The sequence below is a fragment of the Camellia sinensis genome, chromosome 11, assembly GCF_055761805.1.
Source record: "Camellia sinensis isolate YWXY chromosome 11, ASM5576180v1, whole genome shotgun sequence".
NCBI classification, from domain to species: Eukaryota; Viridiplantae; Streptophyta; class Magnoliopsida; order Ericales; family Theaceae; genus Camellia; species Camellia sinensis.
In genome coordinates this window covers 60,624,912-60,697,000 of record NC_138971.1, presented here as the reverse complement: position 1 = coordinate 60,697,000, position 72,089 = coordinate 60,624,912, and the positions used below count along the sequence as shown (strand labels likewise).

Below are 72,089 nucleotides of genomic sequence, written 5' to 3'. Positions count from 1 at the left end.
AAGTATTTTCATGCTTTAGCATACCGCATGCGTGTGAATGCTATCATGACAGCATGCTTACCATGTGGCTAGATGCTTACGTGATAAACTGTTTGAATGCCCGTGGGTGAAGGTTGGATTGTCTGAGTTGGAAAAACTCGTTGAAATCCGTATTTTAGCCTACTTGCGAGTAGCAAATTCCAAAGTGTTTTTCCAAAACAAACGGATATGCAATGCTTATTCCCAAATTAGGCAATCTAGTCTATACTTTTGTGTTGTGCGCATAACATAGTAATTCTAGGCTAATAACCGGATTAAGAACACATAACGTTTTCAAAAACGGATATCATGGTTAGTAGAGGCCGATCTTCGGATGGGGCGAGAGGGGATGCTCATAGCTGACCTTCCCCAATCGTACCCAAGTTCCCGAGCGGAGGCAACTTTGGTGATGACGGACACGTGGCCTTTGGCACCGAGTTAGGGTTTCCTAAATTCCCCAAAATAAAATATTTAGGTGGTGACTCTGTATCTAGTAAAGCAGTCCATGTTTGACACTTCTTTTCAAAAATCTGTTTCTCAAAACGATTTGTCGGATTTGGACTCTTTGGTTCAGATTAAGAACCGTGACGCAAATCGAGTTTGAACTGTAGCGCGGGGTCCCTCGCGGGCGCATGTCTACAACTATCATTTCTATATTTTTATTTGAGGGTATAGTTTGTTGGAAACCATTCAGAATCTGGAATCAAGTTAGTGATGGCTTAAACCCTTTTTGTATTGCCTCATTCTTACATATTTTGTCTTGCACGCACTTAAATATGCTTGATCAGTTGGAATGAATCATGATATGTGTATTTTCACCAAGAGCTATTATAACCATAATATGGGGAAAATGAAATGGGTGGTTTTGGACCATACGCATGCGGATGAATACAAGGAAAAGGTATATCGATGTTTTGTTGGTGCAGGGTGCGACCTGGTTCTAAGGAAATGTGATTATTTAGCTTGTGAAGCCTTGACACGACCCAGATCATATTCTGACCTCACGGATTTGGTTTTGGGATAAGGGTGGCAGTAAGGGTCTCACACAGAGGGAGTACCTTTGGAAAGCCGGTTTTATTGAGATGGACCATCGATGATATGCCCTGAGTATTTAACTCAGCACGTTGCATCTTTAGATTCAGTGCCTCGCGATCAAAAGGGGGTGCAGAATAGTCCTTGGCCAGGGTCAATTGTTGGATAGGACGACACTCCGCGGGGAGTCATCGTAGGATCACCAAATTTACAATTAAATGAGACTACGTTATGAACTCTATGATAACCTAACATTTGCATTGTGAATATATTTGTGATGGATCATGTCTATATACATATATATGTTGTTTTCGCTGCACTATTATCTTTTTCGTGATGATTGCATATTTTTAAATGTTGTTAATTAACTCCACTGTGTTATTATTGCATAAGTTTTCAAACTATATGAAGTGGTTAGTTTTTTTTTTTTTTTCTTTTTGGGGGTTTCTTGTATCTTTGCAGCTCACGGCATTTAATGCCAAGTGAAGAAGAAAGAGAAAATCTAGGGGAAGATTTTGTTGAAGATGCCAAAGTTCGGCCATGGTTCACTTAGAACTATCTTGGCCTGGCCATTAAGGCCTGTCTTGCCCACCTTCTTATCTATTTTGATGAAATTTTATGTATTAACGTAACAATGTCTGGAGATTGGTGTAAGTAATCAAACATTTAGGGTTGTATTAAGATTAAGCTTTGGAACGTACTTCTTTAACTATTATATTGGAGCTTAATACTTAACTATGTTGAATTATTTATATTAATATATGATTCCTTGAAGTGGGGGTGTTACAGTTTCGTATCAAAGCTTAGGTCCAGAAACCCTTGAGACCTTAGGTGGACTTAAGCACACGTCTCTTAGTATGCTTCAATTAAAAAATTTTATAATCTAAAACCTTACCAATAGTATAATAGTGTCGTATTTTCTCTGTAGGATATCGAGCCCATTCCACAATGATGTCTGGCTCTTGGATCCAGAATCTAAGCCAAAAGAGCAGCCATTACTAAGCAATCTAGAAATAGGGGCAGACACTTTAGAGTCTGAACCAGAGGAAGAGGATTCGGAAGAAGAAGTGATGGAAGAGGTGAACGAGGAGGTTGATGTGGAAATAAACTTTGTGGAACCCTTAGCTGTCCTTCCCCCTGAAATGTTTGAAGGTGAAGAGAGCAACACGGAGTCAGACCCCATCTCCTTCATAGAATATGCCTTCGAACAAGGCGAGACAGACTCAGGAAATGTGGCGCAAGAGGTGGCATTCCCAATTGGACTATGGGTCTATGTCAAGCTAGAACCACTAATACCTTGCGAGTGGAAGCATCGAAGGGAGGACGATAAATATGTGGGACCTGTAAGAGTCGTCCGGGAATTTGTTGGGACCATGTACGAGGTTAACCCTTTACCACCAACCTTGGCCGACAATTACACCAACTTTTTCCACCAACAGGACATTTTTTTAGCAGCCCCACAAACCGGAAAGATTATCCCTACAGATAGGACGGTGAACTTCCATGACCCACTCACCTACGAAGAGGTCCCTGTAAAGATTCTAGGCCAGCACGTGGGATTGGAAGGACCTAGACTGTTAGTCCATTGGAGGTGCTACAGACTTTACGATGAGAGCTGAGAATATGCCTAGCAAGTGCATCAACACTATTCATGGCTCTTCAATTAAGAGGGATTGAAGGAAGAGTAAACTACGTTGCTTAATTTTGTTGTGATCTCATTGTAAAAGCCTAGTCTTATAGTTATTAGTAATGGCATGAGAGAATTCCCTCAGTTATGTAGTAGTTATAATTCCCAGTTATGTAATCGATCTTTTAATGCAATGAAGAATTTCGGTTCCAATTGAACCTATTGAATACTTGTCCACACAAAATAAATAATTAAATAAATACTTACATAATAACAATAGTATAAATTAATACCCTTGCAGAATGTCAAGAAGGACCAAGGATGCTGGGCGACAACAAAACCCTGAAGATGTAAACCTAGCAGTAAATAATTTACTGAGGGCAATCACTGATGGTGTTCAAGGCCTGCCTAGATGAAAAAGAAACAGACAGACAATAATTTACTGAAGGCAATCACTGATAGCAAAATTTCACAAGTTAAATCCATCAAATTTTTTTGGTGGTTCTGACCCTTTAGTGGCCGAGTCTTGGATAAGGCAGATGAACAAAATCCTGACAACCATGGAGGTCACAGACGACAGAGACAAGGTAACCCTAACCTTTTTCCAATTTGAGGGAGAGGCTAATTATTAGTGGTCTATGGTGACCGACACACGTCCTATAGCTCAGATAACCTGGGATCAGTTTGAAAGGCTCTTCTTGGAAAATTACTTCCCAAAATCTGTCAAGCAAGAAATGATTCAGGAGGTCCTGCACCTCAAGCAGGGAAAGATGACGGTGACCCAATACGCCACTCAATTTGAAACCCTATCAAGGCATGCCACAGCCCTAGTGGCAGAAGAAGAAGATAAGGTAGGGAAGTTTGAGTGAGGCTTGGATCCAGAATCTGAGAAAGGTTGATGGCCATCCAACTGACCATCTACATCTAAGTGGTGGACCGAGCTCTGATGATGGAGCGGGAGAAAGAAGACGCTGCTAAGAACTACAGTCATTCAAAAGGAGCTGGACCGATTTGAAACAACCGTTCGCAGAACACCTCTTCCCTTTACAACAGAGGATCCCAACAATCGCAGTGGTACTGACAAAATCACCAAGGGAAGGAATGGTTCGGCAAATGTTTTGGCTGTGGACAGGTGGGCCACCAAAGAAGTGAGTACCCTCAGACAGGAGGTTATGGTTCAGGGTAAGGAAGGGCCACCCAGCAAAACAAGTATCAGCCCAGTGCTGGGGCCAAACCGGCTTACAACTCTCAACTAGCTGGGATACAAGCTCAAGCAATAGTGAATGCTGGAACATCAGCTTCGCAGCTCCAGGGTACCAAGAATGGTAAGAAGTCGTGGAAAGCTAACCCATGAACTACCGGAAAAGTGTACACACTGAATGAGGAAAGGGAGCCGTCACAATTCAAGGTACTCTAATCCTTATGAATTCTTGTGTGAACGTGCTATTTGATTCTAGAGCTTCCCACTCTTTCATATCTACTGCATGTGTAAAAGCCTTGGGTTTAGAGCCAAAACAGTTAGAAAATTCGACGAGTGTGGCATCACCCGCAGGAGGACATACTCGAGTAGATCTAGTATGCAGGTCTTGTGAGCTAAGAGTCTCGAAGTTACGTTTAACCTGTGACTTACGGGATATGAAGATGATAGACTTCGATGTCATTTTAGGGATGGACTGGTTATCTGCCCACAAGGCAGTTATTGATTGCCATAAGAAGACAGTAACCGCCCGTTCAGTGGATGGCATCTGCTTTTAATTTAAGGGGGATAGGCAAGAGTCCTTGTCACCATTTCTCTGAATATCATGATAGCACAACCAGTTGGCGGGATGGTTAGCTAGCCTAACCTTGGGAGATGAAGATCGGATGGACCTAGGCCTACCTAGAGTGGTGTGTGAATATGAAGACGTCTTCCCAGATGAGTTACCAAGATTACCCCCGAAACAAGAATTGGACTTTACAATCGAATTACAACCCGGGATGTCACCCATATCCATGGCACCCCACTATATGGCCCCAGCTGAGCTTAAGGAGTTAAAAACTCAATTACAAGAATTATTGGACAAAGGGTTCGTCAGACTAAGAACTTCGCGTTGGGGAGCACTAGCATTATTCGCTGAGAATAAAGACGGCACCCTTAGATTCTGTATTGACTACTGCCAACTTAATAGAGTTACAATCAAGAATAGATACCTATTGCCCAGGATCGACGACCTTTTCAACCAACTTCGAAGGTCGAAGTGTTTTTCTAAGATCGATCTTCAGTCCAGATACCACCAACTTAGAATCCGAGATGAGGACGTCTTCAAGATTGCATTTCAAACCTGACATGGTCATTACGAGTTTATGGTCATGTCCTTCAGGTTAACCAATGCGCCTAGTGTGTTCATGTGCCTAATGAATAAAATATTCACACCATACTTGGATCAATTTGTGGTAGTATTTATTAACGACATATTAATTTACTCGTATGTCAAAGAGGAGTATGAGAAACACTTAAGGATTGTACTACAAGTTTTAAGAGAGAATCAATTGTATGCCAAGGCCAGTAAGTGCGAGTTCTGGCTAAATGAGGTGAAATTTCTGGGTCGTGTCGTCTCCATGAATGAAATCTCAGTGAACCTGGCAAAGGTTAAAGCGGTAACAGAATGTAGATGTCCCCGAACGTCCCGGGAGGAAATCCCCCCCCCCTCCCCCGTTTTGTTCATTGGGCTCATTACAGTTTAGGACTCGAAGTCACAGTCCTGTATCTAATCTCGTAGAGTACAATGCAAGACCGATGAATCATCAAAGAGTCCAAATCCGGCAAATCGTTTTTGAAAACAGATTTTTTGAAAGAAATGCCAAACATGGACTGCTTTGCCAGATACAGAGTCGCCACCTAAATATTTTATTTTGAGAAATTTAGGAAACCCTGACTCGTTGCCTAAGGCCACGTGTCCATCATCACCAAAGTTTCCTCGGCTCGGGAACTTGGGTACGATTGGGGAAGGTCACTTCGTGAGCACCCCCGCTCGCCTGATCAAAGATCGGCCTCTACTAACCATGATATCTAATTTTGAAAACATTATATGTTCTTATTCCAGTTATTAGCCTAGATTTACTACGTGATGCGCACAGCATACAAGTATAGACTGGATCGCCTGAATTGGAACAAAACATCTCATGTTTGTTTTGAAGACAGTTTGCTACTCGCAAGTAGGCTAAAATGTGGATTTGCCACCCTCAGGTGGGCTTAGAAAACAAGATGATTTGCCATTATCTAGTGGGCTTAAAACTCGCATTTAATGAATTGTTCCAATTCGGATAACCCAACATTCACCCACAGGCATTCAGGCAGGTATATCATATAAGCACATAGCCTCATGGTAAGCATGCTATCATGGCAGTCACTCACACACATGAAAGGATGCTAAAGCATAGAACTTACCGAGTACTCCAAGCCAAAACAGAAGCTATGTTAGAAATCCATGCATGATCCTAACTATACAAAGATGCCTAATGCAACACATGCAAAATGCAACTAAGATAGGCTCGGCTATTCTAAAGATGGCATATGAAAAGCTACAACTAACAAGTATTCAATTTGGAATTGAAATACAAATGCAGTTAGTATGATGCGCCAAGCCCGGTGCATGTAAGACAGATGAATGATGCAAACATGCTATCACACTGTATGCTAATTGAAACATGCCCTAATCTAACCATCATAAGCTGGTAAATAAAAGGGAGAAAGACGTGGGGTTGGAAAACATACATCACACACACGCACACTTATTACAGCATTGCCATCACTCGGAGGGTCCGAAAGAATAATACAGTCCAAATGAATAATACAGTCCGAAATGAATAATTAAATATTACAAAACCCTAATTAATTAACAAATTAATCTAGGAAAGCGAGTAAATTGACACGCAAATCCAAGGACTGCCTCAGCTTTGTTCCAAATAATGAATAATGCATGCTCGAATTGTCTGGCGCGGAAATCCATTGCGATGCCCCGGTTTGCCTCTGTTTGCAATTGTTTTTGGACTACTGCGCAAAGCTCCAAGAAGCTGTTGATTTCTAATTTACTGCAACAGAGAGCAACAAAGGGGCATGGCAAAGTATTTCACATATGTATGCATGACTACTCTTCGGGGAGTGTAGTCCTCGATCCTCGTGCCACCAATCACGTATATCGATGCATGATGGCCGAGGAGTCAAATTGCACGGCTCAATATGAGATTAATGCACATGAAAACACAACAAGACCTAAACACCATCATGGGTAATCCGGAGTGTCGGCGACAGGGAATTGAGACACGTTCCGTCACTCGGAGTACGAACGTCCCTCGTTTCTTGTGCTCGGGCTAACTCCTATCCCAAACATAATGCAAATGAGATGGCATACACAATGCGACTAACATACAACCTAGCATACACAATGCTATGAAACGGCATACACAATGCTCTAACATGTGACCTAGCATACGCAATGCTATGAATTGAAAAGGCATACACAATGCATAATGGACTTACACCAACATGAGTGGACCTTAGCCACGCTCACATCAGTGGCCATTAGATGAAAATGAGACAACCGAAATGCGTGCACACATACACGCATACCGAGGACCGAACCTAAGGCATTGAATGCCACTCTACCAAAGCATGGCAAGGATGAAGCATGGCATTCAAGCATGTAATTTTTAGCACTAAAACATAATGCTAAATGGTCCTGAAACATGGAAATATGACACCCAATGCATAGAATAAGCCCTGAAACCCAAACCTAGTCCAATGCATTGAACCACAAGTATACAAAGGGAGCATTATTTGATCACAAAGTCTAAAGACAGAGCCAAGGTAGTCCCAAAACATGCACATTTCTAGTTTAGAGCATGGCCAAAAGATGCTAACATGATGGACTAAAATAGCATGCAACATTGGCTAGCAAGTATGGTTTACATGGCACGTATATGAAGAAAATGAGAACTCATCAAACTAGGTAAAAACAGTGAATAAAACATGCAAAAATATGCCCAAATAATCACTGAAATGCAGCCAATGCATGCAAAAATGGGGGGGTTCTTTGGAAGGCCATTCAAGGGGTTGTTAAGCACATATAAGATAGACACTTAGCATGACCAAACCAACTCTGGAAATGAGTTATGAAGGTCCTAAAGCTCACCAAATAGGCCCTGAAATCAGTCAAGGAAGCATACGATAAAAGGCCCCCTCAAAAGGCCTTGAATGGAATTGTTCTACACATGCATTGTAGGTATAAAATATGATCAAAAAGGCCTTGGACAGACCTAAGGCAGACCCTAAAACTCACAGAATGAGGCCTGAAATCAGACTTCGATGCATGAAAAATGGGGTCATTTTGGAAGGCCCAAAAGACCCCCAAACCAGACAAGGAGAGAGGGGGTTATCCCCCTCTAATTTTGGCCCTCAAAAATGCATCAAAGCCACTAAAAATCCACTAGATTTCAGTGGCTAAGAGGCCAAACCATGGCCAATGCAAGTGCTCTAATGCATAGCCTTAATCATGAAAAGATGAAGCATGCATAGGATGAAGCATGCATAGGAGGAAGATGACCCCAAACAGAAATGGACCTTAACAAAACTTGAAGAGGATGTCAAAACAAGACTTTTTCCAGTTTATAGAAAATCTCAAAAATACTCACAAGTAAGGCTAAAATAGGATGCAAAAATAGCCCTAAAAGAGAGATAGAGGATAAGGGGAAGTAAATGACCTCAAACAGCAAAGTGCCCTTAAACAAAGTTGAAGAGGGGATCAAAATAAGACACTTTACAGCTTGGGTTGAAGCCCAAAAATGCATGTAAATAAGGCTAACCAATCATGCAAAAAAATGCAAATTTGAGGGAAATGGACACTTACCCTTGAAGAGCCGACCTCCAGCAGCTTTTGGACCAAGTTGGTGAGCTTTCAACCTCTGCAAATGACTTCCAAGGTGCTGGAATAGATGATAGAGGTGTGGTGCTAAGGGTTGTAGTGCAAATGGACCAAGAAAGTGAGGGTTTTGGAGCTTTGAGTAGTGACAATGGAGGAGGGAGGTTGTGAGCCTTAAGCAAAAATGTCTAACCCCTAGATATGAAGAGGAGGGCCTCTCTTATAGAGAAGAGAGGTCAAAGCTTCTCTTAGAAGCTTCAAAGCTCCTCCATACACGTGTATGGAGGATGCCCCAAATGCCCCCCAGCTGGCACAACTGTAAAGTATTCGGAGAGGGCAAAAAGCAAGAAGCAGGCCGTCCAGTTCAAGTGACCGGCCGGCAGCTCCCCCTGGTCAGCCGACCAAGGGTCAAAAGGTTCAAGCCCCAAAGCTGGTCTTCCATGAAGCCCTTGAAGTTAGCTTTCCAATTCCGCAAACCTTGCATTAAAACTCCTCCTGTGCAAAAAGTTATGCCAGTTTTGGTGAAGCCGCGCAAATTCGGTCCAAACAGACTTCAATCAACCATATCTCCCCCACCAAGACTTGTCCTTAGGAGATTCTTGAGTGACAAATGAAGCCCCAGAAGTAATCTTTCCAACGGTGGTGGCCTCATATCTTAATTCCTCCTGTACAAAGAGTTATGCCCGTTTCGGTGAAGCCGCGCAGATGTTTTCTCTCCTTCCCGGATTCATGCTGAACCACTTTTGACCAAAAAAGCTGGTCGGTCATCTGATTTTCTAGTTTTCCATGTGGCCACATTGAAGCCCTAGAAGTTAGCTTTCCAATGGCGCCAACCTCGCATTAAAATTCCTCCTGTGCAAAGAGTTATGCCCGTTTCGGTGAAGCCGCGCAGATTTGGTCCTATCCGGATTCATGCCGAACTTCTCCCAAACTAGTTTTCCTTTCTCTTCTCCTCTTTTCTTCAACTCCAAACCCCTAGACAAGGTGTTTTCAAAGATTTTTCAAAGATTTCATCTCTCTTTCGTTCATTTCCACTTTGTCCTTGCTCGGTTTACCGAAAAGCACAACATTTGACAAAATGCGAGCCTCGGAACATCGTAAAAACTTTATTTCAAAAACGTTTTAAAAGAGATGGTTTTAAGGTCTAAAATCTTTTGATCAAGATTGTTTGGGTCCAAAATGGGTATGAAGTTGAGATTTGACTCTCCTCTTGCTGAAGAAATCGACCCTTTGCACTGCATAACTTCCAAAACCATCAGTCGCATCCAAGTCTTAAAGGCGGTCAAAAATGGGGTGTCTACAGTTGCCCCTCTTTGACAGAACTCGGAAGTCAAGAAGTGATGGGAGTGAGTGTCAAAGCCCAGAGATGACCCATTTTTGACAAGGCCGAAGACTTGGACAAACAAACAAAATATAGATAAATAAATGGTTGTGCCCGCAGGCTGCCTACGTATCCCTTTGCAAGGAATCAAACCAGCGTAGTTCAGGGGCAGGATGCAAAATGATATGCAGGAAGATTTTGATAATTGGACTTATATGCTACGCGAAGTCGGTTTGAAAATTGGACTTATACGCTACGCGAAGCCGATTTGAAAATTGGACTTATACGCTACACGAAGCCAGTTTGAAAATTCAGGATTTATGCAATGCACTATAATGACTAAAATGCAATGTGACAGCTAGGAAAAGGGAGGTACCTTACAGGGGCAATTGGCGATGACTTACCTCGGCAATGTCCTACCTCATGCTGATGTGGGAATCTTCCTCTTCTTCTCAATTGAACCACATGTACTACTTTTCTTCCTGACTATGGTTGCAGCTTTCCCTATTTTCCAATATGGTGACAGACTAGGTTGATTCGGTATCCAGAATTGAGGCACATACATATGCTATCTCAATCTATGGGGCTGCCATACAGATTTCAAGCCGAGGATATACCCCTGGGTATTTAAACCAGACTTTAGTCTCGGAAATCCTGAACCTTTGTGTTCTAGGCAAGAGCCATTCGAACTCTAGTTTCCACCGTCTCAGTTGGCCTCCTAGGAACTCACTGCAAACACAGGCAAATGGCTATACCAGACCACTAGAAGTCGTTCGGGCACGACAAACACCAAAGGAATTGCACCTTTAGAGGATTTAAGGTCTCCTAGACCAGAGAGTGCACAAGACAGTGTGAATGAAGATGCGGGATTTAAGGTCTCCTAGACCAGACGATAAAACAGATATGATGCAATGGATGTAATAGATGTGATGCAATAGATAATAGATGCGATGCAACAGAGAGTACAATAGATGCAAAGGGTGACATACACTCCAACCACGCTGGACTAATGAGTGGAGGAAGAACAAAGAAAATCAATCAGGAGCGCGTTCCACGCAACCTAAGATAAATTCCAGACACGCTAAAATCGTGTGAAGAAGGGGAGGCTCCAATCACGCTGAAATCGTGAGAGGAGGTCCAAAAACTACCCGCCCAGCGCGTCTACAACGCAACCTGGGATAAATTCCAAACACGCTGAAATCGTGTGAGGAAAAGAACACTCTAACCACGCTGAAATTGTGAGAAGAGGTTTGAAAACAAACGCTCAAGTGCGCGCACAACGTAACTTGAGATAAGATCCAAACACGTTGAAATCGTGTGAGGAACGGGACACTCAAACCATGCTGAAATCGTGAGAGGAGGTCCAACAACCCGCCCAACGTGTCTACAACGCAACCGGGGATAAATTCCAAACACGCTAAAACCGCGTAAGGAATGGGAACACTCTAACCACGCTGAAATCGTGAGAAGAGGTCCGGAAACAACCGCCCAGGTGCATACACAACGCAACTTGAGATAAATTCCAAACACGCTGAAATCGTGTGAGGAAACGGGCACTCAAACCATGCTAAAATCGTGAGAAGAGGTCCGAAAACAACCACCGAGGTGCGCGCACAACGCAACCTGAGATAAGATCCAAACACGCTGAAATCGTGTAAGGAACGGGGCACTCAAACCACGCTGAAATTGTGAGAGGAGGTCCAACAACCCGCCCAGCGCGTCTACAACGCAACCTGGGATAAATTCCAAACACGCTGAAACCGCGTAAGGAATGGGAACACCCTAACCACGCTGAAATCGTGAGAAGAGGTCCGAAAACAACCGCCCAGGTGCGTACACAACGCAACTTGAGATAAATTCCAAACACGTTGAAATCGTGAGAAGAGGTCCGGAAACAACCGCCCAGGTGCGTACACAACGCAACCTAAGATAAATTCCAAACACGCTGAAATCGTGTGAGGAAACGGGCACTCAAGCCACGCTGAAATCGTGAGAAGAGGTCCAAAAACAACCGCCCAGGTGCACGCACAACGCAACCTGAGATAAGATCCAAACACGCTGAAATCGTGTGAGAAACGGAACACTCAAACCACGCTGAAATCATGAGAGGAGGTCCAACAACCCGCCCAGCGCGTCTACAACGCAACTTGGGATAAATTCCAAACACACTGAAACCGCGTAAGGAATGGGAACACTCTAACCACGCTGAAATCGTGAGAAGAGGTCCGAAAACAACCGCCCAGGTGCATACACAACGCAACCTGAGATAAATTCCAAACACGCTGAAATCGTGTGAGGAAACGGGCACTCAAACCACGCTGAAATCGTGAGAAGAGGTCCGAAAACAACTGCCCAGGTGCGTACACAATACAACCTGAGATAAATTCCAAACACGCTGAAACTGCGTGAGGAAATGAACACTCTAACCATGCTGAAATCGTGAGAAGAGGTCAGGTAACTCAGGAGCGCGTTCCACGCATCCTAAGTTAAGTCCTGGGGGACCACGATCCTAAACGCTGCCCAGCGTAAAAGGATAAACAATAAGAGATAATACAAGATGCAAATGAATGCAACAAGTGCGATGATACAGCACATGTTACAAGCGATGTAGAGCATGACATTTAGGGAATGCAATAAACAAACAAAGTGGCACTTTAGAAAGCACCTCATGGAGTGAGTGGCGGTAAACCGCTTTACTCTGACGGGGAATGGTATTCAAGGAGAGTACTTCTGATCGCCATTCTGGCTTGAAACAGTGAAACAGTCAACACAGTATTCTGTTCACTTTGAACACATAGCTTGTATCAGCACACTGCTCATTCTGAACACACAGCTCATAACACAGTATTTCAGTTTACTCGGCACACAGCTCAGTCTGAACAGACAGTCCGATCTGAAAAGATGGGATGCAAAAACGGAACCTGTAGAAGTTGAAACAAACTCGGATGCTCCAAATTTTCCCTTTTTTCTTTTGCTTTGCAGTCCGGAACTTTCATAGCTTCAGATAGGTCCTAGTTTTACTGTTTTCACACGACCTAGGTAGAACCCTGCGGTTTTTGTGAAAGAGCAAATCTTGTTTTGCACATATGTGGAGAATGGCACGGCACTCCTGAGCACAAAACGAATCATTTTGAATTTGAGAAACGAATTCTTAACCGGGTATTGAGCCTACGACTGAACATAGTGAAAAAAACTGAACAACGGAAAACGAAAGGTAAAACAACCTAAACACAACTCAACAAAGGAAAAATAAGGTAAAACAACCTAAACACATTTATTGACACTCAAACGACTCAAAACAAGAATCGAGACAAACAAAACACACAGACACAACACTCAGCTGTGTTACAAAGGCAAGATACCTCTTGGTGCACGAGGAGCCAGTTTCTCCGGGTATTATTTCCCACCCTTTCTTATTTGTGATTCTCACATCACTCGGTCCTCAGGCTCGGCTTTTCTCACAAAACCCTTTTCCTCACTTTTTCTCTCAGTGCACATCTCTCTTTTCTTTAATCTCTCATTTTCTATCCCTCTCCTGGGTGGTTGATGGATAAACAAAAAGTTGCGGGCTCTTGCCCCTAGCATTCTGCTAGATTCTCTTTCTTCTGCGCACAGCTAGTGAATTCCTCCCACAGAGGAATTGCGCTACAACTGGGTGTGTAGCAAATCTGCAGCTGACATCGGTTGATGATGCTCTACTGGGGTGTTTGGATGTGATCAGATCTATCCAGATGAGGGAGTGGAACATCTTGATCCATTCCAGTTTGGTGCTTCACACTTGGCTTGATACCTCGTTGCTTGGAGGATGTGAGAGCTTTCTACCCTTTTGTGGTCAGCTTCAGTGGTCCCCCTTTCTGGCAGGTAGAATGCCCTTTCTGGCAGATAAAGTGCCCTTTCTAGCAAGTGTGTTGACAATGGAAAAAAGACAGAACACCTGACTCAACTGTGCCCCTAGCTCATCATTTTGACCATTTTTTGTTTTTGGCTTTCTGTTAAAACAATTTTGACCAAAATGAGAGTTAGATTAACATGCTTGTTCAATTTTCTGATTTAAAATCATGCAAGTCAGGCTATGAGCACTGAAAATTTTCCTTTTTTGGGTCCAAGAAATGGTCCAGTTTTAAGAGAATGGAATAATTTTCGAGAGAATTAGTCAACCTCATTAAAAAATTCTCAAAAACTATTTTTTGCAAATGGTCACTGCTCAACGAGCACAGAACCTACTCTTGAGATGCACAACTTCAGATCCGAAGGAAAATTGCCCCTTGCTTGAAGAGAGCTGCATGGCAACGGAAAGTTGCCCCTTATTTAAACGGCACCGCGGTGCATTGAATGGCAACGGAAAGTTGCCCCTTGTTTGAATGGCACTGCAGCCCGTTGAATGGAAACAGAAAGTTGCCCCTTGTTTGAATGGCACCGCAGCGCATTGTAGTCAGTCCTCAAAGTGACGAACACAACCAAACTCTCGGATACAGAGAAGGCAAAGATGATCAAAACCATTACATGGGCACAATCAATTTGAAGTGTTTTACGGCTGGACTTCAGAATGAAGTTGCCTACGTATCCCAAAGATGGGAATCAAGCCTTACGTAGTTCGGGTTAAGGTACACTCGTGTATTAACCCTCACCTTTTACGCTCTAACTTTTGCCAAGGCCGCCCTTTGCGGGTTTTCAACCTTGCGAGCTATGTTCTTCAATTCTTTTTCATTTCTTTTCTTCTTCATCTTTTGTTTTCATTTTCTTCATTTTTTTCTTCTTTTCTTTTCTTTTCTTTTTCTTCATTTTTTTTTTTGCATTTTTCTTTTTTTTGTTCTTTTTGTTCTTTTTGTTCTTTTTTTCTTACTTTAACTTTTGCTTGGGTCGCCTTTCCGGGTTTTCGGCCCAGCGAGCCTCTCAAGGGTAAAAGTGTAGCTTTGTCCACGTCAAATGGTTTTGAGATACCGAAATCATCTGAATCCAGGAGAATGGCTGCCGTTCGCTGACAATGCAGGAGTCCATCCAATGGGGGCTGAATTTGCCCCTAATGTTGTGGATAGGAACTCAATTGTCCTTCAATAGTATTTTCTTCTTTCCTCCCTTCTGGGATTTGGCATTCTTGTCGATCTTCATTGATTTGCGGAACGATCCATCTTCAGCTCTTCGAGCACAATCGGACATTTTTCTGCCTCTAGGTCGAGGGTTGCTTTGAATCTGGCCACACAGGCCTCACATTGCGGTTGACCGTTGAACATTCTGAGTTAAGGCTCAAGGTCGGAAAGCAGAAAAGGGGGGGTCGAGTCTCAAGGCTGAGAGTGATCCTAAGCTGCACAATCTCAAGAGCGATTCCACACAGGTCTTCGCAGGACTGCGCAAAACATGTTTTTTTTTTTTAAATCTTTTAAGAACGCGACTAATTGCTTGCGCAGAAGATAATGTAGAACCAATCTGGATCAAGCCAAGATCCTTCTCAGTACTCACATTAACAAACATGATTTCATTCATTAAGGGCTTAGCATGCCTCTCTTTCTCTCAATTGATCAAATTTTTGCAAATCCTGAGGAATTCCTTCCTCTTTGTTTTCAACACATCGTGTTAGAAAAAGTTTTGAAAAACTTAGGTCAATGCAATAATTTCAGGGCACAAGAGAGCAAGTGGAATGTACTGTCGTTTCATTTAAATCCCGACACAACTAGCACATGACAGAAGCAAACACAAGAGTGGGAAAATTACTGTTGTTTCATTCAGATTTGTTGGCACAACTGGCTCCTCGGCAGAAACAGACTCAAAAGAAAACAAAAAGACAAACACAAAACAAGCAAGAGATGTCCGAGGTAACACCTCCAAAATCACCAGACTCCAACAAAATAGGACTGACTCGGTACAACAAGACAGACCCAACTGACTCAGTAAGAAAAGACTGACTCTATACAAAACAACAAGACTGACTCAATACCTAAGTCAGAAAGCACAAAAACTAGTGTTTGCATATTGCTCAGAACAGTGCGTGCCATTCCCACGTCTGGAGTTAATCAAGCGCCACCCGCAGCTGGTTCATCCCCCGATCACATCACATTATCCCCCAAGTTCACCGATCCAGTGCCGATAGACTTTGCTGAGCTTGGCAGGAGGATGACCCCATTGTAAAATAGATCCTGTACTTCATGGCGAAGACGGAAGCAGTTGTCGGTAGTATGGCCAGTTTGCTGATGGTACGTGCAGTACTGGGTAGCATCATGCGTAGCCGGAAGAGGGTTCGGGAGAGGCCAAGGCTCAAGGGGTTTGAGATGGCCTTGTTCAACAAGGATTTGGAGAGCTTTGGACAAAGGCATATAGAGGGCATGGAAGACCCTCTGTCCTCGGGGTAGATACTTCGAGGTTTGTGGATTTTTGTTGGACGCACCAGTAAAGGGATTGGCAAGCGCTGACCGGGTTTGCTGATTTCTTCCGAGCACGGGGTTAGAGCTGAAAGTAACATTCTTGGTACAACGGCCCTTCTCCCGGCTTGCCCCTTGATTCAAACTGCTCCCAACTTGAGTGGCGAAAATGTCGTCCATAGTTTTTGCAACAACTGCGAGCACTTGCCCTTTGTTCAGTCCCTCGGCTTTCAAAGCCTTAACAGCCAACAGAAGATGTTCATGGGAATCCATGTCCGCCCCTATCTTGTTCTTTCCACTCGCCTCTACTTTGCCAAGGGATTGGCATTCCTCAAATATAGCCTGTTCCAAGACTGGGGAGCCTTTTGACATGAACTCCCTGGTATGTGATGTGGTTGATAACGGAGCCAATGTCTCGGAGGCCAGATCTGTCACAGTTCTCTGAAGATCTTCGATCATTCTCTTCAGCTCAGAAGTAGTGGGCTCACGGGTTTGAGATGATTGGGGTCCAGGTGCATCCATCATGCATAAGTCCATGCTTTCTGGAATGAACACCTCAGGCTTGGATAGATGGGCTGGGGTGTTGTATACGCTGGGGTCGAAGGTGGATGGTAGTGTATGGATGAGGTTGAGGTGGGGAGGTGACGAGTCAGTACTAACCTAAGGTCCTTTGGGTGGAGCTAGGGTCTCTTCATCAATAAGATCCTGAATCTTATGATGGAGGTGGATGCAACGGTTCATATGATGACCATGTTGTTGATGATAGGCACAGTATTTAGCTGGGTTATATCTTGGTGGAAAAGGGTTTGGAAGGGGTTGGGGTTCTAGAAGTTCTAGGTGCCCTTCTTCTCGCAGCTTTTCCAAAGCTTGAGAGAGACTCATGTAAAGTGGATTGAATTTTTGGGCTTGGGGCTGATTTGAAGTAGCGGTTTTTTGGCCATTGAGGGAAGTGGTGATGGTGTCTACTTCTGAGCATTTCGCAGCTATGCTACCATCAGTAGTAGCATTGGAACTGCGAGCAACATTTCTCTTCAACAGCTCATTATCTTCTGCAAAGATCCCTTGTCGGATGGCATCCTCGATTTGAACCCCCATTCCATGAAGGTCTGGAAAGGTAAACAGTGGTAGTACGATCATTTTCTGCAATAACATGCCATGTAAATTCCGAACAATCATCCTGATCTGATCTTTGTCGGAAGGCCTTGTAGTCATCATTGAGGCCTTTGCTCTCCATCTCGTCACGAATTCCGAGAAACCCTCCTTTGGTTCTTGGTGGGTGACTTCGAGATCACGAGTTGTGACCTCGATCTGTGTGTTGTAGGAGTATTGAGCAATAAAGGCCTCAGCCAGGTCTTCCCAGTTCCATTTCACGGAATCCTCCAATTTCGCATACCAGATTGCGGCTATCTCAGACATGGTTCGGCCAAAGAGAGATAACTTCTGAGCTGTGGTCAAACCCATTGGCCTCAAGATATCAGAAAATAGGTAGAGGTGCACCCTTGGGTCTCCAGAGCCGTCGAAGTGATCGATATGCGGCATTTTGAATCGGTCCGGCAGAGTCACAACCGAATCGGTATACCCATCCTCAATGTCCAGAATGGACTTCACACCCTGAGATTTCTTGAATAACTTTTCAAGCTTGCTTACTTTTAGTGCCGTGGGGTCCACCTCGAACTCAAAGGGAGAATCCGGTGGGTTGATCTGTGCCTTGGATAGCTGAGGTGGGATCGAGGATGGAACTGGCCCTGTTGGAATGTCCGTATCTTCCTGGACATTTGCTGTCTCCTCGGGTGCTGGAACTTCCGGTGGGGAAGGGGCTTGGTGCGAAGCAGATGCTCCGGTTTGCTGTTGCAGCCTGGCAATTAACTCTGCCTGTTGGGCCACTATTTCTGCTTGACGTGCAGCCACTTCTGCCTGGCGGGCAGCATCCTGTTGCATAGCCTGCATGGTTTCTTGGAGCTGATGCATCATGTCCTCCATATTACCTGAAAACTGCGGATTTTACTGGACAGGTTTGTATTCCCTCTCTAAAGTGGAAGCAGATATCTCAACCCCAACTGCGCACAGGTGAAATGGATAATGATCGTTGAGCTGGACACTGTTGAACTGGTGATCTGTGCCTGACTGGCCTTTTTACCCTGCCTCTGGCGAAGGAACACTAATTTTCCCTTGAACTGAATCTCTGACCTGACAAAGTCTATCAATACAAGTTCGGTGTACCCGGGGGATATTGGAACCTTCTGAAGCTATGATTCCAGGACTACCTAGCAAAAGAGAAAATAGAGAGCATTTCAGCCTGATTTCACTAGAATAGATACGAACACAACTGAATGACTGCACTCTCTGATCAATTCTGCCCCAAAAATTCTGTCTGTGAACTGATACCCTCAGGTAAAACTGATTCCCAAAATACTGAACTGGTGCCCATAGGTTTGATGCCCAAACTTGCAAACTAATACATGCATTCCTGTAGAGACGCACTCTAAAAGCACATAGCAAACAAGTGAGAGCCAAAACACCCCTATGTTGGGGTAAGGTTTCCCTGTCCTATTTTGTTAGGAGCTAGGGTTTCACTACGCACGCAGCGGTTTCAAACAACCTATGATCGGGTAAGCAACCTGTCCTAATTTGGAATGGTCACTATGGATTCCGATATGCACTAGGTCGAATGGTCAAAAAGGGTGCCCCGGTAAAACCGGGGTTTGTGTTCTCGTCGTGGCAGAGCCCGCAACCGATCAGCCTTATGGCACGCTTCGCAAAGCGAGCCTCCGGCAAACCGTTCAGGAATAGCGTACGGCAAACACAGTGTCCTAGGCGCACCAATATAAATGCAATGCAAAGAAACACATAAGTGTAATCAAAACATGATATCATGAGTTCGAGTCAAGTTCTCTAAATCCCCAACAGAGTCGCCAAAAACTGTAGACGTCCTTGAACGTCCGGGAGGAAATCCCCCTCGTTTTGTCCATTGGGCTCACTACAATTCAGGACTCGAAGTCACGGTCCTGTATCTAATCTCGCAGAGTGCAATGCAAGACCGATGAATCATCAAAGAGTCTAAATCTGGCAAATCGTTTTTGAAAACAGATTTTTTGAAAGAAGTGCCAAACATGGACTGCTTTGCCAGATACAGAGTCGCCACCTAAATATTTTATTTTGGGAAATTTAGGAAACCCTGACTCGTTGCCTAAGGCCACGTATCCGTCATCACCAAAGTTGCCGCAGCTCGGGAACTTGGGTACGATTGGGGAAGGTCACTTCGTGAGCACCCCCGCTCGCCCGATCAAAGATCGGCCTCTACTAACCATGATATCTAATTTTGAAAACATTATGTGTTCTTATTCCGGTTATGAGCCTAGATTTACTACGTGATGCGCACAGCATACAAGTATAGACTGGATCGCCTGAATTGGAACAAAACATCTCATGTTTGTTTTGAAGACGGTTTGCTACTCGCAAGTAGGCTAAAATGTGGATTTGCCACCCTCAAGTGGGCTTAGAAAACAAGATGATTTGCCACTATCTAGTGGGCTTAATACTCGCATTTAATGAATTGTTCCAATTCGGATAACCCAACATTCACCCACAGGCATTCAGGCAGGTATATCATATAAGCACATAGCCTCATGGTAAGCATGCTATCACGGCAGTAACTCACACACATGCAAGGATGCTAAAGCATAGAACTTACCGAGTACTCCAAGCCAAAACAGAAGCTATGTTAGAAATCCATGCATGATCCTAACTATACAAAGATGCCTAATGCAACACATGCAAAATGCAACTAAGATAGGCTCGGCTATTCTAAAGATGTCATATGAAATGCTACAACTAACAAGTATTCAATTTGGAATTGAAATACAAATGCAGTTAGTATGATGCGCCGAGCCCGGTGCATGTAAGACAGATGAATGATGCAAACATGTTATCATACTGTATGCTAATTGAAACATGCCCTAATCTAACCATCATAAGCTGGTAAATAAAAGGGAGAAAGACGTGGGGTTGGAAAACATACATCACACACACGCACACTTATTACAGCATTGCCCTTACTCGGAGGGTCCGAAAGAATAATACAGTCCAAATGAATAATACAGTCCGAAATGAATAATTAAATATTACAAAATCTTAATTAATTAACAAATTAATCTAGGAAAGCGAGTAAATTGACACGCAAATCCATGGACTGCCTCAGCTTTGTTCCAAATAATGAATGATGCATGCTCGAGTTGTCTGGCGCGGAAATCCATTGCGATGCCCTGATTTGCCTCTGTTTGCAATTGTTTTCGAACTATTGCGCAAGGCTCCAGAAAGCTGCTGATTTCTGATTTACTGCAACAGAGAGCAACAAAGGGGCATGGCAAAGTATTTCACATATGTATGCATGACTACTCTTCGGGGAGTGTAGTCCTCGATCCTCGTGCCACCAATCACGCATATCGATGCATGATGGCCAAGGAGTCGAATTGCACGGCTCAATATGAGATGAATGCACATGAAAACACAACAAAACCTAAACTCCATCATGGGTAATCCGGAGTGTCGACGACAGGGAATTGAGACACGTTCCGTCACTCGGAGTACGAAACGTCCCTCGTTTCCCGTGCTTGGGCTAACTCCTATCCCAAACATAATGCAAATGAGATGGCATACACAATGCGACTAACATACAACCTAGCATACGTAATGCTATGAAATGGCATACACAATGCTCTAACATGTGACCTAGCATACGCAATGCTATGAATTGAAAAGGCATACACAATGCATAATGGACTTACACCAACATGAGTGGACCTCAGCCACACTCACATCAGTGGCCATTAGATGAAAATGAGACAACTGAAATGCGTGCACACATACACGCATACCGAGGACCGAACCTAAGGTATTGAATGCCACTCTACCAAAGCATGGCAAGGATGAAGCATGGCATTCAAGCATGTAATTTTTAGCACTGAAACATAATGCTAAATGGTCCTGAAACATGGAAATATGACACCCAATGCATAGAATAAGCCCCGAAACCCAAAACTAGTCCAATGCATTGAACCACAAGTATACAAAGGGAGCATTATTTGATCATAAAGTCTAAACACAGAGCCAAGGCAGTCCCAAAACATGCACATTTCTAGTTTAGAGCATGGCCAAAAGATGCTAACATGATGGACTAAAATAGCATGCAACATTGGCTAGCAAGCATGGTTTACATGGCACGTATATGAAGCAAATGAGAACTCATCAAACCAGTCAAAAACAGTGAATAAAATATGCCAAAATATGCCCAAATAATCACTGAAATGCAGCCAATGCATGCAAAAATGGGGGGGTTCTTTGGAAGGCCATTCAAGAGGTTGTTAAGCACATATAAGATAGACACTTAGCATGACCAAACCAACTCTGGAAATGAGTTATGAAAGTCCTAAAACTCACCAAATAGGCCCTGAAATCAGTCAAGGAAACATACAATGAAAGGCCCCCTCAAAAGGTCTCGAATGGAATTGTTCTACACATGCATTGTAGGTATAAAATATGATCAAAAAGGCCTTGGATAGACCTAAGGTAGACCCTAAAACTCACAGAATGAGGCCTGAAAGCAAACTTCGATGCATGAAAAATGGTGTCCCTTTGGAAGGCCCAAAAGACCCCCAAACAAGACAAGGAGAGAGGGGGTTACCCCCCTCTAATTTTGGCCCTCAAAAATGTATCAAAGCCACCGAAAATCCACTAGATTTCAGTGGCTAAGAGGCCAAACCAAGGCCAATGCAAGTGCTCTAATGCATAGCCTTAATCATGAAAAGATGAAACATGCATAGGGGGAAGATGACCCCAAACAGAAATGGGACCTTAACAAAACTTGAAGAAAATGTCAAAACAAGACTTTTTCCAGTTTATAGAAAATCTCGAAAATACTCACAAGTAAGGCTAAAATAGGATGCAAAAATAGCCCTAAAAGAGAGATAGAGGATAAGGGGAAGTAAATGACCTCAAACAGCAAAGTTCCATTAAACAAAGTTGAAGAGGGGATCAGAATAAGACACTTTACAGTTTGGGTCGAAGCCCAAAAATGCTTGTAAATAAGGCTAACCAATCATGCAAAGAAATGCAAATTTGAGGGAAATGGACGCTTACCCTTGAAGAGCCGACCTCCAGCAGCTTTTGGACCAAGTTGGTGAGCTTTCAACCTCTGAAAATGACTTCCAAGGTGCTGGAATAGATGATGGAGGTGTGGTGCTAAGGGTTGTAGTGCAAATGGACCAAGAAAGTGAGGGTTTTGGAGCTTTGAGTAGTGACAATGGAGGAGGGAGGTTATGAGCCTTAAGCAAAAATGTCTAACCCCTAGATATGAAGAGGAGGGCCTCTCTTATAGAGAAGAGAGGTCAAAGCTTCTCTTGGAAGCTTCAAAGATCCTCCATACAGTGTATGGAGGATGCCCCAAATGCCCCCCAGCTAGCACAGTTGTAAAGTATTCAGAGAGGGCAAAAAGCAAGAAGCAGGCTGGCCAGTTTAAGTGGCCGGCCGGCCACTCCCCTTGGTCAGTCGACCAGGGATCAAAAGGTTCAAGCCCCAAAGCTGGTCGTCTATGAAGCCCTTGAAGTTAGCTTTCCAACGCCGCAAACCTTGCATTAAAACTCCTCCTGTGCAAAAAGTTATGCCAATTTTGGTGAAGCCGCGCAGATTCGGTTCAAACGGACTTCAACCAACCATATCTCCCCCACCCGGACTTGTCCTTAGGAGATTCTTGAGTGAAAAATGAAGCCCCAGAAGTAAGCTTTCCAACAGTGGTGGCCTCATATCTTAATTTCTCCTGTGCAAAGAGTTATACCCGTTTCGGTGAAGCCGCGCAGATGTTTTCTCTCCTTCCCGGATTCATGCTGAACCACTTTTGACCAAAAAAGCTAGTTGGCCATCTGATTTTCTGGTTTTCCATGTGGCCACATTGCACCAACCTCGCATTAAAATTCCTTCTGTGCAAAGAGTTATGCCCGTTTCGATGAAGCCGCGCAGATTTGGTCCTATCCGGATTCATGCCGAACTTCTCCCAAACTAGTTTTCCTTTCTCTTCTCCTCTTTTCTTCAACTCCAAACCCCTAGACAAGGTGTTTTCAAAGATTTTTCAAAGATTTCATCTCTCTTTCGTTCATTTCCACTTTGTCCTTGCTCGGTTTACCGAAAAGCGCAACATTTGACAAAATGCGAGCCTTGGAACATCGTAAAAACTTTATTTCAAAAATGTTTTGAAAGAAAGGGTTGTAAGGTCTAAAACTTTTGATCAAGATTGTTTTGGTCCAAAAAGGGGTATGAAGTTGAGATTTGACTCTCCTCTTGCTGAGGAAATCGACCCTTTGCATTGCACAACTTCCAAAACTATCAGTCGCATCCAAGTCTTAAAGGCGGTCAAAAATGGGGTGTCTACACCGAATAGAAGCATCCCAAGACAGTTTTTGAAATTAGAAGCTTCCTAGGAATGGTTTGCTATTATAGAAGATTCATCCAGGATTTTTTGAAACTAGCTAAACCGTTGACTCGACTGACCCAAAAAGGGGTAAAATTTGAGAAAAGTGATGCTTGTGAAAGGTCCTTCCAGGAGTTGAAGAAAAGGTTAACAAGGGCCCCAATTTTGATCATCCCCAAGCTATTGGGTACAGTGTCCACTGTGATGCCTCTAAGGAAGGACTAGGAAGTGTATTAACGCAAGAAGGGAAGGTCATAGCCTATGGGTCCAGACAATTGAAAAACCATGAAAAGAATTAGCCCACTCACAACCTAAAGTTGGCAACCGTAGTGCATGCGCTCAAGTCTTGGAGGCACTATCTGTACGGTGAAAAACTTGAAGTTTTTACGGACCACAAAAGCCTTAAATACCTGTTCTTCCAAAGGGATTTAAACATGAGGCAAAGGCGATGGATAGAGTACCTTGAAGATTATTATTTCACATTGTCTTATCACCTAGGGAAAACTAATCCAGTAGCCGATGCATTAAGTTGCAAGTCAAGGGAAGTCATGGCTAGTATTGTAGTAAAAAAGTGGGAATGGTGGAGACTCTCAACAAGTTTGGAGTCTGATTGGAACTACAAGGTGAAAGGACCTATTTGTATGCCTTAGTCTCTACTCCCAAGTTACTCCATAAGGTCTTAGAAGCCCAAAAGTATGACCAGGAGACAATTTTCCTCAAGGCACGACTTACATCAAGCATGTTGTTACCTGGTTGGGACATCTCTAAGGATGATGGCTTAAGATTTCAAGGTTGGACGTTCGTGCCTGACATCGAACCCTTGAGAGAAAAGGTGCTAAATGAATTTCATCAGTCAGCCTTTGCAGTACACCTAGGGGGAACAAAGATGTACCAAGATCTGAAGCGTCAGTATTGGTAGAATGGCATGAAAAAGGACGTAGCAACATATGTATCAAGATGCCTCACCTTCCAGCAAATAAAAGCCGAGCACCAAAAACTAGCAGGAACACTTCAGCCGCTTCTAATCCCAGAGTGGAAATGGGAGCACATCACGATGGACTCTGTGTCCAGATTTCCAAGAAACCCTCTAGGACACGACTGTGTTTGGGTAATTGTGGACCAACTGACCAAGACCGCCCACTTCTTACCTAAAAGGACAACCGAGAAGTTGGAAGCGTTCAGTCGGTTATTTATCAAGGAAATCATCAGATTGCATGGGGTGCTAGTTTCTATTGTATCAGACTGAGGCCCCCGTTTCACATCCTACTTTTGGGAGAGCCTACAAAAAGCCATAGGCATAAAACTATGCCTCAGTACCGCCTTTCACCAGCAGACCGATGGACAATCCGAGAGGACCATTCAAACACTAGAAGATATGTTGCGAGCTTGTGTGATGGATTTTAAAGGAAGTTAGGAGAAGCATTGGCCCTTGGTAGAATTTGCCTATAATAGTAGTTTCCAAACCAGAATCAGTATGGCACCATATGAAGCTCTTTATGGACAACCTTGCAGATCGCTGTTGTGCGAGACAAAGGTGGGGAAACAGCTTTATTAAGTCCAGAGATAGTTCAGGAAACCACCGAGAAAGTGAAGTTAATACGGCAGAGAATCCTAACAGCTCAAAGTTGGCAAAAGAGTTGCACTGACCAATGAAGAAGGCTATTGGAGTTTGAAGTAGGCAACCATATGTTTTTAAACGTCAAGCCACGTCGAGGAACATTCCGTTTTGAGAAGAAAGGAAAATTAGCACACCTCGTTATATAGGACCCTTTGAGATCTTAGGTAAAGTGGGAACTGTGGCCGATCTGTTAGCGCTGCCTCCCCAGTTTGCCGGAGTGCACAACGTTTTCCATGTCTCGATGCAACGAAAGTATGAGCCTCATGCATCACATGTCATCGATTGAAAAGAGATCAACCTGGATGTTGATACGACATTTGAAGAAAGGCTAGTGGAGATTTTGGATCGAAAAGACAAAATATTGCAAGGAAAGGCAATTCTGCTGGTTCGAGTACTTTGGAGACATCGAGGAATAGAGGAATCAACATGGGAGAGAGAGGATGCTATGCGCCTCAGCTATCCACAACTATATAAGTAAGAAGAATGTAATTTTGAGGACAAAATTATTTTTAGGAGGATAGGTTGTAAGGCTCAGGAATTTTGTAACAAATTTATTAAATAAAAATTATCTTTTTCTTGAAAAGTTATTCTAATTTAATGCATAAGATATAGAAGTTTGTCACACTTTAAATTAATCATTGTTTCGAGGCCTTGATTAAAATAAATCCTAATTAACACTAATCCTCACAATTAGATTGAGGAAGCTTCTAAAGGTAATCTAGAATTTTGTCCTCACTTGGTTGTCTTATTCATGAGTGTGTATATATATATATGAAAAAATGAAAAAAAAAAAAAAAAAGAAATTAGAGAGAGGGGAGGCCGGCCAAGTCAACTCTCATAGGGAAGGGATGATTTTGTCTTATATGAAGATTCATCTCAAAAGTGCGACCCTCTTAGAATGCTTAACTAGCCTTTTTCTTATCTTTGAGTGAAGAGATAGGTTGTCATAAGTGTGCTCGTTGGGTAGACAACCCTCCAATGGCCATACATGCATGGATTTTTTCACCAAATATTCTCTCCAAACTCCCCCTCTCATTTTAGTCTATATATGAAACACAAGCTCCCCCAACTCCCCACTTAGACTGGAGCTAGAGAGTAGAGAGAGAGAGAGAAAAGAGAGAAATGAGAGAAAGAGAGGAAGAAGGAGGAAAAGAGAAGAGGAAAGACTCATCACTTGAAAGGTTTTCAAAGCTTCACTAAGGTAGGATACTTAGAAATACTCCACTTCTTTAAGTTTTGGAAAAATGTATGCAAAGCAATTTGATATGTCATATAATACATGAAGGAAACAAGAGTAAACTCAATAGGAGAGGTCTCTCGTGCACGCCTTAGATGAACTCACTTGTCATATTTCTTGTTTTTATTTTTATATTCTCTTTGCTCTATTGTCATAACTTGTATTACCTCTTGAATGCAAGAAAAATACCTCCCCATAATTAATGTAGCCTAGCATGCCTAAGTAGGGAACTAAGGGAGACAACCCATTGCTTATTTGAACAGAAACTACACTGTGTAGAATTTGTTTTCACTTCAAAACCATGAAATAAATCCCTTATTTATTATTTTAAAAATCTACTCGAATTATTTTAGGGTCTTATTTATATGCGAGAATTATGCAAAAATTATTTGACACTATTTTATAGCCAAAAATATGTTTTATGTTCACCTCATCTGTTAAAACAGTAGCAAAGCCTACTTTACATAGCCACGGTTTCTTCCACTAAATGAAATTTTGAGTGATTCAAATTGACGACGTGAGGTTTTTAAGTTATCTTTCCAATGCCATAAGTTTCAACTCATTCATAAAGTATGGGGTAAGATATGTTTGTTTTTCAAAAACATGACGAATTTGGAGCTACCTACTATTTTAAATTTATTTTGACATCTTCCAGTGGCCAAATGACTTCGAGCCCTCTTCAAAAATGTTCCCAACTTAATAATCTATAACACCACCAAAAATAAAAAAATTTAAATATCATTTACTATCCTTTTTATATTTTTATTTGAGGGGATAGTTTGTTGGAAACCGTTCAAAATCTGGAATCAAGTTAGTGATGGCTTAAAACCTCTTTGTATTGCCTCGTTCTTACATATTTTTGTCTTGCATGCACATAAATATGCTTGATCAGTTGGAATGAATCATGATATGTGTATTTTCATCAAGAGCTATTATAACCATAATATGGGAAAAATGAAATGGGCAGTTTTGGACCATGCGCATGCGAATGAATACATGGAAAAGGTACATCGATGTTTTGTTGGTGCAGGCTGCGACCTGGTTCTAAGGAAAAGTGATTATTTAGCTTACGAAGCCTTGACATGGCCTAGATCGTATTCTGACCTAACGAATTTGGTTTTGGGATAAGGGTGGTAGTGAGGGTCTCACATAGAGAGAGTACCTCTAGAAAGCCGGTTCTCTTGAGACGGACCACTGATGATACGCACTGAGTGTTTAATTCAGCACGTGGCATCTTTAGATCCAGTGCCTCGCAATCAAGAGGAGGTGCAGAATAGTCCTTGGCCAGGGTCGATGGTTGGATAAGACGACACTCCACAGGGAGTCACCGTAGGCTCACCGAATTTACAATTAAATGAGATTACATTATGAACTCTATGATAACTTGACATTTGCATTGTGAATATATTCATAATAGATCATGTCTATATATATATATATATATATGTTGTTTTTGCTACGCTATTATCTTTTTCGTGATGATTGTATATTTTTAAATGTTGTTAATTAACTCCACTATGTTATTATTGCATAAGTTTTCAAACTGTATGAAGTGGTTAGTTTTTTTGGGTTTCTTGTATTCTATTGGGTTTTGCAGCTTCCGACGTTTAATGCTAGGTGAAGAAAAAAGAGAAAATCTCAAGGAAGCTTTTGTCGAAGATGTCGAAGTTCAACCATGGTTAACTTTGAACTGTCTTAGCTTGGCCATTAACGCCTATCTAGCCCATCTTCTTGTCTATTTTGGTGAAATTTTATGTATTAATGTAACAATGTCCAGAGATTGGTGTAAGAAATCAAACATTTGGGGTTGTATTAAGATTAAGCTTTGGAACGTACTTCTTTAACTGTTATATCAAAACTTAATACTTAACCATGTTGAATTATTTATATTAATATATGATGCCCAAAAGTGGGGGTGTCACATGATCTATTTGAATATGATATAAATGAGAAGAGTATTTCCAATGTTTTATATTATAAGTATGATTTATTTATATGCGAATCTCATTCATTAACCTCTTTACTCTGATATTATTCTCTGGGTTTTCACACACTCCGTATTTATATATATGTAGATGAGCAGCGAGATGACCATTTCCAGTGATCTTGTGAAAAGATTACAGAGTTTTGTGAAGTCAGCCCAAGATGCCTAATGCATGAGGCTTTTGCCCTTTTGTCTTTTGTTTCGTTTTATTGGTTATGTTTGACCTTGTCTGTAAATAAGTTTTGAGTTTTGTATGTTAATGATCTTGAGAGTGGTGTTGGCATTATAACATCTTTCGTTTATGAATAGATGTGAATTATTAACTAAATAAGATGTTTGTGATATGCTATATATGCACAGCTCATTGGACAAAATTTGTTAATCTGCTTTTGCTTTTGGCCCATTTATTATTAAATATTTTTGTTAATTCTGTCTTTGAGGCCGGGTAATCTGGGATTACTGGCCGGTTACGGTCTAAACCTCTAGAGTCGGGTTTAGGTTGTGGCAGATTCACTTTGCCCTTTCCTCCTATTTAAATCTTTTTTTTTTTTTGCTTTTCATTTTTGCATTTGTAATCGATGAAGATGCGTCTATGATTCACTCATTGTTTTGTTGTTATTTTATTGTATATGTGTAGGGGAGCAAGTGTATAAAAGTACGAAACATTGATTCGCTGAGCTCCTTACCTTTTAATCTCAATCTGATTCACGTGTCATCCAGCTAACCAACAATCTCATTACACCTCCTCAAACCCACCACGACCAACTCAGATCTACACTCCATATCTGTGGATCTGTTTTTTTTTTTTTCCCTTTATTCTTCTTCTTTTTTATTTATTTATTTATTTGTATTTATTTTTTTAATGTTTTGGTGTTGTTGATTAGTTGTTGTTAGATCTAACTCCAAAAGTCTTTTTTTTAGCAGTTTTTTTTTTTTTGAATTATTGTTGGATGAAACTATTGCTTTCTTCGCTGCTTTCAAGCCATCGACTGGTCTCTCTCTCTCTCTCTCTCTCTCTCTCTCTCTCTCTCTCTCTCTCTCTCTCTCATTTTGTGTTCAACAGATAGGTTCAAAATAATAAAAGTAGGTTTGCACAGATAAAACAATTTATTTATTTCATGTATATAATTTATCTTGTTTTATTTGTTTTGAACAGATAAAAAAATTAAATAGATAAAAAATTTAAACAGATAAATGATAGTTCTATGTTTCATGTATGTATGTATATATATATATATATATAGAGATTTGTGGAGTTGAGGAAGAAACAAATAGAGAGAGAAAAGAGAAGTATAAAAATGATGTGAATTTGAACAAATAGAAAAAATAAGTTATAAAAATTCAACAGATAAGTTAAAAAATGAACAAATAAAAAAATATTTAAACAAATAGACCAAAAATTTGAACAGATAGTTAAAAAATTTGAACATATAGAAAATAATTTAAAAAGATAGTCAAAAAAAGTTAACAGATAAAAAAAGTCAATAGATAAATTAATGGGTAAAATTAGAAATAAAATGTCCTTCAAAACAAACAAAAAAATTTCTTGCCAAACTATTTTACAAGAGTGAAACTCTTACTAATAAAAAAAATATTCATTCGACTTAATACTTTAGACACTTCAAATTAGATTTATTACCAATTTTTTTTTTTTCCTTTTTTTTTCTTTCTTATGGTGGCTCAAATTGATATTCATTAGTTATAACGATCCACTTAAGGTCGTTTTAGGAAGTAGGAAAAAAAAAGTTAGCTTATTGACTTTTTTTTGACTATTTTTATAAAAAAAAAAAATATACACAAAATTAAAATAAAAAATAAAGAGATAATGTAACCTAAATAAACTAATAAATTAATAAGTTGATTTTTATTTTTATTTTTTATATATTTCCAAAAAGGCTCTACTCATTTTTGTTGATTTTTTAATACACAGCTTGACACTCATCAAAATCATAGGATTGTTTGGTTTACTTTTGAGAAAGTGATTTTCAAAAAAAGTTTTGGGAAGAGAGTTTAGAAATTTTTTTAATTTATTTGGTTGTATATTTTGAAAGTAGTTTTAGAGTTTAGGAATTTGAGATGATTTGATATTTTGTTGTAATTGAGTAGATGTGTATAAGAGAGAAAAAGTAATTGAAAATAAGATAGGAGAAAGAAAAAGTGACTAATTGATGTGTAAGAGAGAGAAAAGTAATTTTGAAATTTGTTTGAGAAATATCTCAAACCAAACACTTTTTTGAATTTTCTTTTCCAAAACTTCTCTCTCAAAACTAAACCAAACACACCCATAAATTCTCCTAAACAATGCACAAAATCACCAAATAATCACTTCCTTCTCTTTGAATTATTTTGATCAATCCACTTGGAACGCCACCACATATAACTTAGGCCTCGTTTGGTAAGTGACTTTTTTAGTTGAAAAGTCAAAAAATTACTAAAACAGCGAAAATGCCACCAACATATACCAAAAAGTCAAAAATTTCCTTTTTATTCTACTTTTTGCACATTTTTTCGCAAAAAATCAAAAAATTATCCCAAACATACTAGTTTTTTTTTACATCATATTTTAGCCAAAAAGTCAAACAGTTGTTAAAAAAATACATTCCCAAACGAAGCCTTAAGCTAGGTTTGGTTTTGATTTTTTGGCTAAAAAACACAAAAGACAAAATTGATTATATAAATTAATAAGATAAAATATGGCATTGAAATCATAATCATTACACTTTTTCTCTCACAAAATTCAAAAAAATGAAAAACAAAAATAAAATGAGGCTAAAAAAGCTTTGCTAAAATAGCAAAAAAATTAAAAAGTCAAACTATTTTAACTTTTTCCAAACGAAGACGTTAGATGAACTGAAGTATGTAGTAGAAATTAGTTCCAAAAAAATAAAAAATAAAAAGTATGTAGTAGAAATGACATTGAATAATGTTATAGATTGTAAAAGTCCTATTAAAATGGGGTTGTTTGGGATATGTTATGTAAGTATACTTTTTAAATTTTTTTTTTTTTGACTAAAAAAGTAGTGCAAAAAATATATATATTTGAGATAATTTTTTAACTTTTTATGTAAACATGTGTAATAAAATATTGTAGTAAAATCAAAATAATCATTTTACCTTTGTTGACTTTTTGATTTTTAACTTTTTAATTTTTGTATAGTTAAATTCAAAAAACAAAATAATAATTTTACTTTCTAAGCTTCCCCATAAGTTTTCCCAAAATAATATAAATTTTTGGGCAAATTACATATACACCCCTCGAGGTTTGGCTAAATTACAAATACCCCCCTAAGGTTTGAGAAATTACAAATTCCCCCCTGAATGCTATATTTGCATAAGAAATTAGGGGGTAATTTGTTATGAAATATAAACCTCAGGGGGTAAATTGTTATGAAAATACAAACCTCAGGGGGCGGGATGTAATTTCCGAAACCTCAGGGGTATCTGTAATTTAACCAAACCTCGAGGGGTGTATATGTAATTTGCCCTAAATTTTTTGATTTTTTTAATAACTTTTTAACTTTTATAGGTTATTCCAAACCAACTCATGTGAATGCCATATAAGGTATATTTTAAAAAGTGAATTATAATCCACTTCTCAAATTATAACTCACTTTCTCTCTCACAAAAAAAAATACTTATAAACAATTTATAAACAACTTTTCATTAAAAAAAAAATTGATTATAATCTTCTTAAAATAACCTTAAATCTCACACAAGATATTTCATAAAAAGTTTAATAAAACTTTTAAAATACCTAACAATTTTAATAACAATTTACATCACAAAGATAATACAGCCACTCACCGAACAACGCCTACCCAAATCTTTAATTTGTCCATCCTCTACTGCCAACGCGTACCCAAATCTTTAATTTGTCCATCCTCTACTGCCTGTTATTAGTCGCCTATTTTGACTTAAATCTGCCTACCACACTTTAACGGTGCACCTTCTGCATTAAATCCTTCCCCTAGATATTATCCAACGGGAACTAGCGATCTACGATTTCTCTCCTTCTCTTCACCTCGAAAATCACGTTGCCTTTTCATTCCCGTGGCATTCTCGTTATTACATCCACCAACCGAGGTCAATTTTACACGGTCAACGCCTTATATCCTCTCTCTGATCTGACCACGAAGCTCTCTTTTCCTCTCTCTCTCTCGCTCTGTCCGATTCTCTCTCTGTCTCTCTCTGTACTATCTCTTGAAAGAAAGAGAAACCATGGAAGACAAGGGCGCAACGTTCGAAGACGGCGTGACCAGCAATGGAAACGACAACAACAACCATGGATGGCAAAAGGTGACGTACGCCAAGCGCCAGAGGAAGGTTCCGGCGAATCAGTCGGATTCCGGCAAGGGTTTGACCAACGGATCCGACGCCGCCGGCGGATCCGATAAGGTTTTCTCGTCGCTCGAGAAACATTCGGAGGAGCGTCGCGGGCGATTAGAGGCTCAGAGAGCGGCGATCGCTTTGCAATCGGAGGTGCCTGTGAGATCGAAGCTCCGATCCGACGATGAAGGTGATGATAGCGATTTCGAAGGAGCTAGTGAGGTTGTTGAGAATGGAGCTGCTAATGAGAAGAAGGCAAAGGTAAAGAAACCTAAGAAACCGAAAGTCACGGTTGCGGAAGCGGCGGCGCAGATCGATGCGGTTGATCTGGCGGCGTTTCTGGTTGAAGTATCGGTGAGTTTGTTCGATTTTGTGAATTTTGATTGTGTTCTATGTGATTTGGTTTGAGGTAGTTGATAATTCATTGTGTGCATCGTTAACAAGATCATATTTTTTTTTGTAAATTTCTTGTAGGGGTTGTATGAATCGCAACACGATATACAGCTGATGCGGTTTGCGGATTATTTTGGTCGCACATTTTCGGCTGTGAGTGCATCTCAATTTCCATGGACTAAGTTGTTCAGGGAGTCAACCGTTGCAAAGATTGCTGATGTGAGTTTGCCTCTAATTGTTTCATTTTGCTTTGTTTTTTTTAATTCCTTAGAGATTCTTTGCGTAATAATTTGAAATGATTTGTGTTTTGAAATCCAATGCCTGCAATAATTTAGTACTCTACAATAACCCAAATGTGCTATCATGCCATGTTATTATGTTGAAATGGGGCATAGCCACTTGATGATTTGTGAACTGATTCGGTGTTGCAAAGATAACTATTTCTCATTTATGTTTTAATATGCTTGTAACATGAAGGCCATCAATATGAATGCAAAAAAAAAAAAAATGTTGCAATATAACTGAGAGATGGAAGTAAGAAATTTAGATGTTTTTGCTAAGGAATAATACGTTCAAGATAAGTTGAACTCTGAAAAATTCTGAACCTTTTTTTGGAAGGCTGAAAATTCTGAACATTTTTTTGACAAGTATTATCGATTATTTTTAAAGATACATAGGAAGCGTTTAGTAAAACTTTCTAAATATGATTTGAGAGTAAGGCTTTGTTTGGCATGATCTAAAAAAGTCAAAAAGTCAAAAAATCACTGTCCTATATTTAAGTCACATCATCTTATTTAAATCGCATCACTTCTCTAACACATCACTTCAAACCCAATCCATACTCAACCCATATTTCATAAAAAATTAAAAAGTGCACTTATTTAGATCATCCTAAACCACCCTTAAGAGTTGTATTTTTTAATTTGTGAGTTTTTGAATTATGATTTGAGTGTGAAAAATTTGTTTGGTGAAAGAGTTTTGAAAAGAGTTTTGAATTGAGTAGGAAATTTTTGATGTGACATATGATATTTGATACAAAAACTTATAACTCATAACCAAACACACAACCCAAAATTCTATTAAAGCTCGTAAAAAAATTTTAAAAATTTGAAAAATATTTTTTTCGAACATATAAAAATTAACATGTGTCAATTGCAAAAAAAAATATATATATATTTGTACTGTTCTGGTCAACTGGCCGGTCAACCAGTGAAGCATCCGGTGGGACGACCGGTTAGGCCAAATTTCAAAAAAAAAAAAAAATTGAAAATGGCGCCTAACACAGAGTTTTCTGTTTTTTGTGGAAATATAGTTTGAAAACCCTATCCAAACATGATATTAGAATGCGTGGGTAGAATTACAGTTTGAAAATCCTTCCAAACACAACCATAATTTTCACATAGAATTCCTCTTTAAAATGACGTGACTGACAATGTGGAGCTTTCTAAATTACAGTCCATGTTCATTTTTTTTTTTTTTTTTCATGGTATTTTATTTTAAAGTGATAGGCCCTAAGTATTCATTTCACTCTTGTAGAAATTCTATTTGATATTTCTGGTTGTATGACATTTACTCCATTGTCCAATGTTTGATGCCTGATGGCCATCCTAATCATTTGATAAGTGAAGCGAAGCGTAGAGCATTGCTTGCTTGTGGTCAATAGCACTTGCTTTTATTGAAATGCAAGGTTGGATTTTGTATCCCAAGATATGTTGAGCCTGAATTGAACACAATATTGTTCATATTTCGTAGCTCAAACTTCAAGCATGCATGATAAAATGTGTATCTTAAAATCATGATCCTATATGACTGTTATGACTTTTTCATGGTTTATCATCCCAATTATATTGTTTTTATGTTTCTTTTTGTTTTTTTCTTTTCTTGATTCTTTGTTTTTGGTTTTTGAATTTCTCTTTTATTGACCTAAGCATAATAAGTTCTTTATTTTCAACAGATCCCTATTATTCATATTTCTGAAGATGTTTATAAGACATCAGTTTATTGGATCAACCAACAACCCTCTGAGGCACTTCAGTCCTTTGCATTGTGGTCATTAGATAGCATTCTTGCTAACTTAGGAAGCCAACAAGCAAGTGTTAAAGGCTCCAAAAAGGGTGCACCATCAACTTCATTAAAATCTCAGGTAATTTGTTGAATATGATACTTTCTTGAGGAGCTTCTTCAGATATGATGCTGTTGATAAGTGATGATTCTACTTTGTTTAGGTTGTTTTAGAATTATTGCGTGGAATTCTTTGTCTTTATTTTGTTTATGTACTAATAAATGTGCATTATGCAAGTATCAGCCTGGCATATGTGAGAGCATTTAGGACATGGGAACTATCTTTTCATTATGTATTAGTCTATCTCTTATTTTTAATTTGTATTTCGAGAAGGGGAGCAAATAAGTTCATGAGTTATTTTATTTTGCTAAGTGTGGGTTTTGGAAGGTGGATTTTTAACTGACACATTCCCCTCCTTTTACCATCATTGGATTTTAGAAAGGTGTAGGACCTGTGTCTTAGGCCATTTGTAATTTATATTATAATTGTGGAAGGAGATACACTTCATTAATTCAGTAGCATCAATTAAAACAACTGGCCCATGAATGTGTTTACAGTTTAATTGAGGGTACTGTCCCCAGCTGATTTGGCTTATAGCTTTGTGGTATTTCTGCCGTTGTGGAATTGTGATCTTTTACCCCAATTAAAATTGGCATTCTTTTTCTTGCATCTTGTTACGTGATGGGTCTGCTTGTTTCCAGTGAAACTGAGGAATTTAGAGGGGAACTTTTTCTTATTTTGTTTGACGAGTGTTGAGGAAGAGTAGGTTGATGTTATTTGGATGAATCTTGTTTTGGTATAGGTCTTGTGTGGTTTGTTTTTACTTGGGGGTTGCAATCTTTTTTTCCTTCTTTTTTAAATGCAGTATTTTTCTGAAAAAAACTTTTCAAAGTTGATTGGTGTTTGAGTGATGTGTCTGAAACAGTGTTACCAGAAACACTAATGGTGCAACGATTTAAGTTTTGCAACACAGTACACTTTTGTTTCCAATTAATGAATTTAGCGATCTGAAGTGATCTCAAAAATATTTTGTTGATACAAACCATAAACTCATTGTAGAGTCCTAATTTTATGACTATTTAGGTTAGGTATGGATTTTTTCTGTTCTCTGTGGTTTTAATGTTTCATAGGCTAGGGATATTGTGTAATTTCAATTTCTTTTGGATATTGTCTTTAGTCCTTGACTGTAGATTGTGACTTGCATCATTTTATTGGGTATAGTTTTTAATTGGTTTAGGTGGGTTTGAAAAAAAATTAAATGTGTTAATATATTATTTTTGAGTCAACCATTTTTAGGAGTCTTTGGAAGTCTATAAAGATGATGTTTTTATTTAATTCACTAAAGAAGTTTTAGAGAAACTTTGCAACATTATACTCTTTGAGGATTTTGCAATAAAATTCTAATCATAGATATGATGCACACAGGCCTTTTGATGCGGTGCATGGATTCTTCTTGTTTCTTCTTCGCTATATTAGATTTTTCTCTTTTTTGAACTTCGTATCCTCCTAATGAGATTTGAGTCACCTTTTAGGTTTTATGTTTAAGCCCTATTTTACTGGCTTAGCCTATTATTCCTTCAACCAATCAACCATGGTAATAACTTAAAAAAGCTACTAGTGCTGCTTACCGATGTTGTTCACAACATTGAAAACAGTCCAGAATATATATATATAAATTTGTTTTTTTCTAACCTTATTTTACTGCAAAGTGCAAACGTTTTCTCTTCTATTATCCCCATACGAACTATAAAAGCTCCATCTTTGTACCAACCTTATGTCCACAAAAGCTATAAAGCCCTTCACTGCTCACTGCTACCCTATATTGGATCCTGGCTTGTGGGAGAGTGCACATTGCATTTGTCCTACATCAGTTAGACCCAATAACATAACCCAAAAAACAACCAGTGGATGATTCACTACTACAAGTCCGTGGAATCTGAAAAATTAATAAAATAATTATCATTCCTAGTGGAACATAAATGAAACTATATCAGCAGTGGACTAATCTACGTTGATCATGAATATCAACTTTAGTTTAGCCCAAAACTTTTTTGCACATGGACTACAGAGCTCCCTGTCAAATTCTCTGTATATACCCATTTTCTAGTTGACATTCTCTTCTCAGACGATAATTTTGGTATATCATTCAAGAATCACTTTGTTTGTAGGTCACCTCCATCACAGCTCATGTTCTCAGTTCTCTTCCATGAGGTGTATTTTTCTTTCTCACTGTTTAAAACTGTCAGATAGTTTCCCCCTTGTTTGGTTGATGTTCAGGTTTAGGGATGGTTGGTTTTGAATTTGATGTTTGCAGAAAGATTGGGGTATGTCAGGCGTATAATATAGACATTGGAATGGATTGAATTCTGGACCATTTGGAGAGGGAAAATAAATATTATGGACAAGATGGCCTTGCGGGATATTGTGTCTTTATGCAGATGAGGATGGTTTTAGAGAGATTATATTGAAGATTGTGTCGGGGGGTTTACTCCCTTGATTCTTGCTTTAAACGAATTTTGATTTAAGTTTGTGGGTGCCTGTTGCTGGTAGCTTCTTTGGATTTGATATTCCAATGAAAAAGGTGGATTTCAACTCCTGATACGTTAGCAAATCCTTTTATTCAATATATGGAGACATGTTTCAGATCCTCTGATGGGTAAAATGGAAATAAGTTTAGTGGTCATATGGTTAGCTATTTTGAAAAGTTGACATGCCACTCAAGTAACCAGAGTGTAGAGGTAGAGCGAGAGTGCAGAAGCACCAATTTAGAAGATTAAGAGCACCCTAAGAGCAGTGAGTTTAAAAGGTACGTGTATGCTAAATTCTGTCATAATTTGCATTTTCATAAGATCTGGTTTACCAGTGTACTCAGTAAAAAGGGATGTTATTGGAGGCATTCCCCCGTATGTGTGTTGGTCAGTTTAATTGCATTTTGTTTACCAGGGAAAGAAAGGAAAAAGGAAATAGTGACACATTCAAAGCTCCATTTAACAAAGTCTTTAAGTGGCTTTAATGGTTGGTTATTATAATATGAAAGTAAGTGAGAGTCTCATATTCAAGTTCTTGGGAGAGAAAAATAACAATAAGTCACATAGGACCAAATACAAAATGGGACACAAATGTCTCATAAGAGGTGGGGCCCACATGTGGATCCACCCTTTGTGAGACATCTGTTTATGTTCCTAGCATTTCTGGAAAAAAAAAAAAAACAAAAATCATTTGCTTTTTTTTGGTGGGGGGGGGGGGGGATTTTTTTTTTTTTTTTGGGCATCCTGATTATACTGCCCACAAGCTGGTTAAATATGCAATACTGAATGCAAAACTTGGATGGTGGTCATTTTTTCTTTCAAATCACAATTATGCAGTGTGGGAAGACAGTCTGGCCCTCTCCACAGTGATGCTGAGGTCAGAAAGCACTGGCTTGTTACCTAAATATTAATGTCTTAATTTGCTAATTTTTTCTTATCGTCCTCCAGTAATGGTCTGACTTGGTTCACCTGTCATGTCTTTCAGTTTTTGTCACTATACCCAGGACATCTCTCTATTGTTTTTGTTTTGGTTTCTATGAAAAATGCTAGACCCCAAAATCTTTACCAAAATTTCTACTAAATGTGTTATACCCAAAATTTTTACCAAAATTTCGCTTAATTGTTTGCTGATAAGCAATTCAAGTGTTCTTGAACTGGCAGGTTGCTATATTTACAGTTTTAGCTATGGTCTTACGACGGAAGCCTGATGTTTTGATTGGTATATTGCCAACATTGAGGGAAAATTCTAAGTTTCAAGGACCAGATAAGCTTCCAGTCATTGTATGGATTATAGTTCAGGTGAGCGAGTGTATAATGTTAAACGCATTGGATATTTAGTTACAGAAAAAAGAAAAGGAAAAAGAGAATCTAATGCCATTAGATGATGTTCGTGTGTAGGCCTGTCAAGGAGATCTTACTGTAGGGTTGTATGCGTGGGCACACAACCTCTTGCCTATAGTTGGTGGCAAATCAAATTGTAATCCGCAATCCAGAGATTTGATTTTACAGTTGGTGGAAAGGTTTGGAACCATTTAGTCTCCTGATATCATTTTCACTACTACCATATCTTCTGTTAATTTGATTATTTTTTTGTTTAATTGCAGAATTTTGTCTGTCCCCAAAGCTCGTACCATTTTGGTAAATGGAGCTGTCAAAAGAGGGGAGCGTCTGTTGCCACCTTCGGCCTTTGACTTGTTGATGCGGGTGACGTTCCCTGCCTCCTCTGCTCGAATAAAGGTGGGTACTTTCAATTTCAGTTGTTTGATCATTTATTGAATCTTTTGGTAATAGCAGTTTCTGTTAAATATTCGAAGTGATTAGTATCCTGACCTTTCATTGTGGTACTTTTTGCAGGCAACTGAAAGGTTTGAGGCAGTATATCCTGCTCTCAAAGAGGTGGCTCTTGCTGGTTCTACTGGAAGCAAAGCCATGAAACAAGTTTCACAGCAAATAATGACTCTTGTACTGAAAGCAGCTGGAGAAGGTATTTTTGAACTTGAACTGCCTGCCTTTTCATCTCTGTTGCTTGTTCTGTATAATTTGTTTTAGGATAAATTGCACTTTAACCCCTCAAATATAGGATCTTATCAGTTTGCGCCCTCAACTAAAAATTGTTACACTTGACCCCCTTGATCTTTTGATTTGTTTCAAGCTCAACTTTCTATTAACATTCTCTATTATGAGAGATGGCAAACAATTGGCATGTGAATTGCCATACCAATTTTATGATCAAAATACTCATTGCTGATTTATTTATATGTGAGAAATATGTATATGTATCTTCAAATCTTATGAAAAAAATGTGAAGAAAAAAATAATATATATAATATTATATAGGGTTTGGCTTCTCTCAACTTGTCATCTCAACTTGAGAGAGCGTTTGGGCTTGATAGGCCTATTTTGGACCAATTTCGATGATCCCAACCGTTCACTTTTTAGAACTCGTTGGGTAGAATATTCATGCAAAACATCAATATGATTGAACATTGGTAGCTATATATGTTTGAATCATATTTGTTTTAAAAAAATAAATGACAAATATAATTTTAAAAATAGCCATCCAATTTTTGTAATACAAATTTGATTCAAACATATAGTTAACGATGTCCAATCATTTTAATTTTTTATATGAATATTCTGCGTAATGAGAGAAGCCCAAATGCTCTCTCATGTTGAGATGGCCAACATGAGAGAAGCCCAACCCTTATATATATATGCACATGCCATTTTTATGACTAGACAGGGAAATACATATATGACATATATGTATGTAAACACATAACACACAACACATGTATGTAAACCACTGCTTGAATGAACATTTTTCTTTTACAATTTCATTATAAATTCAGTCTGAGATTGAACCATTTGCAGGCAACCCTGAGCTGTCCAAGGAAGCAACGGGCATTTTTATCTGGTGCTTGACACAAAACCCTGATTGTTACAAGCAGTGGGTGAGTTCGTTAATTGATATATGCACTTTGAACCTTATGAAAGTTGTCTTTTCCATTTATTTTTCAAGGGTTGGGAATAAAATCTCTTCTGCTGTAAATTTAATGTAAACAGGACAAGATCTATATTGAAAAAGTAGACGTGAGTGTTTCTATTCTGAGAAAGCTTGCCGAGGAATGGAAGGAGTTTTCTGTGAAGCAGTCTTCTCTTGATGCTCTGAGAGAAACCCTCAAGAGTTTCAGGCACAAGGTACTCTCTCTCTCTCTTTCTGTGTTTCACTGTTCCTCTCTGTTGTTTGTGGCATATAACAGATGCCCACTCACGATTAATCATTGCATATAGTATCTCCACTCGAGGAGGGTTCCCAATAGATCTCCTTGTTGAAGTTGAGAAAGTTCTTGCAAGGCTAACTGATAATGATCAAGATTCATTCCATGATGGCAATCAAGATCATCCAATCTACCAGGTTGATCTTCGTCAGTATGCATGGCATAGAAACCTAATCATTATTAGTTAGCGTTGCAATGCAAGGACTTTCCTCAACTTCAACAAGAATGTCTGGTGGAACCACTATTTCTTGATGGTCATGTGAAGCCTTTTATGTAAGAAAAAATGTAGAAATACATAAACTGATTACAGAATCAGACACAACCTTAGTCCCACCTTTTTGTGGGTCCCACACCCATGCAAGAAAGTTGTCTGATGTGCAAGTAGCACTGTTATATCAACAAAAGGACTGAGGAAACAAGATTAAAACATCATCTGCACATATATGCGCATCATGTGATGTGATTCTTCCAGCAATTGTTTTTTTTTTCCGTCTTGTAGAATGAGGAAGCGTTGGCTGGTGGAGAGGATACTGCTCGTCAATCGCTCTTCAAGGATGCAGACAAGTACTGTAAGCTGATATTGGGAAGGCTATCACGTGGCCATGGGTGTTTGAAAAGCATGGTCTTTGTTATCATTGCATTCGGTGTCGGTGCTGCTGTCATGTCCCCAAGCATGGAGTCCTGGGACTGGAACAAATTATCTGTATTGTTCTCTCAGCAATCCTTCCGAGTGTAACAAGTTCTGCTTTTCAGCAATATTCGGCATAGACAAAGTAATCAGATTTGCCCCCATAATAAAGCGGCATAGAATCAGGTACCGTTTGTATACTTTTATGAGCCTCGATGGTATACTGAAATTAGAAATAGTTTCAAGCACTACTGCAAGAAGAAAGAAAGTATCAATGCCGGCAATTGTTCTGCTTTTTTTCGCCTTCAGGTGTGGAAATCCCCTTGTAAGTCAAAATTTTCAATACCTCCAAACTAATTTTATAGAGATGGATGCATGTGTATTCTGGGATTAATGCTGCTTGAATCCAAAACGGATTTGATGAGATAGCTTTTATTTTGTTTTTGTTTTTGTTTTTGTTTTTGTTTTTTTTTTGTTTAGATATTTAAGTTCTAATTTATTTTTATTTTTTTTGGTCCTGGATTTTGATTCAATTGGATATTGGTAATGGGGGTGGGGCTTTATTTGAATTGATATAATTCTGTTATGATTTTGTTCGAGTGACCATGTTTGAGTGTCTGGTTTTTTCTGGGAAGCAGGCGTTGCTTGTGTTTGATTTTATTTCATTTTTTGAAAAACATAGAAAACTCGTTTGGCGAATATTTCTGGAAAACAGTTTATTCAGAACTAAGCACTAATAAGTAAATTTATACAAAATTAGAAACAACATGAAAATGATGGATGTAATCAATTATTATTATTATTATTATTATTTTGTTTCTAAAATTACAAAAATGAAAACAAAATCAGAACCAATTAACTTTATAATTTGTTGTAATAAATTTCGTCTTGAAGTTGCATGATGATGAATCATCGAAGCAAGTTATTCGTAATCATCAGGGGTAGCCCAAGGATATTTACGGTATGAGTTTCGGACTTTGGAAGGATCTTCAGGTGTAGACCATGGATACTTCATTGATGGATCCCTTGGGAATTTTCTGAAGTTCAGAAATGGTGCCCAAAGCATCACACTGGAAATGGGGGGAAAAATACAATTGATCAAATGAACTTTGAATAAACAACGATTAAAATCAGAGCTCAATCTAAAATTCCAAATCAAATATAATCAGTAAAAAACCGAAAAGCATCTATAAGGATTTCATTAGAATTGAATCTCAAATTTTACCTTTCGTTTTACTTGTCAATTTTTTTTATTTTTTATTTTTTATTTTTTTTCATTGAGCTTCTGTTTGTTATTTCTTCTTCACAATCAGGTGCATTATTGTCATAATCATGAATCAACTTGCATCAACATGACTGTCCAGCTGATTCCAATCCACATTGCATAAAATGAACTCTCTGCAAGTTTGGGTTTTTGTTTTAGTTAACGAGTAAACTCTCCAAATCTGTCCTCTATTGATTTCGGAATCAACTACCTAATGTCGATTTAACCTGAGTAACACGAGGGGCAACCTTTGAGTGTGTTCAGACTCTACAAAGTACATACTATTTAAGTTAGAGAGTACAGTAGCTAGGATTTGATCCCACACCCAAACCCTGAATACGGTTTGTACAACACTTACGTTGTATTTGGTCGGGGATTTGGAAAAGAAATTGGAAAGGAAAAAGAAATGTGAAATGTGAATAAAATATATTTATATTTCACCTAGTTTCACATATTTTTTTCCTGTCATTTTTCAAATCCTAAATATGAATAAAATATATTTATATTTCACTTAGTTTCACATATTATTTTGCTTTTTTTTTTTTTTAAATATCTTCTCAAATCACTTAACCAAACACAGCATTAGAGGACCGTTGTAGGACCACTGCACCAAACTCTTGGGAGTTGACTTTGAAGAGTATAGAAGCTGAGATCTTAAGGCTTATATCCCAAAATCTTACCTAAGTGCCCCCAACTCCTTATATTTTCTCCAAATTTGGTTGTTTTCACTCTTGAGAACTTTGACCGATAGTCCACTTATGTCTAGATCCCGATAGCCAGTGTCATCATTATTTTTTTTTTTGAGGACTAGTGTCATCATTATTAAGGTTTGAATCACAGCTATATGATTTAGTTTTTCATTCATTTATTCTCTCTAACTGATTGTATGAAAAAATTATTTTGCATGTGAACTTTAACATTGTGCATTACTTTGGATGATAGGCATTACAAGTTAAGCTAGGTGCGACTTTACTCACTTGGAAATTATGTGTAACATAATCTTCATTCCACAAAATTAACAACTATATGGTCAAAATAGATGGCCAAACTACTCCAAAGGATTAGTTGAGTGATAAAGTTGAGCCATGATAATATCTTTTGTGCACTCCTAGGGGTAAAGTGTAGTTTGTGCTCGATAATTATGCGTGTTTGACAACGTGACTTTTTCAGTGGCTATTGATATTTTAATTTTTTTATGAGGTAATGTTTGGAATTTATTTTTTATTTTTTTAGGCTTGGTTTGAAAACATGTTATTTGAGTAATTTTTTAACTTTTTTACTAAAATCTGAGGTAAAATCACTAGTATATTTGGGATGATTTTTTAGTTTTTTATAAAAAAAAAAAATGTGCAAAAATTAGTTTTTTTTGTTTGTTTGTTTGTTAACTTTTTGACTTTTTTTTAATGATTTTTTAACTTTTAAACTAAAATAAATGGTTGCCAAACGAAACTTAGTTGAATAGATAGTTGTGAAAAAAAAAGTAGATGACTGATGTGTGCAATGTGACATTTTAATTTTTTTTAATCGTTTGACATTTTTATGGTTTTTTTTTTTTTTTTTTTTACTATGTTAGCCAAAAGGTTGGCTGCCAAGTGGGTGAAATGGGCTAAATGTACTCCAAGAATAGTTAGGACAATCTTGAATACCCTTGTTACCAAAAACGAAAGAAGGTATCAAGGTATCAAGTTAGGCTACACAGGGAAGTGGCTAAAAAGAAAAGAAGTTATCAAGATAGGACTATATGTACTGGAGGAGTAGTAATCAAGTTAGGATTGTTTGGCCTGACAATTGAAGATGATTTAGAGCATCAACAATGCACATGTTGGTATTGCATTTTACACACACATTTATGTATACTCAAGTGAATCCTACTCTTATTTTAAGACACCCTTAACGTTTTCATTGTATAACCTACGTGCACACATTTTTTTTTTTTTTTTGGTCAAAGGTAAAATGTTAGTATGTTAATAAATTTAAGTTACAATTTAAAGAGACCGCCGCTGATCCATCAACTCAAACTCTAGACTTTTCACATATCACTGCACCCTAAGACACGGCTACATGCCACTCGACAATTTATATATATATATATATATGCATATATATATTACCATATAACACGTTATTTTGACTAATCATAGTGGATGCTCTTAGATATTGTTCTTGTGTGGTCATCCTCAGCCAGTGCTATTAGTGGCAGCCAAATATGGTCGAGGTTTATTATATATTTTTTTATGGTTTGTAAATTTCCTTTTAATTATTCTTGCTAGTGGATTTGCATAATAACATCTATGAATTTAAATGAGAAAGTCTAATCTCAATCTAAAATTTTGATTGCCAAATTTTCAAATACTTAGCCAAATCAATTGAGGTGGGATAATCTGTTGGGGAATTTTCAAAATGGTTTTAAAAATTTATAGTTTAGTTTTTTGGATGTTTTCAAAACCTTCCTTATTTTTCTTTGAAAAGCATTAATTAAGTTTGGGGACTTTGTCCCACATCGAAAAGAGAGGAGAACATAGAACACTTAATAAAGTGCTACATGGAATATTTCTTTGAATATGAAATTGTGGGATGAAAGCTAGTGCGCGCGCATGGCGTGGGCTGTGTGGCGTTTGATGGCGCACTTTGCACTTAACACAAATGCATCGGCGCAAGTCGCCATGAGGGCGCTTTCCTATTTGCATCGGATAGGTTGGAACGATGACATGGATCCGACGTGGCATGAGTGACGTGGAATACAGTCAGCTCCATGTGGCAATGATGTATCGTCCGTTGGCGATGAGTCAACCAACCGATCAAACGGTTGTGATAGCCATTGATTGGTGATGTACGCGATTGTACGGATGAGATGGCACCTGATCGTGATCAGGTGTGATTAGTCAAGGCACCTATTCGATGTCAAAATGATATGCACCATAGATCGTCAATCCAACGGTCAGATCTGATCAAATGCAATCAAGGGACATGGCCATCTGATCAGATCCATCAAGGCCTATAAATAGGCTACGAAATCAACCATTTCATATCATCCAAAATCCTAAAAAAGCATTCCTGCAATTATCTCTCTCTCCCTCTCTCTCTTCCTCTTGATTTTGACTTTTCAATTAAGAGTTTCTTAAGCAAATCTCTGTTTTTCTTATTGATAATCAAGTTTTGCAGATTTGATTATCAGTATCTTGGTTTTCTTGATTATATCAAGAGTATTCTGATCTATTGTCATCAGTGCAGACGCCAATAGACTAGATCTTTAGATCAAGCTTTATTACATCTTGGAGGCAAATTTGTTATAACCCCCTGCATACCTTTTGGTGGGTACAAATATTGTCTTTAGGAAAGCGACTTAGTAACGCGACTTGAAGCACTAATTTTCTATTCTATATAGACAAGATCATTGCCAAATTTTGAAGACCCGAAGACCATCATTTCAAGAATTCAAGACCCTTTGTTCCAACAATCTAAAGACAAAATTTAGATATGCCGATGTCTATTCAGAAAATGACTCAAGATTTCATGAAGCTTGATCATTTCGATGGAGGAAATTTCTGACGCTGGCAAAAGAAGATGCACTTTTTGCTCACCACTCTCAAAGTGGTCTATGTGCTAACTACCCCTTATCCAACAGAGCAAAAAGACGAGACTTTAGAGCAAACCTGTGCCAGAACCAAATGGGAGAATGACGACTACATTTGCCGAGGACACATTCTGAATGCACTGTCAGACTCTCTATTCGATGTGTATCAACATCTGGAAACGACAAAGCAACTCTGGGACTTATTACAGTCAAAGTATCTCACCGAGGATGCCACCAGTAAGAAATTTCTTGTTAGTAATTTTATGCGTTTTACAATGATTGATACAAAGCCCATTATGGAACAATTCCATGAGATCCACCATATTCTGAGTCAATTTCGACAAAAGAATATGAACATGGATGAATCTATTGTAGTTTCATCTATAATAGAGAAACTGTCATCTTCTTGGAAGGATTTTAAGAAAATTTTAAAACACAAAAAAGAAGATCTTACTTTAGAGGAATTGGCTCAACACCTCCGAGTTGAGGAAGAGTCAAGGTTACTTGGAAGTAAAGATAACCAATTGGCTCAGACGTCCAAGATTCACATGGTGGATGATGGTAAGAGGTTCAACAAAAAGAAGCGTAAGCATGAACCCCAACCCGAGAAAAATTCTAAGAAGCTGAAAGGCGCTTGCTGACACTGTGGCAAACCAAGGCACTTTAGAAATGAATGTCGGTTATACAAGAAAAAGCTAGAAGCATCAAATGCCAAGAACAAGTTCGTGGCAGTTGTATCCGAGGTGAACATGCTCGAAGATGCTGGTGACTGGTGGATTGACTCAGGAGCAACAAGGCATGTCTACAACGACAAGAGTCGTTTCACTACTTATGAACAAATGAGTGATGGAACAATTCTCTACATGGGCAGCTCTTCAACTGCTGCTATCAAAGGCAAAGGGACGGTGGATCTAGAGTTTACATCTGGAAAAGTCCTAAGTCTTAAAGATGTTTATCATGTACCTAATGTCAGGAAAAACCTTGTATCTGGAAGCCTGTTTAACAAGCATGGTTTCAAGTTAGTATTTGAGTCGGACAAATTTGTCCTGTTTGAGGGTGGGAGTTTTGTTGGAAGGGGCTACATGTACAAGGAATGTTCAAACTTAACGTTATCAATAATACTTATTTCTGCTTATATTGTTGATTCTCTTTCTTTATGGCATGCTTGTTTAGGTCATGTTAATACTAGGAAAATGCATAATATGGTTAATTTAGGTTTAATTCCTACGTATAATATTGATATGTTTGAAAAATACAAATTTTGTGTACAATCTAAAATTACTCGCATTCCATTTTCTAAAGTAGATAAAACCACCTCTTTGTTTGAACTTATGCATAGTGATGTATGTGACATGCATAGTACCCCCACTAGAGGTGGTAAGAAATATTTTGTAACATTTATTGATGATTTTTCTAAGTACTGTCATATTTATCTTTTGCATTCAAAAGATGAGGTGCTTGATAAATTCAAGATTTTTAAGACAGAAGTAGAAAATCAATGTAATGTCAAAATAAAGAGACTTAGGTCTGATAGAGGCAGTGAATACCATTTTCCAGAATATTGTGAAAATGTTGGTATTATTCATGAGAAGTCTGCACCCTACACACTACAACAAAATAGAGTAGCTGAAAGAAAGAATAGGACATTAACAGAAATGATTAATCCTATGCTTTCTTATTCCAGTTTAAGTTTTGGTTTTTGGGATGAAGCCTTGCTCGCTGCCTGTCACATATTCAATAGAATTCCTCTCAAGGGAAGAAATGTTACTCCTTATGAACTTTGCAAAAACGAGAAATCTAATATTGGTTACTTGAAAACATGGGGCTGTAGAGCAATAATCAGATTGCCTGAATCTAAAAGGAAGAAATTAGGTGAAAAATGAATTGAATGCATATTCCTTGGCTATGTTATACATAGCAAAGCATATAGGTTTCTAGTAGTAGAGCCCAATAGTTCAATGGAAACAAATACTATCATTGAATCACGTGATGCAGTATTTTATGAGAATCATTTTACAACCATTCCAAGGTTGGATTCTAATCAAGAAAATGAATCAACTCCTTTGATGTCTACAGATGAAAGGGAACGACATGAACCTATTGAGCCTAATGAACCTAATGAGCCTATTGAGCTAAGGAAGAGTAAGAGGGCTAGGACTGAGAAGTCATTTGTCCCTGATTTCATTGTTTACCTTATAGAAGGAACTAGAAAAACTAATTGTAAGCAAATAATGATTTCTTTGAATATGGATTCAGATCCATTAACCTTTGAGGAAGCTATGAAGTCTCAAGATGTTGCTTTCTGGAAAGAAGCAATAAACGATGAGATGGATTCTATCATGGGTAACAATACCTGGATACTTGCTGATTTGCCACCTGGATCTAAACCCATTGGTTGTAAATGGATTTTCAAAAGGAAAATGAAAGTTGATGGCACAATTGACAAGTTCAAAGCAAAACTAGTTGCCAAGGGTTTTACTCAAAATGAGGGTATTGATTATTTTGACACATATGCTCTGGTGGCTAGAATCGCCACCATTCAAGTGTTGATTGCCTTAGCCTCAATCTATAAGCTTGAAATCCATCAAATGGATGTTAAGACTGCTTTCCTAAATTGAGAGTTAGATGAGGAAATCTATATGCAACAATCGGAAGGATTTGTTATATAGGGTCAAGAACACAAAGTGTGTAAACTCGTGAAGTCACTATATGGACTGAAACAAGCTCCAAAATAGTGGCATGAGAAATTTGACAAAGTAATAGTGTCAAATGGTTTTAGGATAAATGAATCTGATAAGTGCGTGTACAATAAGTTTATTGGAAATAGCGGTGTAATCATATGCCTATATGTAGATGACATGCTTATTTTTGGTACTGACAATGATGTCATTGAAAGTACTAAAAGTTTCTTGTCGTCTAACTTTAGTATGAAAGACATGGGCTTGGCTGATGTAATTCTGGGTATTAAGATCAAACGAGAGGACAATAATTTGATTCTAACCCAGTCGCACTATATTGAGAAAATTCTTAAGAAATTTAATCAATATAATCGTACAACCATGTCTACACCTTTTGATTCAACTTTGAAATTGTATCCTAATACTGGAAGAGTTGTTGATCAGCTAGAATACTCAAGAGTAATGGGTAGTCTGATGTATGCCATGACTTGCACTAGACCTGATATTGCTTTTGCAGTGGGAAAAATTAGTAGATACAGTAGTAATCCCAGTAGTGTGCATTGGCATGCTGTTAACCAAGTACATAGGTACTTGAGGAAAACAATAGACTATGGAATAGTCTATAATGGCTATCCAGTAGTACTGGAAGGATTCACGAATGCTAGTTGGATAACTGACCGTGAAGATCACTCATCCACGAGTGGTTGGATTTTTACTCTTGGAGGAGAAGCTATCTCCTGGGGATCTAAGCAGCAAACATGCATAATAGACTCAACCATAGCATCAGAGTTTGTAGCATTGGCTTCTTGTAGCAAAGAGGCAGAGTGGCTAAGGAATCTCTTGTTAGAGATTAAGATATGGCCAAAACCTATGCCACCAATATCTTTGCATTGTGATAGTGAAGCAACTCTATCACGGGCTTACAGCCATGTCTATAATGGAAAGTTCAGGCATATAGAACTAAGACATAGTTGTGTTAAGCAGTTAATCACAGAATGTGTGATTACCATTAATTATGTAAAATCAAGTGAAAACTTGGCTGACCCCTTAACAAAGGGACTTGCAAGGAATTTGGTGTGGAAAATATCAAAGGGGATAGGTCTTAAGCAAAGTTAACATAATCACTCCTGGTGGAAACTCGACTCAACTCTTGAAGAAACATCAAGTTTTGAGTTCAATGAGCCCAAGTATACCATATGTCGTGATTGTAAGCACTTAGTTTTATTTCATTTTCATTCCAAGGTTGAAGTACTTGGTATATGTAATGTGAAAAGAAGATGATGAGTTAGCAAACTCTTAATAAGCTTACAACTGGGTTGTTGGGGTACTGTAAATTACATGGGTACTCTCAGTAATCTTACCTATGTGAGTGTAGGAGGTGGTGCCGCTTCCTATGAGTCCAAGGGCTTGACTCTAGAGCGCTCATGAAACAGGACATAACTACAAGGCCAATCCACGTGTCGGCTTGTTTGAATACTTGAGGTAACCTGTACTGTGCGTGAGATATGTCTAGTTAGTCATATAAGATCGCTAGTTCAAAGACAAGTCTACTATGCCATCTTGTCTAACGATGTGATGTCCTCACTAAGTGAATGATTCAAATTGTAAGATATCTTCACCTATACATAAGGCTGCCAAGTGAACCAAGAGTCATCATCTAGTATTTTGAAAATGGTGGGGGAATGTTGGGAAATTTTCAAAATGATTTTTAAAATTTATAGTTTAGTTTTTTGGGTGTTTTCAAAACCTTCCTTGTTTTTCTTTAGAAAGCATTAATTAAGCTTGGGGACTTTGTCCCACATCGGAAAGAGAGGAAAACATAAAACACTTAATAAAGTGTTACATGGAATATTCCTTTGAATATGGAATTGTGGGATGAAAGCTAGTGTGCATGCACCCACACCGCAAGAATGGTGCTTCGCACCATCCGCACACGCACCAGCACACGCGCGCGCGTGCGTGGCGTGGACAGTGGGCTGTGTGGCGTTTGATGGCAGACTTTGCACTTAGCACAGATGCATCGATGCCATGAGGGCATTTTCCTATTTGCATCAGACATGCTGGAACGAAGACATGGATCCAATGTGGCATGGGTGACGTGGAATACAGTCAACTCCACGTGGCAGTAACGTGTCGTCGTTGATGATGAGTCAACCAACCGATCAAACGGTTGTGTGTCCGATCTAGAGCGGGTTGATCATAGCTGTTGATTGGTGATGTGCGCAATCGTACAGATGAGATGGCACCCAATCGTGATCAGGTGTGATTAGTCAAGGCACCTATTCGGTGTCAAAATGATCTGCACCATAGATCGTCAATCCAACGGTCAGATCTGATCGGATGCGATCAAGGGACATGACCATTCGATCAGATCCATCAAGGCCTATCAATAGGCTACGAAATCAGCCATTTCATATCATCCAAAATCCTAAAAACATTCCTGCAATTCTCTCTCTCTCTCTCTCCCTCTTGATTTTAAATTTTCGATCAAGAATTTCTTAAGCAAATTTATATTTTTCTTATTGATAATCAAGTTCTGTAGATTTGATTATCAGTGTTTTGGTTTTCTTGATCATATCAAGAGTATTCTGATCTATTGTCATTAGTGCAGACGCTGATAGACTAGATCTTTAGATCAGGCTTCATTGTATCCTGGAGGCAAATTTGTTGTAACCCCCTGCACACCTTTTGGTGGATACATATATTGTCTTTAGGAAAGTGACTTAGTAACGCGACTTGAAGCACTAATTTTCTATTCTATATAGACAAGACCATTGCCAAATTTTGAAGACCCGAAAACCATAATTTGAAGAATTCAAGACCCTTTGTTCCAACATAATCCAGTCAAAGTAGTTAAATCATTAAGAAATATACTGTTTTTGGTTAAAAGGGAAGAAAAAAAATGAAATGTTGTTTTTTCTCCACAATGTTAATCGCGGAATGATACATACACAGAAATGTTTCAAAAGAAATTTAATTGTGTAGTCAAGATTCATTATAAATGTAACCTTATAATACATAGATTGAATCTAAATTATTCGTTCTTGTTTTTAGTATTTTTTTTATACACGTATCTTTATTATTGTTAATTTAAACTTGTTGAAGTTGGTCTGGATCTGTATTCTTTCCCCATTTAAATTAAGAGGTGTGAAATCTGAAATTAAATTATTTCCCTGATTTTTTTCAGACACTCCCAAACTTCAAAGTCATTATGATATGTCGTCCCCTTAATTTTAAAATATATTCTTGGTCAAATAATCACGGTTCTCGTTATTTGTTTATTGTCTCAATTTAATCCTTATAATTTAAATTGTATCAATTTTAATTTTTCACACTGTGTTAATTTAGTCAAATTAATAACATTCATTAACAAATTAAATATATTTAAGGATAAAATACTCCATTCAAAAGGGAATGGACTGTTTTAAATTGGATACTAACCCTTCAATCATTTTGAGGAGAGTAAGTAAACTATTTTACCTTTTGATTTCAGTCCAAGTATTAAAAAAGTTTTATCACTTAGGTTAAATTAACACATGAAAAATGCAATGATAAAATTGATATAATTAGACATAAACTTAAAAGGCAAATTATAGAAAGTACAGGTATAATTTTAGGACTTCACTCCTCTTGGATCTAGGAGAATTTTAATGTTAATCATTCTACCACAAGAAGGGGTTACCAATAGCCAACTCCAATTCTACCCCCAAAATCCTAATTTGAATTAAATACGACCCTAATTTATCCTACTTGTCCTGGCCTATCCCTTTATGGGTTCATTGATTAATGCAATGTAATATATTGAGAATAAGATTGGAAAATCAAGTTCAACATCATCCCAATGAGCTACTGGAGATTTGACCGATTATTAATTTCAGGATTCTGGAATTAGTGAAGTTACGTTCAAGTTGGTCTGGATATCCAATTATCTATATGTATTTGATACTATTTTATTTTTTTAATAAAATTTTTTGGTATAAATATTATTATACTATTATGTTTTTATATTAAATTATTTTGATATGAAGAATGGTGGAGTGAAAAACGGTAGAATAATTTAAATAAAAAAATGATAGAAAAAAAGTAAATTAGGTAAGATAATATGAGGCAAAATAGTAAATATTTCTCTAATCCCAAGACATTGTTTTTTTAATACCATCTCCCATGAGGACTACTAATCCCATCCATGAAGCCCTATCATAGTCCTAAGGTATTATGAATCTCGTTCCCCATTTTGTAAACGAGCACAATATTAGTAGATCTCACATCGATCGTAATCCAATCTCATCCCCTATAACCTAAGCAAACAGACCCTTAGAGCTATCTCTTTGGATATCTATAATTACTTAAAAAATCAGAGACTTGAAATAAAGTCAAGAAACATCAACCTGAATCGAACTTAAAATGTCTGAAATTATGACTTATCTCAAAATTTAACCCTTTAACCGCTGGGTACTCTTGCGGGTTCAATGAGCTATATTTGCAACTTAGAAAAATTTATTTTTGCTCAAATTGAATAAAATGTAGACATCAAATTAACCAAACTATTGCTGAACTTTAGGAGGAAGGAAGGAAGAGGAGGCACTCACCCTGGAAAGAACAAGAAGACAAACATGAACTGAAAATACATCTCCAACAAATTTCTCTTGTACCATCTGATCCTCAGCCAGTTCATTATAATGGGCTGCATTCAAACCCAACCCCCCGAAAAAAAAAATTTATTATCATTAATTATTTTCACCCAACATTCACCATTCAAGAGCAGATGATAAAAACACAACATAATATATATAGATGAAAAAAATCTATGAATACAGAAATGGATTACAAAACCGGACATAACCCTCTCACATGAAGTATGTCCCAGACACCCATGCAAGAGGGTTGTGTGGTTTCTATACAGGTTGAAGAATTTTGTATAGATTGAGAAACTTTTCACTCACCGGGGCGACAAGAAAGTAGAAGAAGGCTGAAATGGCTAACTGTATCAATACCCATATGATGTCTTCTTCATCATTTACTCCAGTGACTGCATATGCTGGTAATTGCACAACCTGTTCAAATCAATTTCATTTAAATTTAAAATTAAAAAAAAAAATAACGAATGATAAAAGACTTGTAAAACAAAAGATTCTTGCAGACTTACAGAGCTCAAAAGTGCTCCAACTTGGATTGCCAAACAAGATTTTTTAGGATTAAAGTAGCTGATGAGTTTTCCGGTAATAGTTGTTGGTTCCTGGTTGTGCAGAGTTCATGAAAATCACAGGGCTTTTAAAATTGAATTGTAGAGAAAATGATGCAAATCTGTAAAGTAAAGAAAATGTATGCATATAGCATAGAGATATACCTTGTTTGGTTTGGGATTGTGGGATTGTTTTTGTTTAGAGTGAATGGAGACAGAAGGGACTTTACAGTGGGATTGGCAGAGAGAAGGCAGAGCTTTGGGGATTTGGAAGCTCAATGAGCAGCTCATTTTAGAAGTTTCTATGTGAATCCTTATCTTTTTGGAGTTTCAGTTAGATGGTTGGTACATGGTGCATCATGTTTAGCTGTAAGAGAGAAAATGGAAAAAGACAAAACAAAAGGATTGCATCTCTATTCTGGACCACTCTAACCATTAGATTAACGCCAATCATACCCAGAATTTTATTCTAAAAAAATATTTAAAAAAAATATAAACTTCATTTGGTTTAATTTTAAAATCATGATTTGAATTTATAGTTGTTAGTTGAGTTTTGAAAAGTAAAAATTTGTTTAATTGTGAGTTTTGAAAAATGTTTTGAGTTTTTAAATTTTGAATTTTGAAAAAGAGTTTTGAGTTATATTTTGAGTTTTGAGTTTTGAGTTTTTGAATTTTAAGTTGTATTTTAAAATTTTTTGGATTTATTTTTTTTAAAATATTTAAAAATGTTTAAGAAAAATTATTTTTTTCTTTTAAATATATAATTTTTATTTTAAATAATTTTTAATTTTTGTAACATTAAATATTTTATTTTATTTTTTAAATATATTTTTTCAATATTTTAAACTCAAAACATAACTCCACACTCAAATCATAACTAAATACATAACTCAAAATTCAATTCAAAAATTATTTTCAAAACTCATAACCAAGTATATAACTCAAAACTCAATTCAAAAATTCTTTTCAAAACTCATAATCAAACTATTTTTAAAACTCCTTTCAAAATTTTATTAAACAAAAAATTCAAAAAATATTTTTTAATTCGTTCTTTAAAATTATTTTTTATTTTATATTTTTTTGAAAAAAATATTTTTTTATTTTTTAGAAAAATAACATTTTTTATTTTTTTAAGTATAGGCAAAATGATTTATTATAATTTAAACATATATGGCGATCCAAATTTTTTTAAATTTAAAAAAAATAAATATTCAAAAAAAGGTAAAAGAAAATTTAAAATATTAAAAATATTAAAATATTTTAAAAATTTTAAATATTTACAAAATAAAATAAAATATTTAAAGTAAAAAAATATTTAAAATAAAAAATATAATTTTTTAATTTTTTAAATATTTTAAAAAACACAACTCAAATATTTAAAACAAAATACATCGCACAATTGTTTGAAATACAGTGTATACTAAAAAAAAATACAACTTAAAACTTTTTTCAAAACTCATAACTCAAAATACAATTTCATACTCAACTCATAATTTCAAAAATAATTTTAAAAAACAAAATAATTTTTTTTAAATTTTTTTTTAAAAATAGAATTCTGAAAAGAATTTGATTATGAATTTTTTTAAAAAATTAATTTTTTTTATTAAAATCACAATTTCAAACGTAAATCAAACGAAACCGTAATGTGTGGTACAAATTCATCTTAGATGTAAATCCTATCTCGTCCACGTATAGTTTTTTTTTTTTTTTTTTTTTTAATATATATATCTACAATTTACAGTAAAAGTTCTGCGCACTAAGTTAGACTAATTAGTGATATACATTGATATTTATGGCCTCCCAAACTGTTTAGGCTATGCTAATAGTAGACAAGTCGATTTGGGTCAATTAGTGAGTTATTAAAGCTTGGTTTATTTGTCTTTGGGGTTTATCTCAAATCAATTTTAATTGAATTAATCTCAAAAGAAATCTAATTAAACTAATCATGAACTAAGCTCACATAATTTAATTTCATAGAACGTGTAAGCTTAGCGAGTTAATCAAGACATTTGGTCTGATAATTGTAGAAATGGGATTACTGATGTGTTAAAGGCACAATAGTAATTGTTGTGCCTCAATTTGAAATGTATTATGGGCTTATTTTTATGATCTGAACTGTACATTTTGTAGGGTTTGTTAAGTATTTTATGCCTATCAAAAATTATATTAATCATATATCACTAACTATATGATCGAATTACATATTTTTTATACTATTTCTCAAAAGAAAAACATGTTGTTTATTTTCTTGATTATCGATCATATAGTTATTGATATCCGATTAATATGATTTTCGGTAGCATAAAGTACTCAACAAACCCTACAAAATGAACGGTTTAGATTATAAAAATAATCTCATAATGCACTTTAAATTGAGGCACAACAGTCACTGATGTGTCTTTAGCACAACAATGATTCCAATTCCAATAATTGTATAGTACCATTTTATGGTGTGAAGTTGTGAATTCTAGAGGAGTTTGAATCTTATGTCTTGTTAAATTTATCTTCTACAAAAATGTTAAAAATCTTAAAAATTCTACTAAAAGTTTTATTAAATGTCTCGCATAGGTGTGGGACCCTTGTGTGGGTCCTACACCATGTGAGACATTTGATAAAAACTTCAATAAAATTTTTGAGGTCTTTAACATTACTGCATCTCCTTTTATGGTGGTTGTTAAGTTTGAGTTTAATGATTGTCAAAGATATGGAATTATAATAGTAATTGTTGGGCTTAGGCGTGTTAAATTTATCTTCTGTCATGGTGGTTGTTAGGTTTGAGTTTAATGATTGTTATAGGTATGTAATTAATAGTAATTGTTGGGTTTAGGCTCGATAATTTTTGACGTTTTAATTATTATTGAGTTATTAATCAATTTGATATATGCTTTTCATATTTTTAATTGCTTTCTTATTTATGAATCCAAAAAAAATTTTAGTGAGTTGAACAAAAGTAATGAATTTTAAAGTGTATTTCAAGTCGCTAAGAAAGAAGAAAAAAACTTAAAAAAAGACTAATTCAGACAAAAGATAAGTGGATCGAAGGAAAGACAATTGGCAATAGTATAATTTTTCAGAACAACAATGATTTAGACCACTAAAAAATATATCACTAATAGTACTAATATATTGGAAATGACAAAAAATAAATAAATAAATAAAAATAAGGCATAGAAAGTGAGCGGGACCCACTGCCACATCATTAGTGCTCCCTCTAATGATCATTTTTTAATGCTTCCAAGCATTTTTCTTTCCAGAACCTAAAATGATGGGAAATATTTCACAATATTTTAAAGGGCTTTTGGTCCAAACATTCAAAAATCTTTTGTTTAAGATTCAGGTGCAAATAAACTTTGTAAGTGTTAGGGAAATGGTTATTTTTAAGATTTTTTGGCTTTCTAATTATTTTAGTAGATTATTTTAGTTTTTGTGTTCGGAAAGATGGGATGAATTTTAATTCGAGTTGTTATATTGAAAAATGTGTTTGAAATAATGTTTGAAGCTAAAATAACAAATTTGCCACTAACCTCACTTTTTCAAAATTGATCTAAAGGGGTAAAATTGTCCTTTACCAGTTGTGGGACTAGGCTGTCACTACACTGTGCCTACATTGTTAACGTGACGGTGTACGCTGCTGTAGACGTCCCCGAACGTCCCGGGAGGATGAGTCCCGTTCTGTTCGTTTGTGGGTCACTACAGTTCAGACTCAAATTGTCACGGTTCTAAATCTGAACCAAAGAGTCCAAATTCGGCAAATCGTTTGTGAAAACAGATTTTTGTAAATAAGTGCCAAACATGGACTGCTTTGCCAGATGCAGAGTCGCCACGTAAATATTTTTTATGACGGAAATTTAGGAAACCCTGATTTGTTTGCCTAAGGTCACGTGTCCGCTATCACCAAAGTTGCCTCGGTTCGGGAACTTGAGTACGATTAGGAAATGTCAGCTATGAGCACCCCCGCTCGCCCGATTCGAAGATCGGCCTCTACTAACCATGATATCTAGTTTTGAAAACATTATGCGTTCTTATTCCGGTTATTAGCCTAGATTTACTATGTGATGCGCACAGCAAACAAGTATAGACTAAGTCGCCTAAATTGGAACAAAACATTTCATGTTTGTTTTGAAAACAGTTTGCTACTCGCAAGTAGGCTAAAAGACAGATTTTGCCACCCTCGAGTGGGCTTAGAAAAACATGGTTTTGCCACTCTCAAGAGGGGGGGCTTAAGACTCGCATTCAATGCATTGTTCCAATTTAAGTAACCCAACCTTCACTCACAGGCATTCAGGCAGTTATAACACGTAAGCACATAGCCTCATGGCAAGCATGTTATCATGGCAACACTCACACTCATGCAAGGATGCTAAAACATAAATGCTTATTGAGTACTCCAAGCCAAAACAAAAACTAGTTAGTAATCATATGCATGATCCTAGTTCATGTTAATATGGCTAATGCAACGCATGCAAGATGCAGCTACAATGGGCTCGGTTATTCTAAGATGGCATGTGATGATGCTACAGCTAACACGTATTCAACTTGGAATTGAAATACAATACAGTTAGTATGATGCGCCGAGCCCGGTGCATGCAAGACAAATGTATGGATGCACGCATGCATAGCATAAGGTATGCTAAATTAAACATGCCCTAAACTAACTATCGAAAGCTAGTAAATAAAAGGGAAGAAAGACGTGGGATTGGAAGACATACACACACTCACGCGCACTTAATACATAATTGCAATCACTCGGAGGGTCCGAATAAATAATACAGATTTAACTAATTAACTAGCTGACTAACTAATTAATTAATTACAAAACTTCTAATTAATCAACAAATTAATTATAAAAAGAAGGTGGCCGCAGCCCTGCCTCGGAATGATGGGATGATGCATGCTCGATTTGCCGCGCCCGGAAACTCGGTACCATGCCACTATTGCCTCTGTTTACACTCCTTGTTCCTCTGAAAGATATGAAAGTTTCCAGAACTGCTTTGAACTTCCTCCTGAGTGTTTTGGATTTCCACCGGCCAAGGAATAAGATCACCGGCCATGGGAATATGCTCATCAGCTAAATCTTGGACCATCAGCTAGACACTGATGGTCGGTCGGCACTACAAATGGCCGGCTGGCTATTTCATCCTGCAGAATCCTGCAATTGGCAGCAGTAAAGGGCAAGCAGTGTATGACATAGAATTTTCAAGCAAATATGAGCATGGCCACACTCTCTATCATGCAATGGACTCAAGGGAGCGTGGCTCTCGACCCTCGGGCCATCAATTATGCATTTTGATGCATGATGGCCTAAGAGGCCAAGTTTGCCATTCAATGTAAATGCATGCACAAAAGAAATGAATGCCTCATGCCCTATCATGTTGAGGTCAAGGGCATCGATGACTGAGGAGTGAGACGTGTTTCATCACTTTTAGCACGAACACGCCTCATTCCTCAAGTTTGGTTTGACACCCCAAACCAAACAAGATGCAATGCATGTATGCCATATACAATGCGAAGTGATGCAAGGCAATATGAGCATGCTAAGCTAATGCAACATGACACTACTTACTCATGCAAGCTAAACTAATGCAATATGAACATGTCAAGCATACAACAAAACTATGTGATGCACTCAGCTAAACAATATGCAAACATGCAAACAAGATATAATGCAAGCATGCAACTAATGAAATGCAACATGCATCGTGCTAAGCATGCAACTATATACAAGGGTGGTCTTAAACTGAAATGGGAGGCCTCAACCATGTCCCAAAACAGTGGCCAAAAGTGGTGGAAATGGTGGACAAATGCTCATGCAAACATGCATACCAATGGGCCTAAGACTAAGGCATAACAAGGAGCATTCTACTACAACTATCATGACCACTCCTGGCATGGACTAAGCAACCAAAAATAGAGTTTCTATGCATCAAAATATGCCCCAAAACCCGCTGATATGAAAGCCCCAAAGACTTAAACACATAAGTATGCACAATGGCTTATATATGGAGCATAGGATCACATCTCTTCAAAGCATTGAAAGGATAACAAAATGTAAACATGTAAGCATAAAATATGGACTGAAATGACCTAATAAGTGATTCCAAATCACTGAAATAGCCAAGATAATGCATGCTAATGACTCACACACCCGATGCCAACATGCTAGAATGCAAAGAGACTATACAAAGCATGAAAGGTATGACCAAATCAACACCCAATAGACCTCAAGCATGATGAAACATGACCAAAAGCTTCACAAAGCTAGGAAGAAAACATGCAAGTATGATGGTCTAATGGCAAGATGCACTTCTAGGCAAAATGGGGGAATACAAGGCAAGTGTATAATGCATGAAATGGACCATTACTCCGACCAAAAACAGAGGCATATTATGACCTAACAACACCCAAAAACCTCTGAAATGGAGCCAAAGACAACTACTCATGCATGCTACCATTATGAGCAAAAAACATGGACAAAAGAGACACAAAGGGAGAGGGGTGTCCCTCCCCTATAGAAGACCTCAAAACTACTTCTTGACCACTAAAAATCCTCTGAATTTCAGTGGTGAGAAGACCAACACACGAAGGTATTCAAAGCTCAACCAAAGAAGGCACAAAAGGGCCAAACAAGGCCTAAGAGGGGGAGGTCGACCCCCAACACCAAAATGACCTTAATGAAACATCTTAAGCATGCAAATACAAGACTTTTTTCAGTTATACACAAAGTTCAAAACAACATGCAAAGGGGGGTAAAAGCTAATGCAAGATTGGGGAATATAAAGCAATAGTGTTACCCTTGAAGAGCACTTCAAGAACAGCAAGTCCAGCCCCCTTCTTCTGATCAAGACCACCTCAAAACTCCAAGAACAAACTCTCAACACCTCTACAACCGAAGTATGGTGTAATGCTATGTGTTTTAGTGCAAAACTAAGAAGAAAACACACTTTTAGGCCCTCAAACACACACAAATGAAGAGAGAGAGGGAGATATAGAGAGAGAGTGGAGTATATATAAGATATATATGTATTATCTCTGGTTTTGCGGAACCCCCTCAAAGGAGAGGGAAGGTCTCCTTATATAGAGCAAGATGAAGGCTTGAAGCTTCTAAGGGAAGCTAAACAAAAGGGTCAAGGGGGTCAAGTTATCAAGGAAGCTAACCTAAAGGTCCAAGCTTCTTGAGGAATCTAAGGCAAAGGGTCAAGCTTCCTCAAGAAGCTTGAGCAAAGGGTCTAAGCTTCTTGAGGAAACTAGGACCAAAAGGGTGTAAAGGGTGCAATTCCTCCATACAATGGAGGACAAATCCGTGCACTCCAGCTGGCATAGCTAGCATGCATAATGCCTGAAAAAGGCAAAAAGGTGGTACCGGCCAGAAAAGGAGTCCATCGGCCAAATAAATGGTCGGCCGGCCACACAAAGTGCCGACCGGCCATCCCCAATGGCCGGTGGCAAGAAGACACGGCCGGTGGCCTCAAGCCATGGCCGGTGAGGCGTGGGGATGGCCAACAAGCCATTCTCTACCTTCCAAAGTAAAAACCAACAAGTGTTTGGTCCAACCAAGCACAAGACAACCGATTTGAGAGATCCTGAGGCAAGGCGCGTAGCTGAGACCTCCGAGAACTCAAAACGAACACGAACATGGATGATTATCGAGTGTTCAAATGGTGACGTCCAAGTCTTGAGGACGGTCAAAAATGGGGTGTCTACAGTTGCCCCTCTTTGATAGAACTTGAAAGTCATAACAATGATGGGGGTGAGTGTCAAAGCCCAAAGACGACCCATTTTTGACAAGGCCGAAGACTTAGACAAAGCATACAAGCTACAAGCAAAGATATGCGCCTGAAGGCAGGGGCAAAATGCAACTGACAATGCAAGAAGCCGAACATAACTCATGATCATGCAAAGAAAGCTGTAACGAAGCATAACATGCAACAGTTTTAAGCAAGAACCAAGCTACATTGGCCCCGTTTGGTGTAGCTGTTAAAACAACTTATAGATTATAGCTTAACAGATTATAGATTATGACTTTAATTAGAAGTTGTTAATCAGTTTGGTGTAGCTGTTGGATTATAGATTTAAGTTGCTGAGTAGTGTTTGTTAAATAAGCTGTGAAATAGCTTTTTTAATTAATTTTTATTTTTTATTTGTCTACATTTCTCATAAAAAATAATAATAATAATCTATAGTCCATTTGAATCTTTTTCTATTTTTAAAAAAATAAAAAATAAAAAAATTTAAGAGTATAACCATAAATTAACATGTCCACAGCAGAAGCTGATAATCAGAAGCAAGGGGTGAGCAGCTTCTCAGAATCAGCTTTTTTGAGTTAAAATAAGCTGTTAGAATCAGAAGCTGTTTGAAATAAGTTTAACCAAGCAGTCCAAAATAACTTTTTCAAAGCTAAAAGCCATAAGTTGACTCTGAAAAACTGAAACAAACACCACTATTACAATGCAGAAAGGATGTAAGAGAATTATTCAATTCTCGATACATCTCACATAGAGAATACAATACCTGTGCGGCTCGTCTGGTTGCACCAGCTTCAAATGAACCGTACATACAATATCGTGCCTAAAAGAGAAAGAAAACTTAACAGGTACGATATCGTTAACAACATGCATGACAATGCAATTGAAAGTGCGTGACAACACAAATCGAGCAGGAAATGTAACAATGCAACTCGGTCAAGCATAACAATGCTATGAAGGCGCAAACACATGTAAGTAAAGAACACGTGACAACGTGCACAATACGTGAAGATGGAACTTGAACACATGTAAGTAAAGCATAACGCGACAACACATGCAATGTGTATAAAAGGGAACTTGAACACATGTAAGTAAAGCATAACGCAACAACGCATGCAATGTGTATAAAAGGAACTTGAACACATGTAAGTAAAGCATAACGCGACAACGCATGCAATGTGTATAAAAGGGGAACTTGAACACATGTAAGTAAAGCATAACGTGACGACGCATGCAATGTGTATAAAAGGAACTTGAACACATGTAAGTAATGCATAACGCGACAACGCATGCAATGTGTATAAAAGGGACTTGAACACATGTAAGTAAAGCATAACGCGACAACGCATGCAATGTGTATAAAAGGAACTTGAACACATGTAAGTAAAGCATAACGCGAGAACGCATGCAATGTGTATAAAAAGAACTTGAAATGTGCGCGACAATTACGGTCAGAACAAAGCATAATTGAAGTGGTTTGTGGAATTCGCAAGATATATAAAAGGATACGAAGAAGGATACTCTTTGCGCGCACCGAGCATCACACATAGAAGATATGGCTCGAGGTCAACACAAAGGCAGTAAACATTAGAAAGTGTACTTTCTTGTACTGTCTTGAGTAATGAAGGTGCCAAACCACATAATTGACCCGAATCAGGGCGCGGGATGTGCGTTGCCCAAAAAAAAAGGGGGAGGGGTTACCGGTATCAATCCTGATACTCTGCTGCCCTGCTCTCCTTTTGCTTTACTTTCTTTTTTTACTGTTAGTTTCAAGCACATTGCACTGCCTCAAGCAGGTTTTACTTTTCAAGACTGTGTATTTTTACAAAGACATGATGGAAATGAAACAGTTATTTTGTTCAAAAAGGTGTTACATTTGTAGTTTCTACGCATCGCACCGCGTGGCATCACATAACAATGTGAATGAAATTGAACTTTGTTTGAAAATTAAGCACTTGCATCGTAATAATCAGGTAGTGGACCGACTTACAACTCGATAAGCAAAACAAAAAAACTCGATAGGCTAACCAAGTGCAAGTACAACTCGATAAGCAAATAAAGACTTAAAGAGAGTGAAATACAACTCGATAAGCAAATATACAACAACTTGATAAGCCAATAGGCCTGACTCCGCAAAATCAACCACTAAAGACACTGGAAGTGGAACCAGTCACAAGTTTTCAGCATTTTTAGCAAATGGAAAAACTCAGAGGATAGGAGGGAAGGCCATCGGCCAAATAAAGAGGTCACCGGCTAGAATAAATGGCCACCGGCCATTATAACTAGCCGATCGGCCAAACATGGTGGTCGGTCGGCTGTATTTATGGCTGGCCGGTCAAAATGGCAAGAACCACCACAATATTGATACCTGTCCTCCACCTATCTTATCCTCTACAAAAGGCCTCAGCTTCGTAGTTTTTCTTAATTCAACACTGATTTGCTCCAAATGGAAGAGTTTCTGGCACAGAATCTCATGGCTTGGATTGCCAACTTGGACGGCTCGGAAAAACTGAATTTTCGGGGCTTCAGTATAAATGCACTATTCACTCTGAGTCGTACCCCGCTGCACTTTCCGTTCCTTCATGCCGTGGCAAGGTTTTGGAACCCGGTACACATGTCTTTAGCTTTGGCGAGTAAGAGGTATGTCCTACCTTCAAGGATTTTCAAGCTTTGATGGAATCTGAGCGCAACGAAGAGGTCTTGCCTCAGCTTCGTTTCAGCCACACCCAAGCGATAGGGCGAATGTGTGGGCTCACGATGCACGATGCTCGCTCTTTGATTTGTGACGGAATGCTGGATGTTCCGAGTTTCATTTGCCGATTTTCTGATGCCGGTGATCGCGGTGATCATCATTGGCAGGGCTTTCGGCGACACGCCCTTTGTTTGTACATGCTATCTCATTTCCTATTTGCCTCAGGCTTCGGAGGGTCTAGTGTCCAGTTGATCGAGGTTGCTCAAGGTTTGAAGGAGGGCAAGAGCTGCATTGCCATGATATTAGCTGAAACATTAATGGACTTGGACGCTTTCCATTGCCGAGAAACGACCAGATTTGCGGGGAGTCCACTACTGCTACAGGTAATGTTTCCCGCCCAAACTCACATATGTATTGCTCACATCACTCGGCCCTCAGGCTCGTTTTTTTTTTCACAAAACCCTTTTCTCACTTTTCTCTCATTGTACATCTTTTTATTCTTTATTCTCTCGTTTTCCATCCCTTCCCAGGTGTGGTTGATGGATAAGTTGCAGATTGTGGACTCTTGCCCAGTGTACTCAGCTCGTGGCTACTTCTTCCGACAACGCCTAGTCGATGCCCTTGATGAGGGATGGTGGTTCAATTGGATGTGCAGCTTGTCTGCGGACCGTATTGCTTGGCGGTGCCCTTGGCTCAACCTACCGGCAATAAGTTACAGCATGTCTCAACAGACCGAGATTTAGTTGATTGACTTAACTCACTGTGTGTTCTACTTCCCATTCCGGTTCCAACGCCAGTTCGGCCATTACTAGATTTGCCCGCCAGAGGGGATAGAGTACCCTGCTGCATTTCCGGTCCGAGGCGCACAGCTTACTCGATATGCCACGGCATGGGGAACTAGAGAGCTCCTAGCCCCCACTCCTACTTTCAGTTGCACTTTGTCTGATGAGTGCATAGATTGGCTCAATGAAGAGGCACAGATTGGGCCCAGCTTGGCATCAGAGGCTTCGACCAGCTCTGGGAGGGGGCGCAGGAATACTTGACTTATTTATGCCCCGGATTTATTGCTTTATTAGTACTTTCAAGTTTTTTTATGAATGTAATAAAAAGCAACTTCAATTTGTATGCAAAAGCAGGAGAACTCTGTATTGAAATCAATGAAATTGAAGGTTGTGGATACTGAAAATTTTCCACTTTGGTCCAAAAATGGTCTAAGTTGTAAAAAGATTAATTTGAACAAAGTCAACTTTTATTAAAACTTTTCGAAACCATTTTTGATATGGATCAGAACTGGACACACCTGAGATCTGTCACTGAGATGCACAACCCCGGATCCCAGCAACTGGAAAGTTGCCTCTAGTCTGAATAGTACCGTGGCACTGTATAGCAACGGAAAGTTGCCCATAGTCTGAAAAGCACTGCACCGGAGACCATAACTGAACTCTTGAATGCTGAATAGACAAAGATGGTCGTGATGATCAAATGGACAAAGTTGATCAGGGAAAATTTTATGGCTAAACTTCAGGACGAAGTTGCCTACGTATCCCAAAGATGGGAATCAAGCCTTACGTAGTTCAGGTTCGGGTTCACTCGAGTATTTTCACTCTCCTTTTGCGCTCTAACTTTTGCCAAGGCCGCCCTTTGCGGGTTTTCAACCTTGCGAGCTTAGTTTTTATAATTTCAAATTTTTTATGCCCTAACTTTTGCCTAGGTCGCCCTTTCAGGTTTTCGGCCTAACGAGCCTCTCAGGGGTAATATTTCTTCAACTTGTCCATGTTGATCGGTTGTGAGAACTCTAGGCCATCTAGGTCCATCAGAACGATAGCTCCACCTGACCATATAGATTTGATGATGTAGGGACCGGTCCAATTGGGTCTGAACTTGCCCCTAGGGTTGTAGATGAGAGCTCGGTTATCTTTAAGCATCAAATCTCCTTCATTCAAATTCCTGGACTTAACTTTCTTGTTGAAAGCCCTAGCAATTCTGCGCTGATAACCTTGAACATGGTACAGTGCTTTTAGTCTTCTTTCGTCAAAGAGCATGAGTTCCTCAAACCTGCTCTGCTGCCAATCTGCCTCGGCTATCTGACACTCAGCCAGCACCCTCAAAGACGGAACCTCAATTTCAATAGGTAGAACAGCCTCCATCCCATAAACCAATGAATACGGAGTCGCCCCAGTAGAAGTTCTAATTGAAGTCCGGTAGCCCCATAGAGCAAACGGCAGCTTATCTGGCCAGTTCCGGTAAGTCTCCACCATTTTCTGCAGTATGTGTTTGACATTCTTGTTGGCGGCCTCAACCGCTCCATTGGTTTGCGGCCGGTATGTGTATGACTTATGAAAAGCCATGTTGTATCTTTCTAACAAGTCAATCACTTCCCTCTTGAAGTGGGAACCGTTATCTGAAATTATCTCATTTGGGACCCCATAACGACAGATGATGTTGTTTCTGATAAACTTTGCAACGTGCAACGCCTTCAACACCGCATAAGATTGGGCCTCAACCCACTTCGTGAAATAATCTATCGCAACTAGAATGAACTCATGCCCATTCGACCCCTTCGGAGTGACAGCCCCGATCACATCGATTCCCCAAACCGAAAATGGCCATGGCGAAGTCATATTGTATAGCTTCGACGGTGGAATGTTCATGCGGTTTGCATGGATCTGACATTTGTGGCATCGCCGAACAAAGCCGATACAATCCTCCTCCATGGTAGACCAGTAATAACCCTGTTTGAGAATCTTCCGAGCTAACATTACCCCGTTCATGTGTGCACCACATTCCCCTCCATGGATGGCCTCCATCAGGCGCTTCGATTCTTCGGCTTCTACGCACAGCTTATGCATTCCCAGATGACTTTTCTTATACAGCTTACCCCCGCAGATGATGAACTGAACGGCCATTCTTCTAACTACCCTTTTATCCTTGGCATTTGCCCCTGGTGGATACGCCTTTCTCCAAGAAGTTCCAAATGTTGTAATACCAGGGGTTCCCGTCCTGAACCTCATCTATGGCAGCAATTGATTCGTATGCTGGAGCAAACTTCTAGTCAATGATGATCGGACGCATCTGGACTCCAAACGGGATGTTTATCATGGAAGATAGAGTTGCTAGTGAATCTGCGAACTTGTTGTTCGCTCTTAACAGATGAGCGAAATTTAGCTTCTCAAACCGAGGAATTAACAAGTCCAAGGTCTGGTGGTACATTATCATCTTTTCTTCTTTGACTTTCTAGTCTCCTTTTGCTTGAGACACAACAAGGTTCGAGTCCCCGATGACGTCCAACCACTTTGCCCCTACTTCCAGGGCTGCTTCGAGACCGGCAATGCATGCCTCATATTCTGCTTCATTGTTCGAGACTTTGAATCGGAGTTTGAAGGCTAGAGGGATACGGGAATTTTCAGGTGCTATCAGCAACACTTCTATCCCATACCCGTACTGGTTTGATGCTCCGTCAAAGTACGTCGTCCAGGTTTCATCGTCAATATGCAAAATGGCCTCATCTGGGAATAAGTACTCAACTGCTTCACCCTCTTCCACCGGATGATCGGCTAAGAATTCTGCTGTTACTCTTCCATTAATTGACTTGCGCGCCACATATTTTAGATCGAATTCGGAAAGCAACAGCAACCAACGAGCCAGCCTACCCGTAAGTGCTGGTTTCTCGAAAAGATATTACGGAGTGAGCTAACAGGTAGTGCCTCAGCTTCCTGGTAGCCCATACCAAGGCTAAGCAAGCCTTCTCCAACGGTGTGTAGCGGGTCTCATACTCTAGCATCTTCTTGCTCAGGTAATAGATGGCTCTCTCCACCTTGTCCTCAGACTCTTGCACGAGCATGCAGCCCATTGTAGTCTCAGTTACTGACAAGTACAAAATCAACGGTTTTCTCGGCTCAGGCGGTGACAACACGGGTGGGTTCTGTAAGTATTCCTTGATCTGTTCAAAAGCAGCTTGGCATCGGCTGTCCCACTGGAACTTCGTTCATTTCTTCCAGAGACCAAAAAGTGGTTCACAAGTCAAGGTTAATTTTGAGATAAACGTCTTATGAATTGCACTTTACCCAGAAAGCCTTGCACCTCCTTTTCAGTCCTTGGTGGTGGCATTTCTAAGATGGCCTTGATTTTGGAAGGGTCGACTTCGATACCTCTCTGTATAATTAGAAACCCCAGCATTTTCCCCGTTGTAACACCAAACGTACACTTTTGAGGATTCAGTTGCAACCGAAATTCTCTGGTCCTTTAGAAGAACATTTGCAAGGCGGTGTAGTGGCCCTCTCTTTCTTTGGACTTGACAATCATGTCGTCCACGTACACCTCAACCTCTTTGTGGATCATGTCATGTAATATCGTGGTTGCGGCCCGTTGATATGTAGCTCCAGCATTCTTCAACCCAAACGGCATTACTCTGTAATAGTATGTCCCCCACGGGGTGGTGAAAGCAGTCTTCTCTCGATCTTCAGGTGCCATCACTATCTGATTGTAGCTTGAGAAGCCATCCATGAACGAAAGCAAAGCATGCCCCGATGTGAAGTCTACTAACTCATCGATATGCAGCAAGGGGAAGTCGTCCTTCAGACTGGCTCTGTTCAAGTCCCTGAAATCCACGCATACCCTAATCCTGCCATCCTTCTTTGGCACCGGAACGATGTTGGCCAACCAAGTCGGGTAATCGGATACCAGCAGGAACCCTGCATCAATTTGTTTGGTGACCTCTTCCTTAATCTTGAGGGCCCAATCCGGGCGGATCCTTTTGAGTTTTTGCTTGATGGGTCGGGCTTCGGTGTCAAGAGGGATCCGGTGCTGTACAATCTCAGGATCGATTCCAGGCATGTCTTCGTAGGACCACGCAAAAACATCTTTGAAATCTTTTAATAAAGTGACTAAGCGCTCGCGTTCCTCCGAAGACAACGTGGGCCCGATCTAGACAGCCGCGGGTCCTTTTCAGTACCAATATTCACAGTAGTGATTTCATCCATTAAGGGTTTAACAAATCTCTCCTGCTCTTGTTTAATTAAGCGTTGCAAAACTGGAGGAATTCCTTCCTCCTTGTTTTCATCAAAATTTTGAAAGTCTTGATTTAAGCAATAAATCAAGGGCACAGAAAAGTACTCAGAAACCACACCCACATCATTCTTATTAAGCACATCCAAACTGTCTGATTCTTCTGTTGCAACAGACTCAAAAGAGAAAGAAAAAAACGACCTGGACAGGACTGTGGTATCCGGGTTATCACCCCCAAGATTACCGAACTCAGACTCAGACTCAGACGAGCTGGAACCTGATTTCGACTCAATAGATTTAGTGGAATCAGACTCCGGCTCACTACCTGACCCGGTGCTGCTTGACAAAAATCCCTCTTCATAATTCCAAATGAGAGAGGGTGCGATGGATGCATCCAAAATGTTTGCTGGTAGGCCTGCAGCCGTTTCATTCCTGATCATGGAGACCGAGAAGTTATCGCCCAAGCACTTCTGTTCGATCGGAGGATCTAAAAGTAGACAAGCCAGTGCTACCCCCATTTCAATTTCAACGTCCTCAGACTCCACTTTCTTGCTCTGCTCAACCTCAGCTAATGGGTCCGTCTGCTCTTCGGCAACATTATCCTCGGATAACTGCAGGTCGAAGAAGATCTCAAACCCCAGCACGCACTTCCTCTCTGCATTCAACCATGGCTCTGGGAAGCCACAAAATGGAAAGTCCTCCCCGTCCCGGACGAAGCGTCCATTTAGGGTTCCCTGGATGGGTTGGTGCTGTGACGACCCAAAATTTTTCCCTCCGCTCGAGCGGAGGAATTGACGCTTGAGCGGACTTTTGGGGTTCCCAGCAATTTTGCAGACAACCTGAGATTCTGGGAGTTGTGAATCTCCACTCAAGCGAAGGAATTGACACTCGAGCGGATTGCTTTATTGCTCTGTGCGCGCTCGAGCGGTGGAAGCGACGCTCGAGCGTGGAAAGTAAGATTGCCCTTGGCATTGTATCAGTGTATTTGGAACCTTCTTATTTTATTTTGGAGTATTGATTGAGGAGGTTATATGATGGTAAAGTAAGACAGGACCAAAAACTTTAATTCGAACAATTTGTTTATGTCCAATAGTCACTCTTTTGCCCTTTTCTTTTTCCACACTTTGAATTTGAATGCGAAGTTAGAACAATTTGAAAGCTTATTTCCGGGGCTTCAATTTGGACACAAGAACGACCTAAAACGGAGTCCGGATGAGAGAGTTACGCATGGTTGAAGTTTTGGAATCTGTGCTGAGAGCAGGTACGCTCGAGCGGGAATAAGGACGCTCGAGCGGGTTTTGCGAGTACAGCAACATAAAAACGGGATTTTGAGATCTTTTTCCACATTTTCTTTCCCCTCTCTTCTTTCCTCTTCTCCTAAGTCCGAAACCCTAGCCTCAAAACCTTGATTTCCTCTATTTTGAGCAACAATCCACCATGATTTTTGCATCAAGGATGGAGAATAAGAAAAGATCAATGTTTTTACCCGATTGGAACTCGGATTTGCGAAGGTTTCTCCTCAAGCTTGCTCCTTTGTTGATTCTTGAGGTAAGGGTTCTAATACTCTTCAATACTTACATCAAGAGATAGGTTTGTGGTATTTCCATTGTATTAATGTACGAATTTGCATTTTTGAGCATATAGAGTAAATTATGAGATTTGGGAATTTCGGGTTTGAAGCATTGAGGGTTCAATTGATGGGTTAAGGTGATGGAGTATGATCCTTAGATGTATAATCAAGGAGAAAATTAGGATGTAAGGTAATGGTATGAGAAGTTTGAATTTTTATGGAAACTTTATTTTTCTTGGACACCCTAGGTTAAGTTGTGATGATAAATAATGAGGTTGCCCAAATTGAAAATAGAATCATGGAATTGGTGGGGTGAATTATACATGTACAAGTTTAATTGGATTTCTGAGATGTTTCGAAATAATGTTAAAAATTCGCGAATGGACTTTGTTATGAGTATTGTGAATCATGTGAAAATGAGAAAGGAAATTAAGGGAAATGATTTAGAGAATTAATGTGTGACATCATATGTGTGTAGGACACGCTTCGGGAGGAATAAATGCTCCACCAACACACTGTGAGTAATAGTACTATAAATGTACATCAATTACCGTTAATAATTATTATTATTAACATTCTGTTTTTCCATGGCAATTATGTTAACATGTTTGTATTTGAG

General features: G+C 38.8%; 2 protein-coding genes across 3 annotated transcripts; one reads left to right on the top strand and one right to left on the bottom strand.

Annotated features, from left to right (window-relative positions):
* The first annotated feature begins 32,404 nt into the window (after nt 1-32,404).
* Nucleotides 32,405-42,350, top strand: LOC114256123 (transmembrane protein (Protein of unknown function DUF2359, transmembrane)). The gene is made up of 10 exons (XM_028195720.2): nt 32,405-33,226; nt 33,347-33,484; nt 35,220-35,408; nt 39,017-39,154; nt 39,254-39,375; nt 39,460-39,592; nt 39,710-39,839; nt 40,730-40,809; nt 40,922-41,056; nt 41,636-42,350. Exons 1-10 carry the CDS (start codon nt 32,765-32,767, stop codon nt 41,870-41,872), a joined length of 1,764 nt encoding a protein of 587 aa, XP_028051521.2. The 5' UTR covers nt 32,405-32,764; the 3' UTR covers nt 41,873-42,350.
* Nucleotides 41,662-54,866, bottom strand: NDHL (inorganic carbon transport protein-like protein). Of its 2 annotated transcripts, none has more exons than XM_082894016.1 (5): nt 54,628-54,824; nt 54,427-54,516; nt 54,224-54,334; nt 53,870-53,964; nt 41,662-42,015 (listed from the first exon to the last, which is right to left on the bottom strand). In XM_082894016.1, the coding sequence occupies exons 1-5, from the start codon at nt 54,751-54,753 to the stop codon at nt 42,006-42,008; spliced, it is 432 nt and encodes a 143-aa protein (XP_082750142.1). In that variant the 5' UTR covers nt 54,754-54,824; the 3' UTR covers nt 41,662-42,005. The 2 variants fall into 2 exon arrangements, with proteins under 2 accessions (XP_082750142.1, XP_028051536.1); XM_028195735.2 differs by lacking the exon at nt 41,662-42,015 and adding an exon at nt 42,539-42,834 and having other exon boundaries at nt 54,628-54,866.
* Between the last annotated feature and the right edge of the window lie 17,223 nt (nt 54,867-72,089).

Bases quoted from the DNA above. Each gene is read 5' to 3' on its own strand.
- LOC114256123 (XM_028195720.2), top strand. From the start codon at position 32,765: ATGGAAGACAAGGGCGCAACGTTCGAAGACGGCGTGACCAGCAATGGA. The intron at 39,376-39,459 runs GTTTGGAACCAT...GTTTAATTGCAG, and splicing joins ATTTTACAGTTGGTGGAAAG to AATTTTGTCTGTCCCCAAAG. The intron at 39,593-39,709 runs GTGGGTACTTTC...TACTTTTTGCAG, and splicing joins CCTCCTCTGCTCGAATAAAG to GCAACTGAAAGGTTTGAGGC.
- NDHL (XM_028195735.2), bottom strand. From the start codon at position 54,753: ATGAGCTGCTCATTGAGCTTCCAAATCCCCAAAGCTCTGCCTTCTCTC. The intron at 54,517-54,627 runs GTATATCTCTAT...CTGCACAACCAG, and splicing joins ACAATCCCAAACCAAACAAG to GAACCAACAACTATTACCGG. The intron at 54,335-54,426 runs GTAAGTCTGCAA...TGATTTGAACAG, and splicing joins TTGGAGCACTTTTGAGCTCT to GTTGTGCAATTACCAGCATA.